Source organism: Zalophus californianus, chromosome 17 (assembly GCF_009762305.2).
Source record: "Zalophus californianus isolate mZalCal1 chromosome 17, mZalCal1.pri.v2, whole genome shotgun sequence".
In the NCBI taxonomy this organism is placed as follows: Eukaryota; Metazoa; Chordata; class Mammalia; order Carnivora; family Otariidae; genus Zalophus; species Zalophus californianus.
Genome location: NC_045611.1, coordinates 42,952,899 through 43,024,987, shown reverse-complemented (window position 1 = coordinate 43,024,987; position 72,089 = coordinate 42,952,899). Strand labels below are relative to the sequence as shown.

The window sequence follows — 72,089 nt, the reverse complement described above, 5'->3', positions numbered from 1 at the left end:
GCCACCCAGGTGCCCCCAAAATGCGTTTTAGTACACCTAACCCACCCCACATCATAGCTTAGCCTGGACTACCTTAAACGTGCTCAGTACACTTACATTAGCATAAGCTGGGCAAAATCATCAAAGACTATTTCATAATAAAGTGTTGAATATCTCATGCATTTATTGAATATTGTACTGAAAGTAAAAAACAGAATGGTTGTAAGTGTACTGGTTGTTTACCCCGCGCGACTGCATGGCTGACTGGGAGCTGTGACTCGCTGCTGCTGCTCAGCATCAGGAGAGAGCATCATACTGCAATATCACTAGCCCAGGAAAAGACCCAAACTCAAAATTCAAAGGCCACCTTCTACTGAATGCATACTGCTTTCACTCCATTATAAAGTGGAAGAATCCAAAGTTGAACCACTGTAAGCTGGGGGCCATCTGTACTCCCCTTCTCTCCTATTCCTCTTGGACACTTGGATGATGCCAGGGCAAACTTAAAGCAACATACTGACAACAGAATGCACCTGGGTCCCTGAATAAATAGGTGGTACAGAGTACCCCTGCTGACCCACATTAACCATGTCATAAATGAGAAAAAAACTCTTATTAATTTGTTAACTGACCTAGAATTTGGAGTTTATCTTTTACAGCAAGATAGCATTAACTTAGCCTAACTTGTATCAAAGGAATAGCAGGATCATGCAACTTCCTCAGTCAGGAGGCTAGTGAGTGGCCAAGCATTTAGAGGCTGTCTCTTACTCAGTATACCACCTCCCAACCCTAATAAAGACAAAGAGTGTGATGGGGTGGAAACACAGGGCCAACAAAGCTGGAGTACTACCTGACCAACCAAGACTCCAGGAAGGCCACAAAAGAAGCTGCCCATGGAATTTCAGACACTGTGATCCCCTGGTAGTCTGTGAGTTCCCAGGAAACCCACTGCCAGGACACGCACCTGCCAGACTCTCAGCCACCTACCTGTATAGGTGCTTCTGGAGAGGCCTCTCCTCACTGTCCACAGTTCCTGCCCATCCTCCGCTAGGTAGGTCAGCTCTGGTTTGGGAACAGGATGCCCTGTGCATGGAGAAGGAAATGGGACATGGGTATATAGGTAAGGACAAAAGGAAAAGTCTCAAGTATACAGGAGTATACACCTTTCACATGCCACCATGAAACTCCAGAAAGGAAATGACTCCTTCTAGAAGGTGTTCCCTAATGAAGCCAGTAGGATTCCACCCCCCCATGGATAAGAACTTCCTGGAGATGTCTGGTTCTGAACACAAAACAAGTTAAACCAAATCTCTGGGCATAAGGACAGAACACAGGGAGTCTGTAAAGCTCCCCAGGTGATTCTGGTGCCCAAGGATGGCTCAAAAAACACTGGACTGAATCAACTGTTGAATGGCATCTACTGATAGTCCAGTTGTCTGAAGTTGGCCATGACCTAAAACCGCTACCCATTCTGAAGAAAAAGCCTTTAATCCAAGTTGGAAAGACAGAGCTGAAGGTGGGGACCTGCTGCCCTACTTGCTGCTGTAGCATCCCATGGCTACTTTGAGGATACTGGCCTGATGGCCTGGACCAAGGAGAGAAAGTGAACAGACATGCCTGGGTTGACACCTACCAGGCCAGGAGCCAGCATCACCTCAGGGCTTCTCGTCAGACGAAGTCATTACATTTTTTCAGGGGTGAAATCAGTATGAGGAGGTTTTCTGGTACATGCGCTCAAACGTATTTTGCCAAACGTGAAGGCTTAAAGACAGGACTCTGGAGAGAATCCAGTGACTAAGGCACTACGACCCAGAGAAACTCCTAGAAAATCCTGTACTGCAGGCCAGAATGCATCCAGTTGTCCTGCAGCAAACGTTCACGGGATGTTTGCTAGATGCCTGGAACTGAGCCCCATGATGGGGCAGTGTCAAAGTTAAATCACACCTTCCTTCATCTCTGTCATGGAACTGAGCTCCCCGTCCCCACAGGGACTTGCTCCTGTTGGTCCCTCCACCTGGAATACTATTCCCCACGCATCTCCTTTCAACAATTAATCACAATGGTCACGAGCTAACACCATTTACTGCATTGAAGACTGACCTCCCGGGAGAGACAATGTGGACACAAGGCTGGGAGAGCCCTGTCCATGGTGACCATTTGGACATCTGGGAAAAGGGAGACTCAGGCCTCCATTCAGTTCATATTCAGACCATTTCTGGGTAAATTGGCCATTTAAAGTTTCGGTGGGAGAATATTTGGGGACTTACTGATCTAGTACATATAGTAAGTACATGCGTTACACTTGCTATGTTCCCAGTTCTATTCTAAGCACTTCCCCGCTATTAGGTCACTTGGGCTAAGTGAAAGGTTACCATAAAAATACAATAAAATAAAAATAACTGTATTAAGTCCCAGGAAGCTCACGCTGCGTCCTCAAGGCTATGTGTCCTACAGCTCTTCTTTCTGAAGGGGAAATTAGCTGAGAGACACAGGAGAGCTAAAGATGCAGCACCAAGCCCAGACTCTTCCAACAACAATCAGAAGGCAGGAAAGAGGAAGGAAAAAGGAAGAGCTTTCTTAGCTCCCCATCGACGCCATTGATGATGTGTCTGTGCACCCTCTAAAATGACCTCCCTTAGCAGCAGAGAAGCAAGGCACAGGCCTTAGGAAATAAGGGAAAACTGCAGACACCAGGAGCCAAAGAAGTCATTTAGCCGAGATCGTGCTGCTTAGAAAAATACCAGTAGCAGTGATGTCAAATACTTTCCTGTCTGTCTGATTCACCCACTTCTTGGAGAACTCACAGGTCCTGCTTACTGGGGCTATGAGGACATTTGATCCAACCAAACTGAACCAATCACCTTATCTATTACGGAGATCTGGAATAAGGACTTCAGACTGAGGACAGCTTTTGCTGAACACTTGGGTAAGAATGTTGACAATTATGTTTCTTATACAGCAATCCCTACTGCACACATAGGGACGCCAATAAGAGGTTAGAACAGAATATGCTGAGGTTGTGGAGAGACAGGAAGGTGGGTCCCAGAGGCCTTCTCAATCAGCCATGCTTAGAGAGAAAAGATGGAATGAAAAGCCTGTGGGTACCACTCTGGAGAGCACTGGATCCTTACCCAGTGAGACCAGGAGCCCACAAGTCTCCAGCATCACCTCCCGGTATAAGGTCCTCTGGGCCAGGTCCAGATGTCTCCATTCCTCCCCAGTGAAGGTCACGGCCACGTCTTTGAATGTTTATCAATGCCTGGAATATCAAACAGAAGTGATGGGTGGCTGCGTATCTATTACATGAGATGAGAGCCTATTGCTTGGTCACCAGCAGAAGTCCAGAAAGACCTGAACCCCTGAGAACCTAGCTCTGTGCTGGGCTCAGGAGGAAGGGCAGATGGTACCTCTGACAGAGTAAAAGAATATGGGAAAGAAAAGCCTCCTGTGTAGGAAGCCATTGGAGAAAAACACAAAACAATGATAATCTCATGTAGGCAGTGAGGAGCAGATATTAAGCCCATGAGGTAAGTGCCATCACCTCCATTTCACAAGCAGCAAACAGAGGCTCAAAGCCAAGTGGAACAGAGTTGTATGTCTAATGAGAAGGGGCAAGATTTGAAGCCAGGTCCCTCAGGTCCAGCCATGGTCAGGGGTTTAGATTTAATCTAAGTATGACATAGTTCCAGAGGGAAAAATCTTTCATTCATCAATCCCTTATTGGGCACTGTGCAGGCCCAGCACTGTTCTAGGCTTGGAGACAGAGCAGAGAACAGGAGCTCACACTCCGGAGCTGGGGAAAGGTCTGGACAAGAAATTAAAGAAATGAGCAAGATCAAGTCATATGGCCCTAAGGGCTCCGAAAACAACAAAAGAGAAATGAACTGATTGCAACATTAGGGGACTTTAGCTGGGGGCAACCAGGGAAGGCCTCTCTCAGGGGGCACTGGAATGGGGCTGGCATGAAGTTAGGGAGCAGGCCACGTGAGGAAAGATTAATAACTAACGTTAAGTCCCGAAGGTGGTCAGAGCTAGGATGAGAGTAAACAGGGTGACATGCTAGAGAGTAACTTAAGGCCAGTTGTGTGTTTACAACCCAGGAGACACAGCATTCCTGTACACCATCATTAATGAATATTGTAATGGGGTCACTCTTCAAGCACAGGTCTCCCCCACTATCTGAACCACAAGTGTTCCTATGAAAACTTTCTAAGCCAAAATGCGGTAAAATGAAAAGTATCCCCCAACTTCCTGAAAGTTCCCCTTACTGCCAACTTTTGCTTTTAGGAAAAACTTACATAAGCACCTGTTTTCACCAACCGAAAGAAATCCCAAAAGGATTTTGTTTTATACCTTACTAATGGTAGTCTCTCCTAAAAGCCAGTGGCAAAATCCAAACCTTTGGAAAGTGGGAGAACCTGAATAAGAAAATGTGTTAAAGAGGAAAATGGGATTCACTGTTGCAAGTTGCAAACCAACTTCCCTTGTAATACACACATGGCATCTGCAAAGTTCAATGCAGTGACTGTCTTGTCTTCCCCACCTGTCCAGGGGGCCTTCTACACCTAGCAGAGAAGCAGCAATTCACAAAACGCAGCTCCCATCCCTCTCCCAGCTTCCAGCTGGGGTAGAGGCCTAAGGCAGGGAGGCCCGAAGGCCAGACTCTCCCTGGTGTGAGCCTAAGAGCAGAGCAGGACCAGGTTAGTCCCTCTCAGAATCACATCCAGACTGATGCTCTCTGGGTCGTGCTGAGCAATGAAGGACACGTCACACGCATACCCTCTCTGGTTCCCTCAACTGAGAGAGAATAATACACACGGTATTCCAATTTTAGACCCGAGGGCATGGAGACCAAGGGCAGTGAAAAGGCAAGCTGAGGTCAGGGGCAGAAATGGGGGCCTCCCCTTCTAACCCCTGGCCCGGATTCAGAACCTGAGTTAGAAGTGATTAGATCTACCCCCCCCCCGCCCCCCCGCCGCATTCCTCCAGGAACTCCAGATCCAAGAGCATTAAGAAGGATGGCGAAGAGTCCCAGGATCTGTATCACTGCGGGCGGAACCGTGAGGACCGCGGACCCCAGCGCGCGCGAGCCTGCGCGACCCTCCACTCACCAGCGCCGGCGCCGCCATGAGGCCCACGGGCCGAGCGAGACCGCGAGAAGCGGTGACTAAAGCCCGTCTAGCGAGCTCAGCCGACCCCTCACCCCAGACCAGGGCCGGGGTGACCAGGGACCTCGGTCTCCGCTGTGTAAACGCGCAACAAGGTCCAGGGGGCCCCGTGCGGGTGCCTCGGGAACGAAGGGCTAGTGCCGCGGCGCCGGAGAGGCTAGGGGGACAACCCCGTTACAGGTGGTTTCGGGCTCATGCAAAACCGTGGAGGTAGGTCCTATCCTCCTCACCGTCCTTTGCTCAGTCTGGGACACCCTTCTGGGAAGCGGCCTCCTCCCCGCTCCAACCAGAAGCGCCGCTCAACACAGACAAGCTACAACCAAGTGACGTCCTAAGCGGAGACAGAAGTCCCGCCCACGGTGCGGCAGAAACGCCCCTCTCCGCTCTCTGTCATTGGCTGGGCGTCCGCCTTCGCCATCAGGGACACTGCCTTCTGGGTAATGTAGTTTCTGACTGTATCTAGGCTGCGCGAGTTCTGTTCTCTGAGAAACCTGGTGTTAAAGTTCCAAAGACAGGGGTGTGGCTTTTAAGAGGTTGAAGGAGAAGCACACAGATTTCAGTGGCCCTTCAGGCAAGATCTCACCTCAAATAGGTGACGCCTACCGCGACCTTCCTCCCTGTGTACCGCAGCGGGATCACTTCTTTCTGAGCCAGTATTTACAACGAAATATGAAGATAATTCTTGAATGTAGTGATTTTTAAAGTTCCTCTAATCGGCAGTTTCCAACCTGCAGACCACCACAGCATTCCCTTGGGAATTTGTTACAAATACAGGCCCCACTTCACTCCTCCTGAATCAGGAACTCTGGGCTAGGGCACCACATCTATGCTTTAAGAAGCCCTCCAGAGGAATTTAATGCTCCAAACAGCTGAGAACCAGCCTCTTTAAATTCCAGTGAATAGATGAGCTAAAACTACCTCTTTTGTGGGAGATAACTAAAAAGCGCTCAGTAGCAGATCTGGCACATAATAGTAAGTACATAAGAGCTAATGCTGTCATTATTATTTTATATTAGTATCATTGGCAATGTCATCACAAGGATCTGGCATACACTCTGGTGAGACAGGAAGTCTGATACTTCCTGGCAGAGCATTGGCGACATTTGTCAAAATATATAATACCTTGACTCAACAAGGAGCCTCCTGAAGGGTATTTTAAAATGTTTACATAACAGTACACTTGAATCAGGCAGAAGCATTATTCAAGACTGCTTTTGACTTCCTTTATGACAGGGACGCTTCTATGATAAGCACTGAAACTAAAGCGAGTGGGAAGAAGGACTGGTGCGGTATAGAAACGTTTTTAGAGAAATGAAAAGGCAAAAAAGTCAGACAAAAAATTATGATGTATTTCCACAAAGTTACATCAAGTGAGCCTGCCTCTCCGGCCTGCCCTTCCACCTCTTCAACCTCTGCCGACCCTGGGCCAGCGAGACCTTCCCCCCATTCCCCTCCTCTCGTCATCCCGCTCAATATGAAGACCATGAGGATGAAGACCTTTACGATGATCCAATTCCATTTAGTGAATAGTACATAATCATCATGTTTTATAGTTAATAAACATCTGTTGTGTATGTATGTGAAAATCTAGTAACTGCATTGTGAGAACCATATGAAACCTTTTCATGTCATCATCTAAGTACTTCTTGTGTAAAACTCTAGGATCACCTGAGAATTTATTAAAAATGCAAGTTCTCTGGCCCACCTGATGAGGGAACACAGAAGGCAAGCTGAAGACAAAACACAAGCCAACACCCTGCAGAAGCCTCCCTCATCAGTTTGACCAGATTGTCTGGGTTTAGCACTGAAAGTCCCATGTGCTGGAAACACCCCTCCCGGGACAAAAGTCCCAGTGTTCAGTGATAGGTATAGAAGTTTGCAGCAAACCCATACATGAGCCAAAAACATATGGGCTGAAAGCAAAACTGTTTTTAATGCCAGGAGGCCGGGTATGGCATAGATTATTGGCTGTAGCTGGCCCAGTTCACACCTGAGTGATTTTATGATGAGGCATCATGTATAAATGACACCTCACTTAACCTGAGACCACCTAATGTATATAGTGAATCAGTGAAGCCACAGAAAGTGAAGCAGTTTCCTTATCCACACTGATCCCACCCCATATCATTCTTCTGTCTCAGTTCTTTCCTCTTCTTGCATGTGTCCCTGTATTTGTTTCCTATCACTGCTCTAAAAAAAATATCACTACAATTCATTGGTTGAAGACCACACACACACGATTTATCATCTTGAAGTCTCTGCGCCCTTGAACTTCAGGTCTCTGCTGGGTGTTCTGAATAAAACACCCAGGGCTCTGCTGGGTGTTCTGAATAAAAATCCGCAGGGACAAACTCAAGGTACTGGCCAGGGCTACAGTATTCATCTGGACCCTGAGCCCTCTTCCACAATCACTTTGTTTTTGTTTTCATTTTCAGAATTCATTTCCTGCTCACAGTTTCCATGTGTCCTCCTTGACCTTTAAGCCCGCAACAGTGGGTTGAGTGCTTCTCTCTAGCTTTGAATCTCTCTTCCTTTTTACCAACCAGCCAAAGAAACTAATCTGCATTTAAGGGCTCCTGAGATTAGACTAGATCCAGCCAGATAACCCAGGATCATCTCATTTGTAGATCAACTGATTAGTAACTTTGCTTACATACACAAAGTCTCACCTGCCACATATTCAGCATATTCATGGGAGTCACACCCAGGGGCAAAACGTAATGGGTTCCAAATTTCAGTCTACCATGTTCCCTTTTACCTCTAAATTCATTTATATCTAAATATCTATGTCTATGTGTAGGTTCTGGAGCAGATTTATATTTTCTTAATAGTAAGCCTGGAATTCTTTTGTATGTGAATTTAATAGTTTATCCACACAACGCAGCTAATGAGTATCCTCGTGTCGCTCTTACAGGCTCTAGATGTTACAAAGCACAGCTGGACTCAAATTATGGTTTGTCTCAGTTCCACACAATGTCCTTAGTCATAATAGTTTGCTTCTGAATAACTGTGATTTCCCCTGATTTTTGAAACCAAATGAATCATTTTGGGGAAGTTTTCATTTTACTTCCTTGTCTGGATTTTTTGCTCTACTTCACCTGATAGTCACCTGGAGGCTCACATGCTGGGTCTGTGAGGAATGAATACTGACTTGGTTTACATCTCACTCCTGTCCCTGACAACAGAGATCTCATTTGGAAGAGACCCGGGATTTAAGCCCAATATCCAGCCTTAATGTTTTAAGTGTTACGTTTACATAATTCTTATTATTTCTTGTTTCTCATGCCATAAATCAGGTATTTTCTTAGCTGCGTTAAAATTCACACATTTGTGAATGAAAAAGCAGGGTTCCATGTGGTGGTCGCACTTGTGTAAGAACACACTTCTCTTTGAGATTTGTCCCAGTTTTTCTCTTAGAGAAACTCTCAGGATGTGCATTTGTTTGCTAGGGTTGCCGTAACAAAGTACCACAGTTTGGGTGGCTCAACCAACAGAAATGTATTTTTTTGCAGCGCTGGAGGCTAGAAGTCCAAGATGAAGGTGTTGGCGGCTTTGGTTTCTTTTGAGGTCTCTCTCCCTGGCTTGCAGATAGGCTGTGCTGTCACTGTGTCCTCACATGGTTTTCCCTCAGTCTGTGTTGTCTGTGTCTGACTCTCCTCTTCTTATAAGGACAGCAGTCATATTGGATTGGGGTCCACCCATGTGACCTCATTTTACCTTAATTATCTTGGAAAAATCCTATCTCCAAATACAGCCACATTCGGAGCTAATAGGGGCTAGGGCTTCAGCAGATTTTGGGGAAACGCAATTCAGCCCATAACACTGTGAAATACGGCATATGTATAAGAAATGTGAAACTATGTAGATTTTAAGGAATCTTTTTAACGTTGATACCTATGTAACTACCGCTAAAGGCAATACAAAGAATAGCAGCAGTGCCCATAGTCCGGAGGACTCCATCCCAGTCACAATGTGCTCCTCCTCCAAAACCAAGAGGAATTCTAAAACCTGATTTTGGAAGTCAGTATTACCTGACTTGTTGGATAGTTTTTCCTATTGTGTCTGAAGCCCGAAAATAGACTTTGGTTGTGGCTGTTACTGAATTTTATACGAATGGAATCCTAAATTAGGGGCTCTGTTTGGTTTTGTCACTGTCTTCAAAATAAACCTAAGATTCACCCATGTCATCCTGTGTCTCTGCATATTATCCGTTTTCATTGCTGCTGAGCTAACAATTGATCTATCCATTCTGCTGCTGATGCACCTTTGTATTGTTTTCAGCTACCGGTAACAGAATCATGCTGCTGTGAGTTTTGTCCATGTATTCTGATACACATAAAATTGATTTTTTTATAGCAGTAGTTTACACACTTAAAAAAACATTCATTGGGAAGACATAAATATGTTTATGTACTTAACTGCCGAACTCTGAAATACGCAAGGCAAAAAGTGACCAAACTAAAGGATAACATACAAATTACAATGATAACTGGGGATGTTAACCCTTCTTTCTTACTAATTGTTAGAACAAGTAAACAAAAAGCAAATCAGAGTGCAAAAGATTTATCTTGACTTAATGGTATTTGTAAAACACTATATCCAACATTAGCTGAACACACTATTTCTTTTTTTTTAAAGGACATGGATGAAACATTTGTTCCGTCTTGCTTGAATGAACTGCATTTCAGTATAAGAGGCTGATGTCAGACAGTTCTATTTTTAATTTAAATTCAATTTAATTAACATACTGTACTATTAGCTTCAGGGGTAGAATTTAGTGATTCTTCAGTTGCATATAACACCCACTGCTCATTACTTCAGGTGGCCTCCTTAATGCCCAACAGCCAGTTACCCCATCCCCCCAGCCACCTCCCTACCAGCAACCCTATTTGTTTTTTATAGTTGAGTCTCTTATTGTTTTGCCTTCCTCTCTGTTTGTTTTTGTTTTTGTTTTTTTAAGATTTTATTTATTTTTTGACAGAGAGAGAGAGAGAGAGACAGTGAGAAAAGGAACACAAGCAGGGGGAGTGGCAGAGAGAGAAGCAGGCTTCCCGCTGAGCAAGGAGCCCGATGCGGGGCTCGATCCCGGACCCTGGGATCATGACCCGAGCCAAAGGCAGACATCCAATGACTGAGCCACCCAGGCGCCCTCCCTCTCTGTTTTTATCTTATTTTATTTTCCTTCCCTTCCCCTATGTTTTGTTTCTTAAATTCCACATAGCGGTGAAATCATATGGTATTTATCTTTCCCTGACTGACTTATTTTGCTTAGCATAATACTCACTAGTTCCATCCAAATCGTTGCAAATGGCAGATCTCAACCTTCTTGATGGCTGAGTAATATTCCATTGTAATGTGTGTGTCTTTGTGTATATATGTGTATATATACCACCTCTTCTTTATCCGTTCATCTGTGATGGACATTTGGGCTCTTATCATAGTTTGGCTACTGTGGACATGGCTGCTATAAACATTGGGATGCATGTGTCCCTTCACATCACTATGTTTATATCCTTTGGATAAATACCCAGTAGTGCAATTGCTGGGTCGAACATACTTCTTTTTCAAGTGAACCGAATGTTCATGAGTTAGATATATGCTGGGTCAAACGATGTCTCGACAAATTTCCAAATTTGACCATATAAACAGCGGAATTAGAGCAGAAAGCAATAGCTAAGAGATCTAAAATATCTGCAAATATATACAAATAAAGGAAAACATACTTTCATGGAACCAATGTGTCAATGAAGAAACAACAAAAACTTAGAAATAATTTGAACTGAATAATAACTGAAACAGAGCAAATCAAAATTTACAAAATATGGTGAAACTAGTGCATAAAGGAATGTTGCATCTTCAAGTGTTTATATTTAAAAAATCGGAAAGATCTAAAAACAGTGACTTAACTTTCCATCCTAAAAACAGAGAAATGAAAGCAAGTTCAATCCAAAATAGAAATAGATAACAAATATAGGAATGGACATAGAAAATATACAGCACAGTAAATTAACAAAGCTAAAGTGGGATTTGTAGAAGACTAATACAATTGATAAATGTCTACTAAGATTAATCATGAAATGAAAAGTGAAATTTCCAACTATCAAGATCAGGGGAAAAGGGTATTGCTACAGATTGGAAGACATTCAAAGGATAAGGTGATTATAAACACCTTTGGAGCAAGAAAATTGCAGGTTCAAAGAGTTCTCCTGGTGAATTTCATCATATATAGAAGCTACTTTACCAGTGTTGTACAAACTCTCAGAAAATAGAGGAGGCAGAGTCTCTGAATCCATTCTATCAGGTGAACACTACCTTCATACCAAAATATAAAAGTAAGTATAGAGATTAATGTACTCATAAACACAGATATGACAATCTTTAACATATTAGGAAATCCATCCTAACCAAATTTAAAAATGTACTCTAGAATGACCAAGCGGAAACTGCAGCAGGTACCCAAGGTTGGTTTCATACAATCAATCAATGCCATTTACCATCTTAAGAGACTAAAGGAGAAAAGCCACCTGCATATCTCAAAGCTGTGGGGGAAGTAATTGATGAAGTTTAACATAGCTTTCAAAAAGATCTCTCGGTAAAGTAGGATTGGAGGGAATTTCCTCTTTCCTGAGGCAAAGCAGGGTTAAGTGACCACAAGTGATTCTGCCTTAGGACAGAAGACTTTGAAAGCAGAGCGGATTCTGCACCCACTTGCAGTGCCTCTCGTGGCCTCGATCTGGGAGAAGAGCTCTCACCCGCAGCTGTATGGTTTGCCACAAGATACAACACATGCCTCATGGGCTCGTGCTGACAATTAGTGACCTGTGTCCTACCCCTTCTGAGGAGACTGGAGCCCAGTGCGGCCTGTGGGGGCCTTAGGAGTGCCACCAATTCAGACCCGGTAGGCAGCGTGGGATCCTTACAGGGGTGCCATGGTGCTGCGTATCCGGACTAGAAAAATGGCCATCTGTGATCCCTGCATGATGAGGGGGCACCACAGTCAGATGGTGAGTGCATGAGCTCTGGAATCAGACAGACCAGCTTCAAACCCTGGCTTCACCACCATGTGGGGCCCTCCGGAAGATGCTGAGGGTTCATGCTATTTGTAATCTGCGCAACGGTAAGAAGAGGTGAACAGCACCTGCCTGCCTGGAAGGGATGTGATGGGCACAGCACCTGGCAGGCTAGGCCACTCCATCGGCCCCCACCCCAGAAAACTCGGCAGCCCAGCCGCTGATGCTTGGGACTCACACTTTTCCAGGGCTGCGACAAGGCTGGCCTGGTCTTGCTCCAGGACTAGGACAGACCACAGACAGCTCCCTTGTAAGCGGGTTTTCCGGAAACCCAACCTACCAATATGGAGGAAAGGGAGGATGTGAGGGTAAACAGGTGTTGTCGTGGTGGTTCCCTCGGTAATTCACACCCTGCGTCGCCGGGCCACTCCATGCCCCCCTTGGCACCTGCCAGCTGAAGCCATCCCCAGACTCTGGGTGCACCAGTACCTGCCGGAAACAGAGCCCACCCGCATCCTCTCCGTCAGGGTCTCTCTTACACCGACCTACAGTGAGCCAGGCCCCAGTCCATCAAGACTTAGGTTGCTCCAGGGCTTGGCTCTGAACAGGCTCTGCTTCCTCTGTCCCGGGAGAAATGGCTACATTGCCTCAGCTACAGCCCTGGGCCAGGTGCCGAGGAGGCTGCAGACCCCAAGCCCCGGGGGTCCCACTTCTGCGGGCAGCCAGCATCAGCAGTCCTGAGCAGTGCCCACGTAGTGCGGGGGTACTGCTGGTCCCCAACACCTGCAACCAGGTGCGGAAATCCCAAAGGGACTGGAGAAGGGCCGCTGGCCCCACCCTTTGCCCTCTGGCGCCCTTGCTTCCACCCTTTACTGGCCAGGACATTTCTGTCACACATCCAGTGATGAGTCCCCAGCATCAGGCTGAATGCATGGTTTGCCTTGGGACAGTAGGTAGCTAGGAGGCACCTTCAACTTATGTACTACGTGCCCAGGATCAGACAGTGAACACACAGCTCTACATGGGCGATTTGGAGCAACCTTCTCCCCTTTCCTGACCCAGCTCCTGTTCCCCAAGCAGCTGTCACCCACCCGTTCACCGGCCCCGTGTCCCTCCTTCACTTCCACCAGTACCTCGGTTCTCACTGGCCAGCCCATCACTGCCTCCCCGTCCCTTCGCCCGGGGCAGTCAGCACATCCGTAGAGGTGACCTCCCAGTGCATTCTGGAATTGGGTGTAACCCACACGGGCTCCGCTCCTCATTCCCAGGCTTTCACCTTCCGGTATCCCTAAGGATCCACTGTGCGTTACCTCCTCATTCACCAGTGATGAGGGAACAGAAGGCAAGCTGAGGACAAAGCAGAAACTGGCACCCTACACCCACCCCCTTTGGGATATATGTGACATTCCTCAGGCACCGCTGGCCGCCCCAAACGAAAAACAAATGGTTGACTCATAGAGATCACAGTCCTGCAGGACAGGAGTCTCCCTCAGTTTACAAATGTCCTAATGATTTACAAGGAAGAAGCTTTCTTGCCAATAGCCTAACTTCCAAGAGACCCACAACTCAGTTTCCTGAAGCCCTAACATCACCCTCCCCTCCATAAACCTAAGGGAGGCTGAGGCAGAAGGAAACGTAAATAAAATTGGATCTCTTCTGAACCTGAAGCGCATTGACAAGAACGTGTGATAGGAGGAATGTAACGTTCCTCCCGGAAACTCCCAACTGTCTTCATGTTGGCGTCTCATTAGAGGGAAAAACAACCTTGGTTTGACCATAACCAGGCCTCCAGTATTTTGAGAGACTGTAGCATATGACAGTCCTTCTGGACACCCCCTTTGTCCTCACCTCCCCAAGTCCTGAGTATATAACCAGCCACTCCTCAAGACCACAGGGCAGCAGCTCCTTCTGCCCACGGGTCCTGTCCCCATGCTTTAATAAACCACCATCCGGCACCAAAGACGCCTTAAGAATTCCTTCTTGGTCGTCGGCTCCGGACTCCACCCCACTGAGCCTCATCTACATTCCAAAACTGCATCACCAGGACCGCCCGGTGTGGAACAGCTCCGGTCTCTACCAGTCCACCTCCTGTATAATCAGGAGCCCTACCCCGACTCGGAACCTTTGCTTGAGCCCGGGAGCCACGCTTCAGTCCCATGTGGAGTGGAGTCCCCGATGGGCAGGAGCAGAGCCACTCTCCCCAGTGCCCCTGTCTTCCTAGCCAATCCATCCCTGGTTTTGCAGTTACCTGCTTTCCAGCCGCCAGGACGTCAGCCAACTGGGCATCCAAGCCTGCCTTTGACTCTGATGAAATTGACCTGGCTCCCAGGCCCCCCTCCCAGGCTCCTCCTGACAGCCCCCCGCACCCAACGGCTTTGCTAGCTCTCACCCTGTGGGAGATCTGGCAGTCTCAGGACCAGCTCCAGTCTTAACCTCTGCGGAAGCCCAGGCACCCAGTGGGAGCACGAGTCGGTCAGCTTCTGCATACGTGACACTCCCGCGTTCCACCTTTGGCATCTCGGTCAGCCAGCCATCATCTCCACGGAACGGGAGCCCTCACCAGGAGGATTCCCAGCACTATGCGCAGCTCCCCTTTTGCTAACACGACTCCAGACCCATTTCCTTTCAAGGCATCTGCAGCTCCTTTGGGTCATGACCGTTCCGGCATCAGCATGTCCGCCCCAGGCCCCAGCTCCATGTCTGAAGCACTCAGCTTTAGCACAGGGCCGCGGGGGACATCCAGTACCTCGGCTCATGTTGGGGGAGGCTGAGACCTGAACTCCAGAGTCCTGCCAGCCGTAGCACCTCTGATACAATTGGAGACAACGAGCCTGCCCTGGGAGACACGTTCCTTCTTGCCCATAGTCAGACCGCCCGGAATCCCCAGGCCGAGCACACTTGTCCCTGTCGGCAGAGAAACCGTCGTTGACAACAGATGCTCCAGGAGACACTTCTGTTCCTCCTTGTGTTCACATCACCTGGAAACCATCCGGCCAAAGCACCACAGCTGCAGTAAGAGAGGCAACACCACACGTATGCTTGGAGGTCCGTCTGTTCCCAGCTGCAGTCCGAGCACTCGGGGTCCACCGGTCCAGGGCCCAGTGAGCGTTCCAGTGAGAGGGGCCAGGACGAGAACTGTGGTGGAGAAATCAGTGTTCTCTTCCGCGTCTGGTCAGCGCCCTCGGGGCCCGTCTGGCCAGAGCCAAGCTCTTCCTATTGGAGAAGGCTGCACCACTGAGAAGAAACACAGGCCTGAAGATGCTGCTCTTCGTGCCTTCGGTCAGATGCCTCAGGGCCACCGGGCCAGGGCACCTCTGTTGCTGTCACAGGGGCTGGCGCCACAGTGTGGCTGGAGAAACGACTGTCCGCGAACACAGTCAGGGCACCTGGGGTCCACGAGTGCAGGGCACAGGGAGTGCCGTGGGAGGCGACGGCACACTCGCTGTGCTGGGGCACACTTGTAGTTCCACCATCATTCAGAGCAGCTGGGGATGCTCGTGGCCAGAGCACGTGAGTGGCAGTCAGATGGGACAACGTCACTTTTAGGAAGACACTTGGGGCCTGGCCCTCAGTCGGTCCACTGGGGCCTTCCCGGCCAGGACGCCCCCTTTGACTTTGTAGGAGCCGACACCACTGAGAAAATACCTGTGCTTCCCGCACTTTTTCACCCCCTCTGACCAGATCACAGGTGCCTCTTCAGCGAGCCCAGCGAGGAGCAGCCTTGCCTTGGGGGCAGCCTTGTCACCTGTCCAGGGATTCCCTGTGGCCACGAGGGTGGGGGCACCCACCCATTGGTTGTCTTCTCCTGCAGGACTAGGATCTCAGCAACTAGGAAGCAAAAGCCTCCTCTACACATGACGGCCACCACTGTCCCTCACTCACGGGTGTGCTTTGCTGGGGAGGGGCAGTCTCAGGCGCGTCTAGTTCTGTCCATCAAACTTCACCTGTTGTTTGTTTCCCTAGAGCACGCCGGAGGCCCAACAGCTCAGGGCGTTTGTGTATGTATCCAGATCGTGGGTTCCGATGAGGCTGGTCAGGGGTCAACACACTGGCTCGGAAGGGTCCACTGTGGAGAGAAGGGAGAGGTCTGTAAGTATCAACCGGGCAACACTCTGCTTTCCACTGTCGGCCTACAAGACTCAAGCTCTAGGCCCGTTTTCCTCTAGTCTTAAACTGGCAGGACGCCCACGGCTTACCAACAGCGCCCCTTCCCTCTTGCCCATTGGCTTCAGCGGGTCCTTCTCTTTCTTTCCCAGATAGAATATACATATACGTACGTTGTTCTTGTCAGTTGGGCCTCTGCTGATGTGTTTTGCTTCTTCCACTCAATGCGGGAGGTAGAACTGACCTGTGTAAGTGGCAGTGTGTTGAGCCAAACTTAACTGTGCAAAGCTTCTGTGGCCAGGGGATAGGAGGTGGAGGCAGGGCCACTGGGGCAGCAGGAGCAGACTTCTGAAGTCTGTGCTGTGTCAGGGACAGCAGCCCGGGAGGAAGCGAGGTGCAGACGGGGGACACAGGCCGTGACTCTCCCTTGCCTCTTCCTTCTGGGCTTCTCCCCAACCGCCTGGCCTCCACGGAGGCCACATCAGCCTTGCTGCGTAAGCAACCACACTGTACAACTGTAGTCTATGGAAAGTATTTCGATGTCCCCGTTTAATTCAGACTAGACCGATAATCCACACACATTCACACTTCACCCAGTGAGGACTGGCTTGGGGGGAAAAAGGAAGAAAAACTCATGTCTGTTTTCTAATTTTTGAAAAATTGAAGTCAAGGGTCACTATATAGGTATTGTTCTCATGCTGCTTTAAAGAATCTGAATGATTTTCTTTTCTGGTCAACAACTGGGTAGGTTCTATTTGGAAAAACAAGTCTTCCCCTTGTCTAACCCACTGAAATACCCAATTGCAAGAATGACAATGTCACTCAAGCTTGGCTGGCCTTAGAGGCATGCTGTCTCCACGAGACTTTGTTGCTGAAAACAGAATCTTTTCTAGCACATGTTACAGCCCATAAAGACAGGGCTGTAAGCAAAAAGGCAGGCATTTCCCTCAGCTTCTTACCTGTTATTGTCTGAAACATTTACTTGGTGGTGACCGTACACTAGACACAATGGCAGACCCTAGCGATGCCGAGTTTAGAGGCATCTCTTGCTGCCCAGGGATTTACAATATGGCGAGAATCCGACGAATAAGCCAAATGTTACACAGGACGGGGTAGTAGTGGGGATTTCGAAGCAGGTAAGAAGGACATAAAACTAAGTCTGGGAGGGATGGAACCTTAATTACTCGTCAAGAAGAAGAGCGAAGTGGCCAGGTAGAGATGGACTATTTTCAGGTCAGGGAAATACCACATGAAGAGTCAGGGAAGGAAGAGCACTCATGACCCAGTGCGCACCAGGCAGAACCTTCTCTCTGACCACAGTAGAATTAAAGTGGAACCAATAATGAGTAGAGCATCCTCAAATATCCAGATATTTAGGGTTTTTTTTAAGATTTTATTTATTTATTTATTTATTTGAGAGAGAGAATGAGAGAGAGAGAGAGAGAGAGAGCATGAGAGGGGGGAGGGTCAGAGGGAGAAGCAGACTCCCCGCTGAGCGGGGAGCCCGATGCGGGACTCGATCCCGGGACTCCAGGATCATGACCTGAGCCGAAGCAGTCGCTTAACCAACTGAGCCACCCAGGCGCCCCTCACATATCCAGATATAAAGCGAAACATACTCTTTCAGAACCAATGGATCAAAGAAGAAATAAGAACAAAAATGGGAAAGTAGTTTAAACCAAATAATAATTAAAACACGGCAAGGAAAAATTTGCGAGATACAGCTAAAGCAGGGTGCTTCCAGGAAACTTTGTAGTTTTAAGTGTTTATACGGAAAAATAAGAAACAATTAAAAACAATGGTTCAAGTTTGCATCCAAAGAAAATAGCAATTGGTTTAAATAAGATCCAAAATAAGAAACTGAAATTACACAGCACTGAAAACTAAGCTGAGCGAGAAATTTTTAAAAGATGCGTAAAATTCATAAACCCCTACTGAGACTGGATGAGAAATAAAAAGAAAATTCAAACGACCAATATTATGAATGTAAAAGGGGGTATGATTGCCCATCTGAAAGACAGGAAAATGGTAACAAGGACCACAAGCCCCTTTCAAGTTTCAATTTCCACCTCCAGATGTTTTGTTGTTTCCCCTGATGAACTCTATAATACCTATCCTGACATTCTTTTACCAGTGTTACACAAATTCTTTTACAAAATAGACAAGGAGGCAAGTTTTGCTAACTCACTCTAGGTAGCCAGCATTAGTTACCCTCATCCCAAAAGTCACAGGGGGAAAAAAAAAGCACAGGTGAATATCTCTCATAGCCCTAGAAATCTTTTTTTTTTTTAAGGCATCTCTTTAAAAACCTTTTTGTTTATTTATTTGACAGAGAGAGACACAGTGAGAGAGGGAACACAAGCAGGCGGAGTGGGAGAGGGAGAAGCAGGCTTCCCGCGGAGCAGGGAGCCCGATGCGGGACTCGATCCCAGGACCCTGGGATCATGACCTGAGCCGAAAGCAGGTGCTTAATGACTGAGCAACCCAGGCGCCCCACAGCCCTAGAAATCTTTAATTTCATTCTAGGAAGTCAAATCCTACCAAATATAAAACGATGATCTAGTGTGATTAAGTGGGGTCTTTTTTCCAAGAATGTAATGTTGTTTTGAGTGATTGATTAATAATGCATTAATGTATAATCACCACATTAAGAGACTAAAGGAGAAAAGTCATAGGATCCTCTCAATGGTTGTGGGAAAAGTAATTGAGAAAATTCATCCCCTTTCAAAGGAAAACGCTCAGCACGGTAGGAATGGGAGAGTTTCACTTAGGTGATAAAGCCCATCTACAAAAAAACTCCAATTAACAGCACACTGAATGCTTTTACCCTATCATCAGGAGCTAGGAAAGGCTGCCCTTTGTCTCCACTTGTCTCCACTCGATATTTTCCTGGATCTTGTAGCTAATGTCAAAGGTAAAGAGAACTGACAAAAGCCATACAGGTTTAAAAAGAAGGAAGAGTGCCTTTCTGCATGGAAACACGACTGTGCTTGTAGAAAATCCAATGGAATCTACAAAGAAACTAGAAGGAGGAAGAAATGAGTTGAGCAAGTTTCCCGTGTAAAGGTCAATATACAAAAGGCAACGGCTTTGTCTGTGTGCTACCAAATACCAACACGTGTATCATGCATACGTCCGATATAGGTACATATACAAGGCTTTTAAGCCAGGCTAGATCCTGCACCCACCTGGTGTGTGTCTCCCGTCCTTGGACCTGGGAGATCATTCACAGACTGCGGTGTAGTCAGCTGCAAGTCTTCCTTAGACAAGAAATGCCTGATGGTGCTATGCCGACCATTGTTACTCTCTGCAAAGGGAAAAGAATGAGAAATACAAGGCATGCAGATGAAAAGGGAAGTAACTTAGCTTTATTCATAGACTCACGATTCAGAGAAAACATTATTGTGTATGTAGAAAATCTTAAGGAACCTACACAGAAACTTCCAGAAGGGAGGTGATAGAATGTTGTATCTGTGTGCTCATAGCATGTTCTGTAAACTACCAATGTACTATTGAAAAATAAACTTCACAAACCCCATACAGTCCTTATGAATAAATTAGCAAAAGCTGTGGAAGACCTATAGCCACAAAACTATAATAAGGGTGGTTGTGAACTTTCTCTTCAAAGTCCAGAAAATAGATATTATAGGTTTTGTGGATCATAGATCTCAGTCACGTATTTCTGTGTGTGTGTGAGTGTGTTTGTGTGAGAGTGTGTGTGTGTGCACGGGCATGCGTGCATGTGTACGTTACAAGTATTTTCAGTTGTTAGCATGTTTCTTAGCTCTCTGGTCTTACAAAAACAGGCTATGGGTTGAATCTGACCCAGAGGCCTCGGTGTTGGCTGCTAGTACAGAATATCGCTGACAGAAAATTCCAAAGGCCTAAATATATGGAGATATATACCATGTTTGTGGCCCGGAAAAGTTAATATTGGTAAATTGTCCATTTTGACTAGGACTCCGAAACCTGACCTATGGAGTTATCCCAAGCAATGTTGGGGCCCTTGGGGCGTAAGGGTTTTCCGTGCAGGGAATCCTGTGCCCACCTGATGGGCGTCCCCTAGGCCCGCACTGGAGAAGACAGATCCCAGACAGCTGTGTGGTTCGCTGCACAATGCAACTGCAAGAGAAATCTGCCATGGAGATGTAGTGACAACTGGTGGTCCCTGCCTCCATCTCTGAGAGACTGAGGCCCAGTGTGGTCAAGGCCCACTTAGAAGTTGAACCGAATTAGCCCTCCTAGAGGTCAGTGCATGTGCTCATCACAGGTGTGCCCCCAGCTAAGTACCTTAAGGACTGTTAAAAAAAAAAAAAGGACCGGGTGATGTGCACATGAGGAGGAGTCACCAGGGTCTGATGGTTCAAGGCTGGATGTGTAGAATCAGACAGCTTGGGTCAAGCCCTGGCAGGGCCACTACCACCTGTGTGGGCTGAGGAAGATTCTAGGCCTTCCATATGGTTTTGCCAAACTTGTAAAGCTAAGAGAAGAGGCTCTGCCTGCCAGGAAAGGGTGACGCAGGGGGCAGCATCCGAGCAGGTCAGAGCCCCGGGGGGCTGCCTCAGAAACCAGCCCAGCGGGCTCAGGCCTTCCCAGGGCCTCCAGAATGTGCGGCGGCCCCAGAGAAGATCCCAGAGGTCGGGTCCTGAGCTCCCCGTGGGCGGCGGCAGGGGGCTGGCATAACTGCTGTCCTCCGCGGCGGTTGGAAGGACGCGGCTGGCGACTCTCGCGCCCGCCGCTGCTGTGTCCCGTGTCCCTCGCCCCCCGGGGCACTGGCCCTGCTGCCGCCTCCCTGGAGCCCTGGGTCCCTCAGTTCCCGGGGCCGACGCCCCGGCTTCCCCCGCATCCGGCCGTACCTGGCCTTGCCGCCGAGCCCGCTCCCCGCTCCCCACTCCGAGGGTCGGGGCCCCGGTACTCGGGGGCGACGCGCGCTGCCCTCGGGCACCGGAGACAGAGAGCGCGGAGGTTCCAGGGCTCCGAGGCCGCGGCGGCCGCCCGGACCCAGACGCCCAGGAGGCCGGTCCCGGTTCCGCGGAGGTCAACCCCGCCGTCCTGGACGGTCCCCACGGAGCGCGGGCGACACCCGGTGCCACCGGCTGCAGCCCCGTGCGCGCAGCCCGAGGCGATCGAGTCCCGCAGACCCGGACCGTTGCCCTCGCCCTTTGCCCTCACTGCCTTTCTCTCCAGCCTTCCGCCCTCTGCGCGCCCGTTCTCTGTCCCCGCCCGTGGCCCTCCTGAGCGGTGGGGCAGGGCGCAGGGCTCGGGTGCTAGGACACCTCGCTGACTTTTCTATGGAGTCCAGGGATTCTCCTGCACACAGAGGGCTCTTCCCGGAAGCTTCTGCCGCCAGCTTCAACCGCCCGCTGGTGTCCCCCAGGGTCCCCCATGGGGCCTGGGTCACCCCTGTCCTGCCCCTCACTTTGGATGCTTGCAGGCTTCTGGGTCTGCACCCCTCGCTCCTCTGTCACCTCTGTGACCTGTCAGCTGGAATCTGAGCTCACAGTCCCGGTGGTCCTCTGTGCAGGGGGGACTCCCAGAAGAAGGTGCTGTTTGGTGGCCCCTCCAATATGTTCTACTAAAGCCAGAGCCAGAGACAGGCCGCCTGTGGCTACTGACATTCATTTAACCTCCTGGGCTGCTGATGGCTGGGGTGACATATATGTTGTTTAATCTTCAAACAACCTATGCACCTGAGACAACCACCTCAGAAAGACAAAACAGCTGGTCCATGTCCATACAGCCGTCTGTGATGGGCCCCCGACTTATCCTGGTTCTGTCCGGCTTCAGTGCCTCAGTGACCACACACATCATGACCCCTCACCACCCAACAGCTCCCGCCCGGTCACCTGCCACAGTCACCTCACAGCGCAGGGACCCCTCGCACTCAGAGCTGAGTCACGGCTGTCCGACCAGAACCAATCTAAGACTGACGCAGGTGCAGTCAGGTGTCTGGATTCTAGCGTTAGGTACGGAAACGAAGGAAGACCTGTCAGAAGCAAGGACACTGAGGCAAAGATTCATCACCACAAAGGGTTTAGGTTCAAAAGGATTCCCCACCCCCCCGCCCCCATACAGCTTCAACATGCTCACTGCTGGGAAGATGCTTTCCCAGCTGGTGGTGCTGGTGTCCCAGGAGACAGAACCCTGAGGAAGCCTGAGGTGCCTCCTGGCTAGGTCCTGGGCCCACAGCAGGGCTTCCCAATCTTCTCACAGGAGCCACCACAGCCCCTCGGCTGACACCCCCCCCCCACTCGCCTGTTCCCGAGAGGTAAGATACCTTGGGCACAACACAGCAATAGCCAATGGACACAGAACATCAGACCCGCTTTCTTCAAAACTTAAAACACAGAGAAGGCACATCATTCCAAGTAGAGTCCACATTTTAAACAACAGAGGGGTTTCAAGGGGAGATGGCCACACTTTACAAAAACCACCAGAGAAACATCATGTTTAAAACCCAACACGAGAAAGGAGATGTGACAGAGGCAGCAGCTGTGTTCCTTTGCAGCTCTTTCGAGGGGTCAGAGGTGGGTGTGAGGCCTCTGGCGGGAGAGAGGGCTGAAAGGTCTGAGAGCCAGCTCTGGGACACCCCTCAACCCTGAAGAGGAAGGGGGCAGGAAGGCCTGAGGGCAGGATCTGTTCTGCTGCCACAGGGGCTGAGAGGCTCCCCTAGCCCCACAAGGACACTGTAATTTTGCATCCGGGAGAAAATACTTCCCCAAATTGTTCTTATGGAAAATTGGTTACTCGGCAATGACCCAGAAAAACATACAACTTAGAATTGAAGCCTAAAAGCTAGAATGGGCCCCTTTTAAAATTGGGAAAATTGACCAACCATAGAAGAGAAATAAAGATGTCTACTGGGTGACTTCCCTTTGTATTTTGCACATGAGAGGAGAAAAAAGCAGGGCAAGGAAATGCAGGATATGAGGCTCTTGCTGAAAGGCTGTGAAGTCACTTCTAAGTCAAAGAGACAGGTTTTCATGACAATTACCATCCAGAAATACATATGTTTTCAGATAATAGGGAACTGGCAGGCCCATCTAAATTACTAAATTGCTAAACTGAGTGGGGACCAAGGCCGGCAGCGAGGGGGTGGGGGCAGCGAGGGGGTAGGGGCAGCGAGGGGGTGGGGGCAGCGAGGGGGGGGGAAGCACAGGGGAGACCTGCTTTGCTCCAGAGAACAGATGGCAATACTCTGGGATGAAGAAGCCAAAGGCCAGGAAATAGGGGTGACTTCATGTTCTCCTCCACCTTGGGGTGGTTTCATGTTCTCCTCCTGCCTGCACCCTAAAGGGGTTCTTCAACTTTACAGGTTGTTTTCAGTTTCCGAAATGAAGAGATAATTAGGCTTTAAAACTGAAGCCTTTTGCCTACTGGTTGGAAGAAATATTTGCAAGTCATATATTTGAAAAGGGTTAATATCCAAAATGTATAGAGAACTCATACAACTCAACAGCAAACCAATAATCTGAATAAAAAATAGAGGATCTACACAGACATTTTTCCCAAGAAGACATACGGATGATCAACAGATGCATAAAAAGATCCTCAGCATCACTCATCATCAGGGAGATGCAAATCAAAACCACAATGAGCTATCATCTCACATGTGTCAGAAGAGCTGTTATCAAAAGGACAAGAAATAATAAATGTTGGCAAATATGTGGAGAAGGGGCGTCTGGGTGGCTCAGTCATTGGGCGTCTGCCTTTGGCTCAGGTCGTGACCCCGGGGTCCTGGGATCGAGCCCCACATCGGGCTCCCCGCTCAGCAGGAGGCCTGCTTCTCCCCCTGCCACTCTCCCTGCTCGTGTTCCCTCTCTCGCTGTGTCTCTGTCAAATAAAATCTTAAAAAAAAAAAAATATGTGGAGAAAAGCGGACCCTTGGGCCATTGTTGGTGGGCATTTCAATTGGTGCAGCCAGTAAGAAAAACTGTATGGAGGTTCTTCAAAAAATTGAAAACAGAACTGTCATGTGATCTGGCAATTCCACTGCTGGGTATTTACTGAAGAAAATGGAAATACTAACTCTAAAAGATATCTGCACCCCTGTGTTCACTGCAGCATCATTTACAACAGCCAAGATTTGGAAACAACCTACATGTCCATTCATAGATGAATGGATAAAGAAGATATGGTAGGTAGGTAGGTGTGTGTGTGTGTGTGTGTGTGTGTGTGTGTGTGTGTAACATAGATACACACACATATACACACACACACACAATGGAATATACTCAGCCATCAAAAAGAATGAAATCTTGCCATTTGCAACAGCATGGATGGACCTTGAGGGCACCATGCTAAGTTAAATAAGTCAGACAGAAAAATAAATACTGTACTGTATCACTTACATATGGAATCTAAAAAACCAACCAAACAACAACAAACCTAGCTCATAGAGATGGAGAACACATTGGTGATTGCCACAGGGGAAACTGGAGGGTGTGCAAAAGGGCTTCAGGAGGTCAAAAAGCACAAAGTTCCGGTTATAAATTAGTCATGGGGGTACAATGTACAGCATGATGGCTATAGTTAACATTGTATGTATATTTGAAAATTGCTAAGAGAGTAGATCTTAAAAGTCCTCACCACAAGAAAAACATGAAAAACAAATTGTAACTATGTATGGTAAGGGATGTTGACTACACTTATTGTGGGGATCTGTCTGAAGGCCTCCTTCCTTGTTCTGGAAAGGATCTCATCTGTGATCCTTTGTCAGGACAGGCTGGGAGACCACCCCCTCCCCAACCTGAAAGGGTGGTAGGAGCACACAGTGAGAAGTGGACCTTGGTTTCCTTCAGTTAGCAATATTCATTTAAGATTTCTTCCATGTGTTTACTAAAACCTACTAAGGTTGGTAGCTTATTTCACCACTGAATAATATTCCATACTATAGATCTACCGGTTTGTTTTTCCACTCCTCTATTGAAGAGCATCTTTGTTGCTTCCAGGTTTTGGCAATTACAAATAAAGCCACCCAGGAGCCCCTATAAAATGTTTTATGTAGGCCTAATGGTAATCAAACAAAAACTACCAAAAACCTATAGCAGATGCACAAAAGATAAAGAAAAAGAATCAAAGCATATCACTACAGACCGTCACCAAATCACAAAGGCAAACAGCAAAAGAGGAAGAAAGGAAGAAGGGAACTATAAAACAGACATAAAACAATGAATATGATGGCAATAGTAAGTCTTAACTTATCAATAACTATTTTAAAAAGACTAAATTACCCAACCAAAACACACAGAGTGGCTGAAAGGAAAAAAACAAAAACAAAAAACAAGCCCCAACTACATGCTGTCTTAAGAGACTTATTTCAGCTTTTAGGATAAAGATAGCCTGAAAGTGAAAGGAAAAAAAAAATCTCTACAAATGAACACCAAAAGAGATCAGGGGTACTTACATCTATATCAGACAAAACAGAATGTAGGTCAAAAAATATCACAATATACAAAGGTCATTTATAATGATAAAGGTATCCATTCAAGAGGACATAACAACATAAATATGTATGTTCCAAACATCAGAACAGCTAAATATATTAAGCAATATTAATAGATCTGAAGGCAGAAATAGACTGTGATGCAATAATAGTAGGGGACTTCAACTCTCCACTTTCAACAACATCCAGACAGCAAATCAGTAAGGAAATATTAAACTTGAGCTACACTTTAAATCAAATGGATCTAACAGACATATACAGAACATTCCATCCAATGGCAAAAGAATACATATTCTTCTCAAGCACATATGGAATACTCTCCAGGATAGATCACATGTTAGGCCACAAAACAAGTCTTAAATTTAAGAAGACTGAATCTTCTTCTTTTTCTGAAGAAAAACTGGAAAATTAAATAACACATTCCTGAGCAAACAAAGAGTCAAAGAAGAAGACAAAAGGGAAATAAAAAATATACTAAGACCAACAAAGATGGAAACACAATATATTAAAACTTACGGGTTTCAGCAAAAGTGATTCTAAGAGGGAAGTTTAAAGAGATAAAGACCTACATTAAGAGAAAAAAGGGGCACCTGGGTGGCTCAGTCAGTTAAGCGTCTGCCTTCAGCTCAGGTCATGATCCCAGGATCCTGGGATTGAGCCCCACGTCAGGCTCTCTGCTCAGTGGGGAGTCTGCTTCTCCCTCTCCCTCTGCCTGCCACTCCCCTGGCTTATTCTCTCTCTCTGTCAAATAAATTTTAAAAATCTTGAAAAAAAAAGAAAAGAAAAATCTCAAGCAAACAACCTGAGTTTATTATTACTTTTTAAAGATTTTATTTATTTATTTGAGAGGTCAAGAGAGAGCATGAGTTGGCGGGAAGGGCAGAGGGAGAGGGAGAAGCAGACTCTCCATTGGGCAGGGAGCCCGACGACGCAGGGCTCAATCCCAGGACCCTGGGATCATAACCCAAGCCAAAGGCAGACACTTAACTGATTGAGGCATCCAGGCACCCCAAACAAGCTAACTTTAAAAAGAAGAAAAACTGGCCCGGGAGCGGCCAGGAGCTGCTTTCCTCCGCCCGCCAAGATGGCGCTCGACCCCGCAGGGCAGCATCTCAGACATGTCGAAAAGGATGTTTTGATTCCTAAAATAATGAGAGAAAAAGCCCGAGAGAGATGTTCTGAACAAGTTCAAGGTGAGACTGAAAGAAGAACAACATGGACTATGAAGTGGACCTTGAAAGGTGGCTAATGATTTGGTTATAATGATCCAGCCTTTTATGAAGAATGCAAAATGGAATACCTGAAGGAAAGGGAAGAATTCAGAAAAACTGGAATTCCTGCCAAGAAAAGGCTACAGAAACTTCCCACAAGCATGTAGGCAAATACTCAGATACTTAGCCCTGATACTCATGGAAAACATTATCACCTAAAATAATGGACTCAAGGAAGTGTTTGCTTTATCCCAAATTACGGAAATAATAAAGATTTCCTTTTAAATTTCAAAAAAAAAAAAAAAGAAGAACAAACTAAGCCCAAAGTTAGCAGAAGGAAGGAAATAACAAAGATGAGAGCAGAAATAAATAAAATAGAAAATTAAAAAAACAATAAAAAAGATAAAAACAACTAAGAGTTGGCTTTCCGAAAATATAAACAAAACTGATATTCCTTTAGCTACACTTAAGAATAAAAGGGGGAAGATTCAAATAAACAACAACAGAAATGAACAAGGAAACATTACAACTGATACCACAGAAATACAAAGGATCAAAAGAAAATGCTATGAACAATTTTAAGATAATGAAACCGTGTGCCATAGGGTTAATGAGGTTGAAACCAGCAGAATATTTAAAGCTTATTTTTCAGAGAACTGTTTCTCCCCAATCAGCTATTGTGTCTTTTAAGACCCCACTAACACATCCACTAGCTGTCTCTGCAGAAACTTGGACTCAAGGTCAACTGATATGGTTCCAGCCTAGAAACAAGCAAGGCTTTGCATTCCTTCCTGGAGATAACAAGCCCAAGACCCCATTTAGTTTTGGTTGTTTTTCTTTTAAGATTTTATTTATTTATTTGACAGAGACACAGTGAGAGAGGGAACACAGCCGGGAGAGTAGGAGAGGGAGAAGCAGGCTTCCCGCCGAGCAGGGAGCACGATGTGGGGCTCAATCCCAGGACCCTGGGATCAGGACCTGAGCCGAAGGCAGACGTTTAACGACTGAGCTACCCAGGTGCCCCTCCATCTAGTTTTTATCTGCTCTTGGAGCATGCCCATAGCCCTTTCTCCCTGTCCTAAGACAATGTCCTGACATCAGGAGCTGAATTTTGCCTTGTCCTGATATTAAGTCACCACACCGAAATGAATGTGGGTTGTATGTTACAAATATGTTTGCTCCATGCACATACTCAGTCTTTCCTCATGAATAGTCATAATTTCCCCTGCCCTCTTCATCAATATGTATGTAATCTCCACCCCTATGATTATAAAAAATTTGTTCTCTCCCCTTTCGGGTGGTAGATTGGAGGCCTGCCCTCCCATCTCCTCTCATCTGGCTGCCTCTCAAACCCTTCCCTTGAGGCATACCTGATGTCTCAGTGATTGGCTTTGCTGCACATCAGGCAGAGGTGCTCAGGATTGGTTACAATAAAAAACTGGACAACCTAGAAGAAATAAATAAATTCCTAGAAACATAAAACTGAAAAGATTGATGGGGCGCCTGGGTAGCTCAGTCGTTAAGCGTCTGCCTTTGGCTCAGGTCATGATCCCAGGGTCCTGGGATCGAGCCCCGCATCGGGCTCCCTGCTCAGCGGGAAGCCTGCTTCTCCCTCTCCCACTCCCTCTGCTTGTGTTCCTTCTCTCACTGTGTCTCTCTCTGTCAAATAAATAAATAAAATCTTAAAAAAAAAAAACCCTGAAAAGATTGAATCATGAAGAAATGGAAAATCTGACTAGATCTATATTCAGTAAAGACACTGAAATAGTAATAAAAATTCTTCGAACAAATAAAACCCATGAACAGATGGTTTCACTGGTGAATTTTACCAGACATTAAAAAAACTAACACCAATCCTTATCAAACTGTTCCAAAAACGGAAGAGGAAAGAATAATTCCAACTTATTTCACAAGGTCAGTGATACTATGACACCAAAGCCAGACAAGTATACTACAATAAAAGAAAATTACAGGTCAATATCCTGATGAACATAGATGCAAAAATCTTCAAAAGAATACTAGCAACCTGAATCCAATAGCACATTGAAAGAATCCCATACAATGATCAAGTGGGATTTATGCCAAGGACTACAAGGATGATTTAACATGAAAGCCAAGAAATGTGATACACCATATTAACAGGATGGACAAAAATAATATAATCATCTCAATAAATGAAGGGAAAATATTAAACAAAATTCAACACCCTTCATGACAAAAACTTTTAACAAATTAGGTATAAAAGGAATGTAATTCAACATAATAAAAGTCCATATATGACTGGCCCACAGCTAACATACTCAATGGCAAAAATCCAAAAGCCTTTTCTTCTAAGATCAGGAACAGAAGGGTGCCCACTCTCACTACTCCTCCTAAAATAGTACTAAAAGTCCTAATCAGAGCAGGCAGGCAAGAACAAAATATAAAAGGTACCTAAATTGGAAAGGATTAAGTAAAATTGTCTCTCTTTACAGATAGATTTTCTTACATATAGAGAACTCAAATACACTATTAAAAAACTGTTAGAACTAATAAATGGATTTAGTAAATTTGTAGCATACACAATCAACAAAGAAAATTCAGTTGTGTGTCTATACACTAACAACGAACTACCTGAAAGAGAAATGCAGTAAGCATCCCATTTACCATTTACCACAGTATTAAAAATAATAAAATGATTAGGAATAAATTTAATCAAGGAGGTCAAAGACCTGTACACTGAAAACTATAAGGCACTGATGAAAGAAATTAAACTCAAATAAATGTAATAATATCCTATGTTCATGGAATGGAAGAATTCATACTTTCAAAATGCCCATTTCACCCAAAGTGATCTGCACATTCCATGCAATCCCTTTAAAAGTTCCAACAGCATTTTTCACAAATATTTTTTTAAATCCTAAAATTCATATGGAACCACAAAAGACCCTGAATAGCCACAGCAATCTTGAGAAAGAACAAAGCAAAAGGCATCACACTTACCGATTTCAAACTATATTACAAATTCATAGTAATCCAAACATATGGTACTGGCATAAAAACAGACACATGGACCAATGGAACAGAACAGAGAGCCCAGAAATGAACCCACACAGGTATTGTCAACTAATCTTTCATAATGGCACCAGGAATACACAATGGGGAAAAGATTTTTTTTCCATAAGTGGTGCTAAAAATTTGGATATCCACATGCAAAAGAATTAAAATGGATCCCTACCTTGCACTATACACAAAAATTAACTTGAAATGCATCAAAGACCTAAATGGAAGACTTGAAATGATAAACTCCTAGAAGAAAATATAGGTAGTAAGCTCCCTGATACTAGCCTTGGTAATGATTTTTTATTTCTTATTTATTTATTTATTAAAGATTTATTTATTTATTTGACGACCCAGTAATGATTTTTTAGATAGGACAACTAAAGCGCTAGAACACAGGCAAAAATAAACAAGTGGGACTGCTTCAAATCGAAAAGATTCTGCATAGCAAATGAAACAACCAACAAAATGAAGAGGCAACCTACAGAATGGGAGAAAACATTTGCAAACCATACAGCTAATAAGGAGTTAATATCTAAAATATTTAAAACTCATACAACCAAATAACAACAACAAAGAAACACCCAATACAATTTAAAAATGGGCAAAGGACCTGAATAGATATTTTTCCAAAGAAGACAGGCAAATGGCCAATGGGTACATGCAAAGATGCTCAACGTCACTCATCATCAGGGAAACGCAAATCAAAACCACAACGAGATATCACCTCACACCTGTCAGGATGACTATTACCGAAGAGATAAGAGATAACAAGCGTTGGGGAGGATGTGGAGAGAAGGGAGCCTTTGTGCACCTTCGGTAGTTATTTAAAGTGGTGGAGCCACTATGGAAATCAGTATGGAGGGGGCCCTGGGTGGCTTAGTCCTTAAGCGTCTGCCTTCAGCTCAGGTCATGATCCCAGGGTCCTGGGATCGAGCCCCGCATCGGGCTCCCTGCTCGGCGGGGAGCCTGCTTCTCCCTCTCCCACTCCCCATGCTTGGGTTCCCTCTCTCGCTGTCTCTCTCTCTCTGTCAAATAAATAAATTTACAAAAGAAAGAAAGAAAGAAAGAAAGAAAGAAAAGAAAAGAAAAGAAAGAAAGAAAGAAAGAAAGAAAGAGAAGAAAGAAAGAAAGAAAGAAAGAAAGAAAGAAAGAAAGAAAGAAAGAAAAGGAAGGAAGGAAGGAAGGAAGGAAGGAAGGAAGGAAGGAAGGAAGGAAGGAAGGAAGGAAGGAAGGAAGAAGAAGAAAGAAAGAAAGAAAGAAAGAAAGAAAGAAAGAAAGAAAGAAAGAAAGAAAGAAAGAAAGAGAAAGAAAAAAAAAGAAAGAAGGAAAACAGTATGGAGATCCCTCAGAAAATTATAAAGAAAGCTACCATATGACCCAGCAATACCACTTCTGGGTATTTACCCAAAGAAAATAATACAATCTCCAAGAGGGCACGAGAGTTGTCTCCCATATGCCACCAGCGTGCAGTTTTTGCCTGGAGGGTATTTCCTGGTGCCCAGTCAGGAGTAAAATGTCTTTCACAACTGGGCACAACTCCGGGCGGGGTGGGCCTTCTGTTTAGTGGATCTACCTTGCAAGCCTTGACCTTAAAAAAAAATCCCTAAATTTTCCTCCTTGAAAAAGTCCCCTCCCGCATCCTCCATTTGAAACCAGTGCTGTGAAAGCAGAGAAATGCTGGTGAAGTACATGCAGACTTCAGTGGGAGAGGGCAGCCCCGTCACTAAGGTTTGTCTTACAAACCCAAGAATGAGCACACAGGTCGGGCAACAAGGGGCTGAAGTTAGAGTGAGGAGGGTCTGTGGTGCAGTACTGAGCCTGCAAGCCCATACAATGAAGAACATTCCATGGGGAGCTCTACCATGGGCAAGGACACAGTGATGGGGATGCAGCACAAGGAGGGAGAGGCTGGGTCTCCAACTCACTTCTCCACAAATGGCTTTCAGCAGGGGTTTGTCTGCTGGTGGCACGTGAGCGATGAGAAGGACTTTCAGACCCTGGGGAAACTGACTGCAACCGAGGAGCTGGTATTCATGAAGCACTCAGGGTATGTGCACATCTCACAACCCGTTTTGTGCAGCTCAGTGTTGGACAGCACTTCAGAGCGAGCAGTGGAGAGGAACAGGGGAGACCTGGAGACCAGATATGGGTGACCAGAGTCAGAGGAGGAATGATAACAGGGCAAAATGTCAAGAATGGGACTAAAGGACAGAAATGAGTTATGACTAGTCCTTGGTATGAATACAATGATGGGCACTGGAGAGGTTCCTGGTATGATCTGAATTTGGCCCTGACACTGAGCCATCTCCTACTTCCCACTTAGCAGGGTCAACGCCCCCCCCCCCCCCACCCAGGGCTCTCTTGCTGTGGCTGGAGTCACAGCTGAGCTGTCAGGCACCCATGTCTCTCCCCACAGCTCCAGCTGGACAACTATGCATATCTGGGAAGATGCAAGTCCTAAAGGGAAGACGAGTGGACAGCCCTGATGCAGAGTAACCCGCCCCATGACAGACCACAGGAAAGAAAACTAGTATTACCAAAGAACCTTGGAGGAGTGTCTTACAGGAATAGCCCAGTGGTCCCCACGAGAAGTGACTATGTTGGTGTGTGCAATTCCTGGCTGCAATTTCACGAGGAAATGCCCACTAGAGAGAAGTGGCTAGAATCTGGGGCAGAGTTGCAATGAATCTGGACAGTCACTCTGCCAGGGTGAGGCCGAGTCTGGTGGGACCAACTGGTTTCACTGAAAGACTTCCTACCCCCCATAGCCTTCCCTACACATCTTCAGGTATGCTGAAGGGCTTGGGGAGAGGAAGGGGAAGTGTACTCTGCCCAGCCTGGCACCCACAGCACCTACATAGAAAAATTTAGGGGAGCAATGTCCACAGTCCGGCTGTGAGAAGGAAAGAGCAGCTCCTGGAGAAAGGAGGAAGGAGAGAGCCCAGTCAAAGATGCTGGGGTGAGCCTGAGAGACCTACCCAGTGAGGCCACAAGTGCAAAGTTCTCTAGCATCACATCCTGGCACAGGAGTCTCTGAGTCCCATCAAGGAACTTCCACTCTTCCTGAGACAAGTCCATAGCCACATGCTCAAAGGTCACAGCAGCCTACCATCATGGAGACTATGTCCCTGAGCCGCCTCTCACTGGGACCCTCAGTCTACCCCCCAAACATCCACTCCCTGCCCCCCACCCCAGCTCCTAAACTGACAGGATATGCAAGGCCCAGATGCCACTGATTCTAGCTCTCTCCTCTTTCCTACTGATCACTCTGTCACCCCGTATCATGCCCACGCAGGCACGAAGGCAGATAAATAAATGCCATTTAAGCACTGGGTGTGACATGAGAGGCCCCACCTCCTCTCTTGCTAGCAAGTTCCCCAGGGGTTCCCAGAGCATGCCTCCCAGACACAACCAAACATGGGCTCAGCTTTCCCCCTTAAGCTGCTATGAGCAAGGCCCTGGGACCCTCAGGTCTCCCTCCCTCCACTGAGCTCATCACTCCATGGACCACACTGCCCTCCCATCTCCAACCCCCACCGTCATGGCCACCTCCTCCATCCCAGCCCACATCCACAGTATGTTCCTAGCCACCCCACATGCCACCCTGCCCTTGGCACCCAGAGTGTTTGGCAAATAGGATCAGGATCCATCCTGCCCTGGACCTCGGGTGGCCCACACTGGCAGAGGAAGCCCCTAGTCCTGCTTTGAAGGCCTCTTCACCACGTCCTTTCCTGCTTCAGCCTCGGCCCCGTGGAAGCACATGCAAGGGGTCAAACACCTTAAGCCTCTTCAGCTGTGTGCTGTACACATTGCCCCTCACCAGTCTCAGCCTTCCTCTCTCCAGCCAAGCCTCACCCAACACTCCACCCCACTGTCCCCTGGCCTTCAGTGACTCTCCTGTTTGCTCCTGGGTTGATCTACCAGCCTGTGTAAAACCCTCCAGGCCCCTCAAGGTCACCAAAGTAGGCTGGCCAGCCCTTAGAGGGCTGAGTAAGCACTGGCCTTGGTCTCCCTGTCATCTCATTCCCATCACTGTTGTGCTTCCACATCCATCTCAGGTCCATTCCCCTGTGGAAGCCTCGGCCCTCTACAAGCCCCACCTCTCTCCCACGGCCACCAGTCACCCTCATCTATCCTTGTGATCTGTCCTTGTGATGCTCACCAACCCCATTCAGGTGCCCAAGACACCTTTGCCACCATGACCTGAAGATGTCCCCTCATAAATGTGATTCACAGTTCAAACCTTGTTCCCACACAGGCCATCACCTTGTGGTGTCTTGAGCCTGAGCCCTACACTCAAATGCAGATTTGTGTGCATCTTCTTGCCCATCAGTGCCTCCACTTTGAAGTCCTGGAACTCCTCATACTCAACATGTTCAAACCGAACTCCTGATACTCCCTCTGAAAAGTACGCCTACAAATGACTACATCCTACATTTCAGTTGATGGCATCTCTTGCCTTCCAGCTGCAAAAGCCAAACCCTTGGAGTTATCCCTGTCTCCTCTCTCTTTCATCCTCTGTAACAGAAAGCAGTCAGATCTACTGTACAAACAAATCCAGAAGCCCTAAGTTTTTCCCACCTCTACAACCAACAACCTGATCCAGACACTACCAATACTCACCTGAACTATTCAGTACCCGCCTCCCTCACCCCTACTCTCTGTTCTCCAGTCTGAAGCCAGAGGAAGTCTGTTAAGTCCTGATTCAGATCACCTCCCTCCTCTACTCTGAATTTCCAACATTCCAAAATTCCTCAGAATACAGGCACAGTTCCTTAGTCTGCCGTTCTAGGCTGATTCCTACATTTCTTTACCAGATATAATGGGATATGTGCAGTTCCCTGAATCCTGCCAACTCTGTTTCACCTACAAGTATCGGCAAATGCTCATCTCTGCGTCTATAACCCTTCCTAAATAGCATTCTACTGGTTGTCAGAAATGGAAACCCCTGGTGTGGGTTCAGGACCCTGAGTCTCAAGGAATCCAGGGGCCCTAGTCCCAATAGCCATGGGGGCAACAGGTGCAGCATTCTGGGACACCGCAATCCCAGAGACTGTATGGGTGAAAATGGGTTGGGTGAGGGCCTGAGATACCCTCCACTCACCTGTGCATGGTCCACAAACATTCCTTCAGCCATGGGTCCCTGTGAGAATAAGACTGTGAGTGACAGCTATCCATGGCAGGGTCTCAAGGGTTCATCCAAACATTTATCACTGACCCAAATGTCTAATTTATGAGCCTGTCTTTAGTTTGACCTCATTAGCTGTGTGAGTTTGGACAATTCAATCTCTCTGTGCTTCAGTGTCTTCTTCTGAAAAATGGGGATAGTAAGGGGACCAAACTCATAGTGCTGGAGTTGGGATCAAACACATTAGTACATATTAAGTGCTGAGTGTATGCTATCCATAGAATTAGGGCTTTTGTCAGTGTTCTCAATGCAAATTAAGTGACAGACTTTGAAATTTTGAACGTGTTTCAGCTACCTTTATGCATTTAAGAAAATATGATATTTAAGACTTGATTTTAGTATATTAGTATACTGCTTAGTTACATATTAAGGGGTAAACCAAGTATTAAGTGCTTTCATAAGTTTACCTTGTTAAATCCATACATTTAAAATCTTAATTAGGGGCACCTGGGTGGTTCAGTTGGTTAAGCGACTGCCTTCGGCTCGGGTCATGATCCTGGGGTCCTGGGATCGAGCCCCATGTTGGGCTCCACCTGCTCAGCAGGGAGCCTGCTTCTCTCTCTCCCTCTGCCTGACACTTCCCCTGCTGGTGCTTTCTGTCAAATAAATAAATGAATGAAATCTTTAAAAAAATTTTTTTTAAATAAAAAAAATACAATCTTAATTCACTGGGGTGCCTGGGTGGCTGAGTCAGTTAAGCATCTGCCTTCAGCTCGGGTCATGATCCCAGGGTCCTGGGATGGAGCCCTGCATCGGGCTCCCTGCTCAGTGGGGAGTCTTCTTCTCCTTCTCCCTCTGCCTGCCTCTCCCCCTGCTTGTGCTCACTCTCTAATAAATAAAATCTTTTTTTAAAAAACTTTAATTGGCTACCTACAGGAACACAATCAGAGGAATAGTGATTGCTTAATTTTAAAAAATAAATGGTGTTCCTTAAGTTAAAAATAGGGGGTATGGGAGCTAGGCCTGGGCAGGTGGATGGACGCTAGTCCTCTATCCTTAAAATAGTCCTCTTTCCTTAAAGTCTACCTTGTATTCTATCATTTCTACCCCCTGACCAAGCCAGCCTTAACATTTCCTCAGCCTAAGTAAACTTTATTCAGGTTTCTTCCTGACTATAGGCCCCTAACCTCCCTTTTCTTAAGAGCATTTAACTTCAATAGATACCAATTAGAAAACACATATGTCTTAATCACAGAGAAAAAGATTTGCAAAAAGGGTTACTCCTGAGTAACTCCATGTGCTCCACAGATTCCACTGATCAACCTCCCCATCTGGTTGGTGTCCTCCAGTACTTTTTCAGTGGCTCACTCTGGCACTTAAAAACACTCCTGTCTTTTGTTTCAAGGGAGTTGAGTTCACTCCCTCTCCTATTGCAATAGCCTTGAATGGTCGTCTTTGCTCCTTTTAACTTTGTCCAGCGGCCATTTTACTCTGACAGTCCTCTGGCTACTGCTTTGGTCTAGCCTCATGGTAGGGCTCCAGACTCTCTTGCAGGAGCTTTCTCCAGCTTTTCCCACTTCGACTCTCCTCATCCCTCTGCCAGGTCCGTTCTACACTGAGCAGCCTTTGGGAACCTTTTAAAATCCTACCTCAGATCAAGTCTCTCAGTTCACAACGCTCCATGGCTACCATCACCCTCGGAACGAAGGCCTAACTGCTCAGGCTGCCACACCACTCCCAATCTGTTTTCCTGTATATAAGAGACAGGCCCCAGGTTTCCCGAGCACTCCACTCATCTCACTTCCAAACCTCTGCATATGATAGTTCCTCTGCCTGTAATACTGTTCCACGCCTCATCACACCGATGGTCAAAAATGGGCACCCCCGCCAAGAAGGCGCCAAGGTTCTAAACAAAGGGCCAGACTGAAGTGAACCGTGCTGGCACTCCTCATTCGGATCTTTAGGATTCAGAGGTAGGAGTTCCCACGGGTGTCGGTGCGGAGGATGCAGCACCAACTTGCGCGGGGTCCATCAGGGCAAACACAACCATCAAGGCTCGTTGGTGAGGCAAAGCGGGGAGTTGCCAGGAAACAGGCCAGAGCGCTGCGGGCTCAGCCAGACGCACGGGGTCACCCCAAGCGGCACTCTCACCAAGTCTCAGAACCGCCTCTGTCAGCGGGGACACATCTACTTCTGCGTCTCCCGTTCACTTTATCTTGGGTTCCACCAACTACTTAAGAATTACATCAGGTGGCCAGGCTCAAGAACGACAAAACTGACCGCCTCCAGAAGAAGCCGGAAGTCCTGCCTAGGCACTTCCGCCTGCTCGGAAAGGCGTCTCTCCATGGCCGGGCCTTCATTGGCGCAGCGCTGCAGAAGCGCGGCGCAGGGGCACATGGGTAATGTAGTTCCCATAGGTCACGGGCCTTGGTCAGTAGCTCCACTGCGGGCCACTGGGCAAGGGCAAAGAAGGTCTACATGCTGAGAAACGGTGCCCCCAAGCTCTTAGAACTGAAAGGAATCTCATTCCTCGTAAAGAGACGCCCTGATTTTTCCACGAAGTGTAGTATACAACTGATCACAAATGTTTAGAGAGCTTATTTCAGATGTCCTCCAAAGCTGCAAAACATGGGGATGTCAGTCTGATAGAAAGTGTGCTCCCTATTAGCTGGGACCTAATAGATGTTATCTTGATTCTTCCCAAATATATGTAGACTGAAGCTTTAGAGTTCAGTTTGTGAGACTCAGTTTATTTGTTCAAGGATGAGAGAGAAAAACACTCCAGACAAGACCATCAGGGGGAATCTGGGGGAGGGAGTTAGGTAGATGCTCTGCTGCGCCACTGGTTCAAACAGAACACCTCCCAGTCTGGGTTTCCAATCCAGGAGCAACACTGTTTTATCCTGATTTATTTCTGAATTTATTTCTTAATTCATATGCTTACATATGTTAAAACAGAACAAAGCAAAAACAAAAACAAAAAACAGAGCCAGACAGTAAATGGGTAAAAGCAGAATTTCTTCAGGAACTATTGCAATAGGGATACTAGACTTCAGTCTCAATTGAACTGGGCTCAATTCTGAATACAAGTCAAGGTGAGGATTTATAGCTGCCATATAATGATTTATAAGAAATATATATTTGAATGATGTCCCCCATCGGGTCTGTGTCACCCTTGTCCTGCCCCTCACTTTAGGTGCTTGCAGGCCCTGGATCATTTGAATGATCAAATATATATTTCTTAGTTATACTTTTTATCCACAGTTCCCGAAACTCTTCAGAGCCATACAGGTAAAAAGGGTGTCTTATTAATGAAGGTGACTTTTGGACCCCATCCAAGGGCAGGGCTAGTCCACGGGAGAAACAACCGTGTGATCAGGGAATTGGAACATTCACCCGATCCCACTCCACCCTCTGGGGAGGAGAGAGCCACTGGAGGTTCATCATTCATTGGTTTAGTCAATAATGACTGTGCAAGGAAGCATCCATGAAAACCCAAAAGGACTGGGTTTGGAGAGCTTCTGGGTTGGTGAACATTTGGAAATTTGGGGAAAGTGACAGCATTTCTGGCTCTGGCTTTATTAGGACTATTTGAAGTGCCAGCAAACACATCACCTGCTGCGAGTCCGCCTGCAAGGGGAGGAGGGACTCCAAGAGGACCACCAGGACTGTGGGCTCAGATTCCAGCTCTGCGAGGCAACAGAGGAAAGAGGGGTGCAATGCCAGATGCCTGCAAGCATCCAAAGTGAGGGGCAGGACAGGGGTGACCCAGGCCCCATGGGGGACCCTGAGGGACGCCGGCGGGCGGGTGAAGCTGGTGGCGGAAGCTTCCGGGAAGAGCCCTCTGTGTGCAGGAGAATCCCTGGACTCCATAGAAAAGTCAGCGAGGTGTCCTAGCACCCGAGCCCTGCGCCCTGCCCCACCGCTCAGGAGGGCCACGGGCGGGGACAGAGAACGGGCGCGCAGAGGGCGGAAGGCTGGAGAGAAAGGCAGTGAGGGCAAAGGGCGAGGGCAACGGTCCGGGTCCGCGGGACTCGGTCGCCTCGGGCTGCGCGCACGGGGCTGCAGCCGGTGGCACCGGGTGTCGCCCGCGCTCCGTGGGGACCGTCCAGGACGGCGGGGTTGACCTCCGCGGAACCGGGACCGGCCTCCTGGGCGTCTGGGTCCGGGCGGCCGCCGCGGCCTCGGAGCCCTGGAACCTCCGCGCTCTCTGTCTCTGGTGCCCGAGGGCAGCGCGCGTCGCCCCCGAGTACCGGGGCCCCGACCCTCGGAGTGGGGAGCGGGGAGCGGGCTCGGCGGCAGGGCCAGGTACGGCCGGATGCGGGGGAAGCGGGGACGCCGGCCCCGGGAACTGAGGGACCCAGGGCTCCAGGGAGGCGGCAGCAGGGCCAGTGCCCCGGGGGGCGAGGGACACGGGACACAGCAGCGGCGGGCGCGAGAGTCGCCAGCCGCGTCCTTCCAACCGCCGCGGAGGACAGCGGTTATGCCAGCCCCCCGCCGCCGCCCGCGGGGAGCTCAGGACCCGACCTCTGGGATCTTCTCTGGGGCCGCCGCACATTCTGGAGGCCCTGGGAAGGCCTGAGCCCGCTGGGCTGGTTTCTGAGGCAGCCCCCCGGGACTCTGACCTGCTCGGATGCTGCCCCCCGCATCACCCTTTCCTGGCAGGCAGAGCCTCTTCTCTTAGCTTTACAAGTTTGGCAAAACCATATGGAAGGCCTAGAATCTTCCTCAGCCCACACAGGTGGTAGTGGCCCTGCCAGGGCTTGACCCAAGCTGTCTGATTCTACACATCCAGCCTTGAACCATCAGACCCTGGTGACTCCTCCTCATGTGCACATCACCCGGTCCTTTTTTTTTTTTTAACAGTCCTTAAGGTACTTAGCTGGGGGCACACCTGTGATGAGCACATGCACTGACCTCTAGGAGGGCTAATTCGGTTCAACTTCTAAGTGGGCCTTGACCACACTGGGCCTCAGTCTCTCAGAGATGGAGGCAGGGACCACCAGTTGTCACTACATCTCCATGGCAGATTTCTCTTGCAGTTGCATTGTGCAGCGAACCACACAGCTGTCTGGGATCTGTCTTCTCCAGTGCGGGCCTAGGGGACGCCCATCAGGTGGGCACAGGATTCCCTGCACGGAAAACCCTTACGCCCCAAGGGCCCCAACATTGCTTGGGATAACTCCATAGGTCAGGTTTCGGAGTCCTAGTCAAAATGGACAATTTACCAATATTAACTTTTCCGGGCCACAAACATGGTATATATCTCCATATATTTAGGCCTTTGGAATTTTCTGTCAGCGATATTCTGTACTAGCAGCCAACACCGAGGCCTCTGGGTCAGATTCAACCCATAGCCTGTTTTTGTAAGACCAGAGAGCTAAGAAACATGCTAACAACTGAAAATACTTGTAACGTACACATGCACGCATGCCCGTGCACACACACACACTCTCACACAAACACACTCACACACACACAGAAATACGTGACTGAGATCTATGATCCACAAAACCTATAATATCTATTTTCTGGACTTTGAAGAGAAAGTTCACAACCACCCTTATTATAGTTTTGTGGCTATAGGTCTTCCACAGCTTTTGCTAATTTATTCATAAGGACTGTATGGGGTTTGTGAAGTTTATTTTTCAATAGTACATTGGTAGTTTACAGAACATGCTATGAGCACACAGATACAACATTCTATCACCTCCCTTCTGGAAGTTTCTGTGTAGGTTCCTTAAGATTTTCTACATACACAATAATGTTTTCTCTGAATCGTGAGTCTATGAATAAAGCTAAGTTACTTCCCTTTTCATCTGCATGCCTTGTATTTCTCATTCTTTTCCCTTTGCAGAGAGTAACAATGGTCGGCATAGCACCATCAGGCATTTCTTGTCTAAGGAAGACTTGCAGCTGACTACACCGCAGTCTGTGAATGATCTCCCAGGTCCAAGGACGGGAGACACACACCAGGTGGGTGCAGGATCTAGCCTGGCTTAAAAGCCTTGTATATGTACCTATATCGGACGTATGCATGATACACGTGTTAGTATTTGGTAGCACACAGACAAAGCCGTTGCCTTTTGTATATTGACCTTTACACGGGAAACTTGCTCAACTCATTTCTTCCTCCTTCTAGTTTCTTTGTAGATTCCATTGGATTTTCTACAAGCACAGTCATGTTTCCATGCAGAAAGGCACTCTTCCTTCTTTTTAAACCTGTATGGCTTTTGTCAGTTCTCTTTACCTTTGACATTAGCTACAAGATCCAGGAAAATATCGAGTGGAGACAAGTGGAGACAAAGGGCAGCCTTTCCTAGCTTCTGATGATAGGGTAAAAGCATTCAGTGTGCTGTTAATTGGAGTTTTTTTGTAGATGGGCTTTATCACCTAAGTGAAACTCTCCCATTCCTACCGTGCTGAGCGTTTTCCTTTGAAAGGGGAGTGAATTTTCTCAATTACTTTTCCCACAACCATTGAGAGGATCCTATGACTTTTCTCCTTTAGTCCCTTAATGTGGTGATTATACATTAATGCATTATTAATCAATCACTCAAAACATTACATTCTTGGAAAAAAGACCCCACTTAATCACACTAGATCATCGTTTTATATTTGGTAGGATTTGACTTCCTAGAATGAAATTAAAGATTTCTAGGGCTGTGGGGCGCCTGGGTTGCTCAGTCATTAAGCACCTGCTTTCGGCTCAGGTCATGATCCCAGGGTCCTGGGATCGAGTCCCGCATCGGGCTCCCTGCTCCGCGGGAAGCCTGCTTCTCCCTCTCCCACTCCGCCTGCTTGTGTTCCCTCTCTCACTGTGTCTCTCTCTGTCAAATAAATAAACAAAAAGGTTTTTTAAAGAGATGCCTTAAAAAAAAAAAAAAGGTTTCTAGGGCTATGAGAGATATTCACCTGTGCTTTTTTTTTTCCCCCTGTGACTTTTGGGATGAGGGTAACTAATGCTGGCTACCTAGAGTGAGTTAGCAAAACTTGCCTCCTTGTCTATTTTGTAAAAGAATTTGTGTAACACTGGTAAAAGAATGTCAGGATAGGTATTATAGAGTTCATCAGGGGAAACAACAAAACATCTGGAGGTGGAAATTGAAACTTGAAAGGGGCTTGTGTCCTTGTTACCATTTTCCTGTCTTTCAGGTGGGCAGTCATACCCCCTTTTACATTCATAATATTGGTCGTTTGAATTTTCTTTTTATTTCTCATCCAGTCTCAGTAGGGGTTTATGAATTTTACGCATCTTTTAAAAATTTCTCGCTCAGCTTAGTTTTCAGTGCTGTGTAATTTCAGTTTCTTATTTTGGATCTTATTTAAACTAATTGCTATTTTCTTTGGATGCAAACTTGAACCATTGTTTTTAATTGTTTCTTATTTTTTCCGTATAAACACTTAAAACTACAAAGTTTCCTGGAAGCACCCTGCTTTAGCTGTATCTCGCAAATTTTTCCTTGCCGTGTTTTAATTATTATTTGGTTTAAACTACTTTCCCATTTTTGTTCTTATTTCTTCTTTGATCCATTGGTTCTGAAAGAGTATGTTTTGCTTTATATCTGGATATGTGAGGGGCGCCTGGGTGGCTCAGTTGGTTAAGCGACTGCTTCGGCTCAGGTCATGATCCTGGAGTCCCCGGATCGAGTCCCGCATCGGGCTCCCCGCTGAGCGGGGAGTCTGCTTCTCCCTCTGACCCTCCCCCCTCTCATGCTCTCTCTCTCTCTCTCTCTCTCTCTCATTCTCTCTCTCAAATAAATAAATAAATAAATAAAATCTTAAAAAAACCCCTAAATATCTGGATATTTGAGGATGCTCTACTCATTATTGGTTCCACTTTAATTCTGTGGTCAGAGAGAAGGTTCTGCCTGGTGCGCACTGGGTCATGAGTGCTCTTCCTTCCCTGACTCTTCATGTGGTATTTCCCTGACCTGAAAATAGTCCATCTCTACCTGGCCACTTCGTTCTTCTTCTTGACGAGTAATTAAGGTTCCATCCCTCCCAGACTTAGTTTTATGTCCTTCTTACCTGCTTCGAAATCCCCACTACTACCCCGTCCTGTGTAACATTTGGCTTATTCGTCAGACTCTCGCCATATTGTAAATCCCTGGGCAGCAAGAGATGCCTCTAAACTCGCCATCGCTAGGGTCTGCCATAGTGTCTAGTGTAGGGTCACCACCAAGTAAATGTTTCAGACAATAACAGGTAAGAAGCTGAGGGAAATGCCTGCCTTTTTGCTTACAGCCCTGTCTTTATGGGCTGTAACATGTGCTAGAAAAGATTCTGTTTTCAGCAACAAAGTCTCGTGGAGACAGCATGCCTCTAAGGCCAGCCAAGCTTGAGTGACATTGTCATTCTTGCAATTGGGTATTTCAGTGGGTTAGACAAGGGAAGACTTGTTTTTTCAAATAGAACCTACCCAGTTGTTGACCAGAAAAGAAAATCATTCAGATTCTTTAAAGCAGCATGAGAACAATACCTATATAGTGACCCTTGACTTCAATTTTTCAAAAATTAGAAAACAGACATGAGTTTTTCTTCCTTTTTCCCCCCAAGCCAGTCCTCACTGGGTGAAGTGTGAATGTGTGTGGATTATCGGTCTAGTCTGAATTAAACGGGGACATCGAAATACTTTCCATAGACTACAGTTGTACAGTGTGGTTGCTTACGCAGCAAGGCTGATGTGGCCTCCGTGGAGGCCAGGCGGTTGGGGAGAAGCCCAGAAGGAAGAGGCAAGGGAGAGTCACGGCCTGTGTCCCCCGTCTGCACCTCGCTTCCTCCCGGGCTGCTGTCCCTGACACAGCACAGACTTCAGAAGTCTGCTCCTGCTGCCCCAGTGGCCCTGCCTCCACCTCCTATCCCCTGGGCCACAGAAGCTTTGCACAGTTAAGTTTGGCTCAACACACTGCCACTTACACAGGTCAGTTCTACCTCCCGCATTGAGTGGAAGAAGCAAAACACATCAGCAGAGGCCCAACTGACAAGAACAACGTACGTATATGTATATTCTATCTGGGAAAGAAAGAGAAGGACCCGCTGAAGCCAATGGGCAAGAGGGAAGGGGCGCTGTTGGTAAGCCGTGGGCGTCCTGCCAGTTTAAGACTAGAGGAAAACGGGCCTAGAGCTTGAGTCTTGTAGGCCGACAGTGGAAAGCAGAGTGTTGCCCGGTTGATACTTACAGACCTCTCCCTTCTCTCCACAGTGGACCCTTCCGAGCCAGTGTGTTGACCCCTGACCAGCCTCATCGGAACCCACGATCTGGATACATACACAAACGCCCTGAGCTGTTGGGCCTCCGGCGTGCTCTAGGGAAACAAACAACAGGTGAAGTTTGATGGACAGAACTAGACGCGCCTGAGACTGCCCCTCCCCAGCAAAGCACACCCGTGAGTGAGGGACAGTGGTGGCCGTCATGTGTAGAGGAGGCTTTTGCTTCCTAGTTGCTGAGATCCGAGTCCTGCAGGAGAAGACAACCAATGGGTGGGTGCCCCCACCCTCGTGGCCACAGGGAATCCCTGGACAGGTGACAAGGCTGCCCCCAAGGCAAGGCTGCTCCTCGCTGGGCTCGCTGAAGAGGCACCTGTGATCTGGTCAGAGGGGGTGAAAAAGTGCGGGAAGCACAGGTATTTTCTCAGTGGTGTCGGCTCCTACAAAGTCAAAGGGGGCGTCCTGGCCGGGAAGGCCCCAGTGGACCGACTGAGGGCCAGGCCCCAAGTGTCTTCCTAAAAGTGACGTTGTCCCATCTGACTGCCACTCACGTGCTCTGGCCACGAGCATCCCCAGCTGCTCTGAATGATGGTGGAACTACAAGTGTGCCCCAGCACAGCGAGTGTGCCATCGCCTCCCACGGCACTCCCTGTGCCCTGCACTCGTGGACCCCAGGTGCCCTGACTGTGTTCGCGGACAGTCGTTTCTCCAGCCACACTGTGGCGCCAGCCCCTGTGACAGCAACAGAGGTGCCCTGGCCCGGTGGCCCTGAGGCATCTGACCGAAGGCACGAAGAGCAGCATCTTCAGGCCTGTGTTTCTTCTCAGTGGTGCAGGCTTCTCCAATAGGAAGAGCTTGGCTCTGGCCAGACGGGCCCCGAGGGCGCTGACCAGACGCGGGAAGAGAACACTGATTCTCCACCACAGTTCTCGTCCTGGCCCCTCTCACTGGAACGCTCACTGGGCCCTGGACCGGTGGACCCCGAGTGCTCGGACTGCAGCTGGGAACAGACGGACCTCCAAGCATACGTGTGGTGTTGCCTCTCTTACTGCAGCTGTGGTGCTTTGGCCGGATGGTTTCCAGGTGATGTGAACACAAGGAGGAACAGAAGTGTCTCCTGGAGCATCTGTTGTCAACGACGGTTTCTCTGCCGACAGGGACAAGTGTGCTCGGCCTGGGGATTCCGGGCGGTCTGACTATGGGCAAGAAGGAACGTGTCTCCCAGGGCAGGCTCGTTGTCTCCAATTGTATCAGAGGGTGCTACGGCTGGCAGGACTCTGGAGTTCAGGTCTCAGCCTCCCCCAACATGAGCCGAGGTACTGGATGTCCCCCGCGGCCCTGTGCTAAAGCTGAGTGCTTCAGACATGGAGCTGGGGCCTGGGGCGGACATGCTGATGCCGGAACGGTCATGACCCAAAGGAGCTGCAGATGCCTTGAAAGGAAATGGGTCTGGAGTCGTGTTAGCAAAAGGGGAGCTGCGCATAGTGCTGGGAATCCTCCTGGTGAGGGCTCCCGTTCCGTGGAGATGATGGCTGGCTGACCGAGATGCCAAAGGTGGAACGCGGGAGTGTCACGTATGCAGAAGCTGACCGACTCGTGCTCCCACTGGGTGCCTGGGCTTCCGCAGAGGTTAAGACTGGAGCTGGTCCTGAGACTGCCAGATCTCCCACAGGGTGAGAGCTAGCAAAGCCGTTGGGTGCGGGGGGCTGTCAGGAGGAGCCTGGGAGGGGGGCCTGGGAGCCAGGTCAATTTCATCAGAGTCAAAGGCAGGCTTGGATGCCCAGTTGGCTGACGTCCTGGCGGCTGGAAAGCAGGTAACTGCAAAACCAGGGATGGATTGGCTAGGAAGACAGGGGCACTGGGGAGAGTGGCTCTGCTCCTGCCCATCGGGGACTCCACTCCACATGGGACTGAAGCGTGGCTCCCGGGCTCAAGCAAAGGTTCCGAGTCGGGGTAGGGCTCCTGATTATACAGGAGGTGGACTGGTAGAGACCGGAGCTGTTCCACACCGGGCGGTCCTGGTGATGCAGTTTTGGAATGTAGGTGAGGCTCAGTGGGGTGGAGTCCGGAGCCGACGACCAAGAAGGAATTCTTAAGGCGTCTTTGGTGCCGGATGGTGGTTTATTAAAGCATGGGGACAGGACCCGTGGGCAGAAGGAGCTGCTGCCCTGTGGTCTTGAGGAGTGGCTGGTTATATACTCAGGACTTGGGGAGGTGAGGACAAAGGGGGTGTCCAGAAGGACTGTCATATGCTACAGTCTCTCAAAATACTGGACGCCTGGTTATGGTCAAACCAAGGTTGTTTTTCCCTCTAATGAGACGCCAACATGAAGACAGTTGGGAGTTTCCGGGAGGAACGTTACATTCCTCCTATCACACGTTCTTGTCAATGCGCTTCAGGTTCAGAAGAGATCCAATTTTATTTACGTTTCCTTCTGCCTCAGCCTCCCTTAGGTTTATGGAGGGGAGGGTGATGTTAGGGCTTCAGGAAACTGAGTTGTGGGTCTCTTGGAAGTTAGGCTATTGGCAAGAAAGCTTCTTCCTTGTAAATCATTAGGACATTTGTAAACTGAGGGAGACTCCTGTCCTGCAGGACTGTGATCTCTATGAGTCAACCATTTGTTTTTCGTTTGGGGCAGCCAGCGGTGCCTGAGGAATGTCATATATATCCCAAAGGGGGTGGGTGTAGGGTGCCAGTTTCTGCTTTGTCCTCAGCTTGCCTTCTGTTCCCTCATCACTGGTGAATGAGGAGGTAACGCACAGTGGATCCTTAGGAATACCGGAAGGTGAAAGCCTGGGAATGAGGAGCGGAGCCCGTGTGGGTTACACCCAATTCCAGAATGCACTGGGAGGTCACCTCTACGGATGTGCTGACTGCCCCGGGCGAAGGGACGGGGAGGCAGTGATGGGCTGGCCAGTGAGAACCGAGGTACTGGTGGAAGTGAAGGAGGGACACGGGGCCGGTGAACGGGTGGGTGACAGCTGCTTGGGGAACAGGAGCTGGGTCAGGAAAGGGGAGAAGGTTGCTCCAAATCGCCCATGTAGAGCTGTGTGTTCACTGTCTGATCCTGGGCACGTAGTACATAAGTTGAAGGTGCCTCCTAGCTACCTACTGTCCCAAGGCAAACCATGCACCGTTCAGCCTGATGCTGGGGACTCATCACTGGATGTGTGACAGAAAAGTCCTGGCCAGTAAAGGGTGGAAGCAAGGGCGCCAGAGGGCAAAGGGTGGGGCCAGCGGCCCTTCTCCAGTCCCTTTGGGATTTCCGCACCTGGTTGCAGGTGTTGGGGACCAGCAGTACCCCCGCACTACGTGGGCACTGCTCAGGACTGCTGATGCTGGCTGCCCGCAGAAGTGGGACCCCCGGGGCTTGGGGTCTGCAGCCTCCTCGGCACCTGACCCAGGGCTGTAGCTGAGGCAATGTAGCCATTTCTCCCGGGGGACAGAGGAAGTAGAGCCTGCTCAGAGCCGAGCCCTGGAGCAACCTAAGTCTTGATGGACTGGAGGCCTGGCTCACTGTAGGTCGGTGTAAGAGAGACCCTGATGGAGAGGATGCGGGTGGGCTCTGTTTCCGGCAGGTACTGGTGCACCCAGAGTCTGGGGATGGCTTCAGCTGGCAGGTGCCAAGGGGGGCATGGAGTGGCCCGGCGACGCAGGGTGTGAATTACCCAGGCAACCACCACGGACAACACCTGTTTACCCTCACATCCTCCCTTTCCTCCATATTGGTAGGTTGGGTTTCCGGAAAACCCGCTTACAAGGGAGCTGTCTGTGGTCTGTCCTAGTCCTGGAGCAAGACCAGGCCAGCCTTGTCGCAGCCCTGGAAAAGTGTGAGTCCCAAGCATCAGCGGCTGGGCTGCCGAGTTTTCGGGGGTGGGGGCCGATGGAGTGGCCTAGCCTGCCAGGTGCTGTGCCCATCACATCCCTTCCAGGCAGGCAGGTGCTGTTCACCTCTTCTTACCGTTGTGCAGATTACAAATAGCATGAACCCTCAGCATCTTCCGGAGGGCCCCACATGGTGGTGAAGCCAGGGTTTGAAGCTGGTCTGTCTGATTCCAGAGCTCATGCACTCACCATCTGACTGTGGTGCCCCCTCATCATGCAGGGATCACAGATGGCCATTTTTCTAGTCCGGATGCACAGCACCATGGCACCCCTGTAAGGATCCCACGCTGCCTACCGGGTCTGAATTGGTGGCACTCCTAAGGCCCCCACAGGCCGCACTGGGCTCCAGTCTCCTCAGAAGGGGTAGGACACAGGTCACTAGTTGTCAGCACGAGCCCATGAGGCATGTGTTGTAGCTTGTGGCAAACCATACAGCTGCGGGTGAGAGCTCTTCTCCCAGATCGAGGCCACGAGAGGCACTGCAAGTGGGTGCAGAATCCGCTCTGCTTTCAAAGTCTTCTGTCCTAAGGCAGAATCACTTGTGGTCACTTAACCCTGCTTTGCCTCAGGAAAGAGGAAATTCCCTCCAATCCTACTTTACCGAGAGATCTTTTTGAAAGCTATGTTAAACTTCATCAATTACTTCCCCCACAGCTTTGAGATATGCAGGTGGCTTTTCTCCTTTAGTCTCTTAAGATGGTAAATGGCATTGATTGATTGTCCGTATGAAACCAACCTTGGGTACCTGCTGCAGTTTCCGCTTGGTCATTCTAGAGTACATTTTTAAATTTGGTTAGGATGGATTTCCTAATATGTTAAAGATTGTCATATCTGTGTTTATGAGTACATTAATCTGTACACTTACTTTTATATTTTGGTATGAAGGTCGTGTTCACCTGATAGAATGGATTCAGAGAATCTGCCTCCTCTATTTTCTGAGAGTTTGTACAACACTGGTAAAGTAGCTTCTATATATGATGAAATTCACCAGGAGGACTCTTTGAACCTGCAATTTTCTTGCTCCAAAGGTGTTTATAATCACCTTATCCTTTGAATGTCTTCCAATCTGTAGCAATACCCGTTTTCCCCTGATCTTGATAGCTGGAAATTTCACTTTTCATTTCATGATTAATCTTAGTAGACATTTATCAATTGTATTAGTCTTCTACAAATCCCACTTTAGCTTTGTTAATATACTGTGCTGTATATTTTCTATGTCCATTCCTATATTTGTTATCTATTTCTATTTTGGATTGAACTTGCTTTCATTTCTCTGTTTTTAGGATGGAAAGTTAAGTCACTGTTTTTAGATCTTTCCGATTTTTTAAATATAAACACTTGAAGATGCAACATTCCTTTATGCACTAGTTTCACCATATTTTGTAAATTTTGATTTGCTCTGTTTCAGTTATTATTCAGTTCAAATTATTTCTAATTTTTTGTTGTTCCTTCATTGACACATTGGTTCCATGAAAGTATGTTTTCCTTTATTTGTATATATTTGCAGATATTTTAGATCTCTTAGCTATTGCTTTCTGCTCTAATTCCGCTGTATATATGGTCAAATTTCGAAATTTGTCGAGACATCGTTTGACCCAGTATACATCTAACTCATGAACATTCGCAGTTCACTTGAAAAAGAAGTATGTTCGACCCAGCAATTGCACTACTGGGTATTTATCCAAACGATATAAACATAGTGGTGTGAAGGGACACATGCATCCCAATGTTTATAGCAGCCATGTCCACAGTAGCCAAACTATGATCAGAGCCCAAATGTCCATCACAGATGAACGGATAAAGAAGAGGTGGTATATATACACATATATACACAAAGACACACACATTACAATGGAATATTACTCAGCCATCAAGAAGATTGAGATCTGCCATTTGCAACGATTTGGATGGAACTAGTGAGTATTATGCTAAGCAAAATAAGTCAGTCAGAGAAAGATAAATACCATATGATTCCACTGCTATGTGGAATTTAAGAAACAAAACATAGGGGAAGGGAAGGAAAATAAAATAAGATAAAAACAGAGAGGGAGGGCGCCTGGGTGGCTCAGTCGTTGGATGTCTGCCTTTGGCTCGGGTCATGATCCCAGGGTCCTGGGATCGAGCCCCACATCGGGCTTCTTGCTCAGCGGGAAGCCTGCTTCTCCCTCTCCCATTCCCCCTGCTTGTGTTCCTTCTCTCAGTGTCTCTCTCTCTCTCTCTCTCTGTCAAAAAATAAATAAAATCTTAAAAAAACAAAAACAAAAACAAACAGAGAGGAAGGCAAAACAATAAGAGACTCAACTATAAAAAACAAATAGGGTTGCTGGTAGGGAGGTGGCTGGGGGGATGGGGTAACTGGCTGTTGGGCATTAAGGAGGCCACCTGAAGTAATGAGCAGTGGGTGTTATATGCAACTGAAGAATCACTAAATTCTACCCCTGAAGCTAATAGTACGGTATGTTAATTAAATTGAATTTAAATTAAAAATAGAACTGTCTGACATCAGCCTCTTATACTGAAATGCAGTTCATTCAAGCAAGACGGAACAAATGTTTCATCCATGTCCTTTAAAAAAAAAGAAATAGTGTGTTCAGCTAATGTTGGATATAGTGTTTTACAAACACCATTAAGTCAAGATAAATCTTTTGCACTCTGATTTGCTTTTTGTTTACTTGTTCTAACAATTAGTAAGAAAGAAGGGTTAACATCCCCAGTTATCATTGTAATTTGTATGTTATCCTTTAGTTTGGTCACTTTTTGCCTTGCGTATTTCAGAGTTCGGCAGTTAAGTATATAAACATATTTATGTCTTCCCAATGAATGTTTTTTTAAGTGTGTAAACTACTGCTATAAAAAAATCAATTTTATGTGTATCAGAATACATGGACAAAACTCACAGCAGCATGATTCTGTTACCGGTAGCTGAAAACAATACAAAGGTGCATCAGCAGCAGAATGGATAGATCAATTGTTAGCTCAGCAGCAATGAAAACGGATAATATGCAGAGACACAGGATGACATGGGTGAATCTTAGGTTTATTTTGAAGACAGTGACAAAACCAAACAGAGCCCCTAATTTAGGATTCCATTCGTATAAAATTCAGTAACAGCCACAACCAAAGTCTATTTTCGGGCTTCAGACACAATAGGAAAAACTATCCAACAAGTCAGGTAATACTGACTTCCAAAATCAGGTTTTAGAATTCCTCTTGGTTTTGGAGGAGGAGCACATTGTGACTGGGATGGAGTCCTCCGGACTATGGGCACTGCTATTATTCTTTGTATTGCCTTTAGCGGTAGTTACATAGGTATCAACGTTAAAAAGATTCCTTAAAATCTACATAGTTTCACATTTCTTATACATATGCCGTATTTCACAGTGTTATGGGCTGAATTGCGTTTCCCCAAAATCTGCTGAAGCCCTAGCCCCTATTAGCTCCGAATGTGGCTGTATTTGGAGATAGGATTTTTCCAAGATAATTAAGGTAAAATGAGGTCACATGGGTGGACCCCAAACCAATATGACTGCTGTCCTTATAAGAAGAGGAGAGTCAGACACAGACAACACAGACTGAGGGAAAACCATGTGAGGACACAGTGACAGCACAGCCTATCTGCAAGCCAGGGAGAGAGACCTCAAAAGAAACCAAAGCCGCCAACACCTTCATCTTGGACTTCTAGCCTCCAGCGCTGCAAAAAAATACATTTCTGTTGGTTGAGCCACCCAAACTGTGGTACTTTGTTACGGCAACCCTAGCAAACAAATGCACATCCTGAGAGTTTCTCTAAGAGAAAAACTGGGACAAATCTCAAAGAGAAGTGTGTTCTTACACAAGTGCGACCACCACATGGAACCCTGCTTTTTCATTCACAAATGTGTGAATTTTAACGCAGCTAAGAAAATACCTGATTTATGGCATGAGAAACAAGAAATAATAAGAATTATGTAAACGTAACACTTAAAACATTAAGGCTGGATATTGGGCTTAAATCCCGGGTCTCTTCCAAATGAGATCTCTGTTGTCAGGGACAGGAGTGAGATGTAAACCAAGTCAGTATTCATTCCTCACAGACCCAGCATGTGAGCCTCCAGGTGACTATCAGGTGAAGTAGAGCAAAAAATCCAGACAAGGAAGTAAAATGAAAACTTCCCCAAAATGATTCATTTGGTTTCAAAAATCAGGGGAAATCACAGTTATTCAGAAGCAAACTATTATGACTAAGGACATTGTGTGGAACTGAGACAAACCATAATTTGAGTCCAGCTGTGCTTTGTAACATCTAGAGCCTGTAAGAGCGACACGAGGATACTCATTAGCTGCGTTGTGTGGATAAACTATTAAATTCACATACAAAAGAATTCCAGGCTTACTATTAAGAAAATATAAATCTGCTCCAGAACCTACACATAGACATAGATATTTAGATATAAATGAATTTAGAGGTAAAAGGGAACATGGTAGACTGAAATTTGGAACCCATTACGTTTTGCCCCTGGGTGTGACTCCCATGAATATGCTGAATATGTGGCAGGTGAGACTTTGTGTATGTAAGCAAAGTTACTAATCAGTTGATCTACAAATGAGATGATCCTGGGTTATCTGGCTGGATCTAGTCTAATCTCAGGAGCCCTTAAATGCAGATTAGTTTCTTTGGCTGGTTGGTAAAAAGGAAGAGAGATTCAAAGCTAGAGAGAAGCACTCAACCCACTGTTGCGGGCTTAAAGGTCAAGGAGGACACATGGAAACTGTGAGCAGGAAATGAATTCTGAAAATGAAAACAAAAACAAAGTGATTGTGGAAGAGGGCTCAGGGTCCCAGATGAATACTGTAGCCCTGGCCAGTACCTTGAGTTTGTCCCTGAGGATTTTTATTCAGAACACCCAGCAGAGCCCTGGGTGTTTTATTCAGAACACCCAGCAGAGACCTGAAGTTCAAGGGCGCAGAGACTTCAAGATGATAAATCGTGTGTGTGTGGTCTTCAACCAATGAATTTGTAGTGTTTTTTTTTTAGAGCAGTGATAGGAAACAAATACAGGGACAGACATGCAAGAAGAGGAAAGAACTGAGAGAGAAGAATGTCTGATATGGGGTGGGATCAGTGTGGATAAGGAAACTGCTTCACTTTCTGTGGCTTCACTGATTCACTATATACATTAGGTGGTCTCAGGTTAAGTGAGGTGTCATTTATACATGATGCCTCATCATAAAATCACTCAGGTGTGAACTGGGCCAGCTACAGCCAATAATCTATGCCATACCCGGCCTCCTGGCATTAAAAACAGTTTTGCTTTCAGCCCATATGTTTTTGGCTCATGTATGGGTTTGCTGCAAACTTCTATACCTATCACTGAACACTGGGACTTTTGTCCCGGGAGGGGTGTTTCCAGCACATGGGACTTTCAGTGCTAAAACCAAGACAGTCCGGTCAAACCAGGTTGGTTACCCTAGATACCTTCCTGCATCTACACAAGGGGAGCATGTGTCCAAATCTCTCTTAAGTCTCTTTCTCTCTTTAAATTTTGGGCCAGTTATTTGCTCTGCACTCATAGCTCTCTGATGGGTTGGGAAAAAAAGAGTCATTGATCTGATGCTAACCAAGCTGTTTTTGTTGTTCTAAGTATAGAAGAAATGTTCCTTGTAGCTTTTACATCCTGGAGTGGAAGTCACAATCTACAGTTTTTTGTTGTCTGACAGCTATATTCTCCTACAGATATGTGATCACGTTTCTCTTTTATACAATAAAAGCACAAAATTTTTTTGCGTGTATAGGAAAAATACTTATTGCAATGTGTTGTCATTTTAAAATTATGCTTCAGGGGCGCCTGGGTGGCTCAGTCATTTAAGCGTCTCCCTTCAGCTCAGGTCACGATCCCAGAGCCCTGGGATGGAGCCCTGCTTGGCCCCTGGCTCAGAAGGGAGCCTGCTTGTCCCTTTCCTTGTGCCTGCTGTTCCCCCTGCTCCTTCTCTCTCTCTTTCGAATAAATAAATAAAATCTTAAAGAAATAATAAAATTCTGTTTCATATTCCTATGACCCATTCTTACTTTTATTGTAGGTTAATTGTTTTAATTGTAGGTGAATTTTGTTTTGCTACACTATCCCAAGGCAAAAATTGTAAAACCATGCTGATTACAAAAGGTTTATCTTCCAAATGTGTCCCTTCTTCATGTTCAGTATGTCCTTACTCTTCCCCAATATATAAGCTTTATTTTTGTTCGCTTTTGAAATGTTTTCTTTTTGACACCCAAAGCACATTGTTTTCTGCTTCCTTAGAACAGAAGTTGCCAAATGCAGAGACTGTACTGGGGCATATTAACAACTCCTACTCCAGCCTCCTTGTTCTTCATCTTTGTTGTCTTCTCCCCTCCCGCCCACCCTTTTCCTCCTTTCACAACGGCTTGAAGCCATTGTACTGAGCAGTATACTGTGTGAATGATGCTTTGTTTATTCAGCAAATATCCCATCATTGAACATTTCAGTGGGTTTCAGTTTATTTTACTTTAGAAATATTACTTCAAGAATAAGCGTTTGCATCGTTAAGGACATATTTCAATGTTAATTTTAAATGGGAAATGTGAGTATTAAGGGATAAAGCAGATGTTAGTATGTATGGTTTGATTTTCCTCTAGATTTTAATGAGTACAGTTAAAATCTACGTTCCCTAGTTATTAATGTGATGGATTTGACCAATTTAGAAATGTGGATTATATATCACTTAGATGAAAGTTGGAATCCTGAAGACCTCCACTCTCCTTTTTTTTTTTCCCTATATAACATGAATTTGCTCATTAGAGACAACCTCAGACCCACAGACCATATTCTTAACCAACTGGTCTTTGCTTTTCTTCATAGGGATCTTTCAGACAATGGAAACTTCAGGAATGAAACATTTTCTCGTTGATGTCAATTTGTCTTCTATTGACAGAGATGGATGGGAGTATCTCCTAAGAAGGAGGCAATATGGACCCATTCTCAAAGAATTGTCGTTGTGTGTTTTGGCCACTCTGCAGCTCTCTGAGGGATTGACACAGGGGTTTATTTGCCTTTCTTTTGGCAGCCTTGGAATTTTCTCAGGGCTGAGGCAGCCTCCCAAGCAATACTTGCCAAAAATAATTAAAAGCATATACTAGCCACAGCTGCCAGGGGATAGGGATAACAGATATTGCATGCAGTAGATAGAGCAAAATGTCTAGGAAGAAGCAAGTTGGAAAAGGGGGTATGGGAAGGAGTAAGGGCTTTGCAAAACTCCCACATATACCAGGAAATCTAGAAGACCTTGTACATTCCCAGGGAAAGTGCATGCTTAGAAAAGACCTGAAAATCCCCCAAGCTTTCACCAATGGTTGATCTTTAGGCTTCACACAAAGGAAATGAAGACTAAGGCAGAAATGTAAAAGGCCTGGCTAATCAGTGAAGGAGTGGCCCAACTCAGAGCAAATTTGTAAAGGATAGAAGAATATCTTTTTGTCTTTGTCTCCAGGCATTTAAAGAAGTCCCTATCAAATAGTTATCTTACCATTAAGTTAATGAAACAGAGACTTCAGTGACCACCCACAATAACATCTATAAAAAATAATTTAGGAGGCGCCTGGGTGGCTCAGTCATTAAGCGGCTGCCTTCGGCTCAGGTCATGGTCCCAGGGTCCTGCAATCGAGCCCCACATCAGGCTCCCTGCTCCGTGGGGAGCCTGCTTCTCCCTCTCCCACTCCCCCTGCTTGTGTTCCCTCTCTCACTGTCTCTCTCTCTCTGTCAAATAAATAAATAAAATCTTAAAAAATAATTTAGAAAAGTCACTAAACATACAACTAGAACCCACAACAAAACCAACAATAAACCATAGGGTAGGGACCGAGAATCTGATTTCCAGAGTTACTACATTTGAAAGGTCCCATTATCAATGGAAAAAATACAAGGAATGCAAAAATCAAACAAGTATGGCTCATTCACAGGAATAAAGAAATAAACAGAAAGTGTCCTTGAGGAAGACCAAGGACTGAATTTGTTAAACAAAGGTTTTTAAATCAATACCCTGAAATACACTCAAAGTACTAAGGGCAACCATGGACTAAGCATATAAGGATACTAGAGGAATAATGTCGCCCAAAACATAAAATATCAATAAAGAGATAAAAATCATAAAGAGGAACCAAACAAATTCCAGAGTAAAAATGTACAATAACAGAAATGAGAACTTCACCAGAGGGCTTCAACAGCAGATTTGAGAAGACAGAAGAAATGATTGGTGACCTTAAAGATAAGTCAATTGAAATTAAACAGTCTAGGGAGAAGAAAGGTAAAGGAATGAAGAAAAATGAACAGAACCTAGTGGATTTGTGGGGCAACCTGAAGAATACTAATAGACACATAATGGGAATCCTAGAAGGAGAGAAGACAAGTGAGAAGGGTGCAGAAAGAATGTCTGAAGAAAAATGGCTGAAAATTCCCCCGACTTGATAAGAGATGGGAATCTATACACCAAGAAGGTCAGCAAAACTCCAAGTGGGATAAACTCCAAGAGATCCACACCAAGTAACAACATAATGAGATTGCCATAAACCCAAGAAAGAGAATCTTGCAGGCCAAGAGATGAGTGATTCATCATGTTGAAGGGATTCTTAATAAGACCAACAGTCAATTCTCTTCAGAAATCATGGGTGCCATATGCAGTAGGATAACATCTTAACACTGCCAAAAGAAGAGAAATCAACCCATCATCAACCAACTTATTTTGACACTAGCAACGATCAACCCATAATGGAAATGACGAAAACAATTCCATTTATAAAACCACCAGAAAGGATAAAACACTTAGAATTAAATTTAGCCAAGAATATACAATGTTTACGTACTAAAAGCTACAAAATATTGCTGAAAGAAACTAAAGAAGACCCAAATAAATGTAAAGATATCCATACTCATGTGACAATATTGTTAAGATGCCAATACTCCTTAAACTGATCTACAGATTCAACTATCAAAATCCCAGCTGGCTTCTTTATAGAAGTCAACAAGCTGGGGATGCCTGGGGTGGCTCAGTTGCTTAAGCATCCGACTCTTGGTTTCTGCTCAGGTTATGATCTCAAGCCCTGCATTGGGCTCTGTGCTCAGTGGGGAGTCTGCTTGAGATTCTTTCCCTCTCCCTTTGCCCCTCCCCCCTTTTGCACACACTCTCTAAAATAAATAAATAAATCTTTAAAAAAATATTCTCTCCCTCTCCCTCTGCTCCTCCCACTCGCAAGGAAAAAAGAAGTCAATAAGCTCATTTTCAAATTCATATGGAAATTCAAGGAATCAAGAATGGCCAAAACAATCTTAGAAAAGAAAGAACAAAGTTGGCAGTGTCATACTTCTGATTTCAAAACTTACTACAAATCTAGAGTAATTAAAATACTGTGGTACTGGCATTAACATAGGAGAGCCCAGGGATGAACCCATATATCCATGATCAATTGATTTTTGACAAAAGTGCTAAAACCATTCCATGGGGAAACAATAGTCTCTTCAACAAATGGTGATGGGACAAGTGGATATCTACATGAAAAATATAAAGTTGGAACCTTATCTTAGTCCATATAAAATTTTCAACTCTAAATGGAGCAAAGACTTAACATATGAGGTAAAACTACAAAACTCTTAGAAGGAAACATACAGGTAAATCTTCAACCTTGAACCTGGTATATTAGTCATGGTTTTGATTTGCATTTCCCTGATGCATTTTGCAAGCATTTTTAATATGTTCCAGGTACTGGGCTATTATCAGATATATAATTATAGATATTTCTTCCACTCCTTTGGTTGTCCTTTCCTCTTTTGAAAGTGCCCTTTGATGCACAAAAGTTTTTAATTTTGATAAAACCAAATTTGTCTATTATTTTTTTGTTGTTGCTTGTGTTTTGGGGTCATATCTAATATAGAAATTTGGCTTGTAAACTATATATCTAATAAGAGTTCAGTATCAAAAAGGCTTACAACTCAACAACAAAAATACACATAACCCAATTTAAAGAATAAGCAAAGGACTAGAATAAGGACTTCTCCAACGAAGATACACAAGTGGCCAACAAGCAAAAAATATGCTTAACTTCATGAGCCATTAGGAAAGTACAAATCAAACCATAAGGTACCCACTAGGGTGGGTATAATTCCGAAACTGAATATAACAATGTTGGCAAGGATGAGAAATTGGAACCCTTGCACACCACTGATGAGAATGTAAACTTTTAATGATGTAGCCATTGTGGGAAATAGTTTGCAAGTGGGACTATAACACTGCACAGCCACTGTATAAAACAGTTTGATGGTTTTCTGGTACCTCAATGAGTTAAAAATAGAATTCCCATATGATTCCATAATTCCACTCTTAGGTATATATCCCAAACAATTGAAAGTAGACATTCAAACAAAAATTTATATATGAATGTTCATAGAAACACTATTCTAAAACACCCCCACATATCTATCAACAGCTGATAACAAAAGGTGGTATGTTCATACAGTGGAAAAAGGAATAAAGCAATGATACATGCTATCACATGGATCAACACTGAAACATTATGCTAAATGAAAGAAGCCAACCCTGAAAGGCCACATACTGTGATTCCATTTGTATGAAATATCTTATAGGAAAATCCAGAGAGACAGACAATGGATTGTTTGTTGACAAGGGCCGAGGAGGAGGTAGGGCTGGTGGTGGAGGGAGTGGTAAGAAGTAATAGGGAAGGACTGATTAATGGGTACCAGGTTTCACTTTAGGATGATGAAAATAATCTGGAACTACATGGCTGCACACACTGAGTGTATTAAACGTCACTGAATTGTATACTTTAAATATACTTAAGGGGCACCTGGGTGGCTCAGTCCATGAAGTGTCTGCCTTCACCTCAGGTCATGACCCCGGAGTCCTGGGATCAAGCCCCATGTCAGGCTCCCTGCTCATCAGGGAGTCTGCTTCTCCCTCTCCCTCTGCCCCTACCCCCCCACCTTGTGCTCTCTCTCAAATAAATAAACAAAATCTTTAAAAAAATACATATATACTTAAAGTGATTAATTTTATGTTATGTGTATTTTACCACAAAAAGTATATTCTATTTAATATATAAATACTGAAGATGAGGCTGGCCATCTGAAAATCAGCAGGCATAGGGGCACCTGGGTGGCTCACATGTTAAGCATCTGCCTTGGGCTCGGGTCATGGTCCCAGGGTCCTGGGATTGAGCCCCACATTGGGCTCCCTGCTTGGCGGGAAGCCTGCTTCTCCCTCTCCCACTCCCCCTGCTTGTGTTCCTTCTCTCATTGTCTCTCGCTCTGTCAATTACAGAGCATTACAAAATTACAGGTCAGAGCCTGTAATTTACCTCCTGCTTAGAGGTAAATTGAGTAAACCAGAGGCTTGTTAATTTCACAACTTCTACACGTTAAATCCGCAGACATTCAAAAGATCCAAAGTAGAAAAATGATATGTGTACTCAGATGAATTTTCATATTAGCATTGCTTGAGCATAAAATAATTGAAAGCTTTTAAAATATCTGACTTACCTTTGGAAAAGATGATTCTATTAACAAAATAGAATAATTCAGTGGTATAAAATCATAACTAAAGTAATAATCAAATTGGGAAGTGCTTAGTTTATTAGGTTGGGCAAAGTGAAACTGCAGATATTTGACTGTTTTGACCTAAATGAATGGCAATTTCATATGATTCAACCTAAAATAAAGTGTGAAAAAAGTGGTATGCTATCTTATTATTTCAGCAGAAAAGTGTGACATGTTTTTACATGAGTTTTTGAAGAACTGCAGGATGACAATTAGCAAAATGTCTAATATTTGGTTTGGTTTCAGGTGGAATTTTTTCTTACAAAAACTGTTTCTTTTGTATGTATTTTTCCATTTAAAAAGATATGTTTATTACCTAACTGCTATTTGGCAATATTAACATTCCAATGTAACATAAGGTCAGAGAGCAAAGTCCACAGCTGAGACTGTTCAATGCATAGGAGGAATAATGAAATGATTCTCTGAGGACTACACTAATGGGTTGTCCTATAAACTGGCAAGATGCCCCCCAGTCCCATTCTCTCTTTCAGGATGCTCAGGAGGACAGCACATCCCAGCTTCTCTTACACTTAGTTTGCAACCATGTGAAGGAGTTATGGCCAATGGAATATGGGCAGATGGGATTGTGCAGTTTTATCTTCACTCTGTTTTCTCTTTTGTGCTCCTGCATGAGTTTGCCTCCTTAACCCTAGTGGTTTTGGTTATCACACTTGGGCATGATTTAGTGCTCCCTTGGGGCGCAGATTTTCAGGTCATGCTGATGGGGTCTTGATGAGGATGGGACCTACTGCCCCTGAGGTGCTGGACATCTAGGCTGTGTCACAATCGCAATTTTGTACCTGTGCCTGACTGCCCTGAAGCCAGCAGGAAGACAGGAACAGGAGTGAGGTCCTGGTTCCTGAGAATTAGAGGTAAATAATTACCTGTCAGCTTATCTCACCAAGTTGAAACCATGTCAAGTCCCCCGTCTACTTAGGCCTCTGGGCACTTAGTCCTGATCTTCCCAAGTGTTGAATCATGTGGTCTGGTATGAATGCATCTTTTGGGTAATAAGGATACCTGCGGTTTATGAAACATTCCTACAAGAGCTGCTTAAGATAAATAAGTGAACAAGTAAGCAGGTAAATGAGGCAAGTGGCATGAAAGTGCCATTTTATGCAAAAATGTTTATCATTATCTATGAGGTTCCTAGTTGATTCAGTGAGCCATTGTATTTTGTTTGATCCAAGATAGCCAATGACTCTGCAAAAAGGCATATCTGACTTACCCCCCCAACACATCAGTATATGTGGAAGCCTCGTGATCATGTTGCCAATAATAACGGCTCTACGTATTGAACACTATATGCTAGGTCCTGTATTAATCCCTTTTTATGTCATTTCCCATGAGGTAGGCAGTGCTGTTGACCCTTGAAGAGCAAGGAAGTTAAGGGCACCCATGCCAACCCTCATGCAGTTGAAAATTCACATATAACTTTTGACTTGCCCAACACTTGTCTACTAATAGCCTACTGTTGACCAGAAGCCTTACCAATAACATAAACCGTCAATTAAGGTATATTTTGTATGTTATATGTATTATGTACAATATTCTTACCAAAAAAAGTAAGCTAGAGAAAAGAAAATGTCATTAAGAAAATCATAAGGAAAATATATTTATAGTCCTATACTATAAAATTCTATATAGAGAGCCACGCTGCTAGTAAGGAGAACGGGAGCCTCCAAGCCACTTTGGCAGATGCAGCCACAAGAGACAGGGGTGTCCAGGATCCCCAGGTCACCAACTCAGCCCTGACCCAGCAGGAGTGAGGCAGCCATCTGCAAAGGGGCAGCCAAGGCAGTGGTGCCTGGCCCCAGGCAGCTGCTTTTAGAGCTGGCATTGCTCCCGCCACTCCTGACTGTGACCCCCACATTCTCAGTGGCCACACTGGACCTGGGTGGTCAGGGAGAGAGCTGGGAAAGATTCCAGAAGCAGCAGAGGCTCACCTTGGAGGGTGCGGCCAAGCTGCTGTGGGGCACCTTTGAATACTAGGGCCTGGTGAAACACACAGGAGGCTGCCACTGCGGAGCATTTAGCTTTGAGGTTTGGGCCTCAGTGGACTTGTACATCTTTGACTGCAACTGCAGTAAGTGAAAGAAGCAGCAGAATAGACACTTTCTTGTTCTGGCCTCTCGCTTCAAGGTCCTGAAGGGAGCCCAGAACATAACCACACACATGTTCGACACTCACAAAGCACAGCACACCTTCTGTCAAGAGATGTGACATTCAGAGCTTATACATGGTCTGCTCACACTCCCGAGGCTTCAGAATTGTTGACACTGCCTGGATGAGGGCACTGTGTGTCCTGTGGTCGTTGAAGGATTCAATGGCAGCGATTGGGAGAATGAAGGAGCATAATACCATCAGGAACATGTCACTCTTTAGGGACATGCTTCTCCCCTCTGAAAAGGAGGAACGATTGGGGCCAGTAGCTTTGCTGTCCTCACTGCACCTGGGTGGTGCACAGGAATAGGGTTGACCCAGGCTGCTGGTTACCTTGACCAGAAGCCATCTTGATCTCTGCAGTTCACCCCAGCCACCAGGTTCTTTAGGCAGCTCTTTGGTCCTTCATGGATAACTTCTGACTTCCCCAAAGCCAGGGTTAGATATAGGCTAGTTGACATTCTTCTTTCTCTTCCCAACTTTTGTGTGATATTTTAGAAACATATTTTTAACGTTAAAGCAAAAAAAACAAAACAACAACAACAACAAAAAACTGCATGTAAGTGGACCCATGTAGTTCAAACCCATGTCGTTCAAGGGTCAACTATGCTATTTTCCCATTTTAGTCACTGCATTTTAATTACAACCAGTTGAATACCTTGAGGTAGCACAGAGTGCTGGGCCTTACCCACTGTGTTTTCAAGTCACTAAATCTGGATGGAGCATGAAATTTGCATTCCCAAGTTTCCAAGTGATCCTGATGCTGCTGGTTCTGAGATCACAAATTGGGAGCCACTGAATTAGAGGACAATTTAGTGGTATTGATACAGGCAGGCCGGGTCCAACGATCAGATGGGGTCCTACAGGACCAGCTAGGAGGGTCCTTGGCTTCATGCAGAATAGAAATCAATTCCATTCTTGTTTCACCACCACTTGTCTTTCTGCCTTTAGATTTCATGAGCAGCAAGTGGCCAAACTGGGTCTGTTTGGGACCCTAGCACCAGGTGTTCTTGTACCCCTGTGCCCCATCTACTGGGGAGCATTTTAAATTACCATGTTCCAGAATTACCTTCATCTTTCATTGTAAATACTGGCTCAGAGAGGTGAAGTGAGACCACAGGGGTACACAGGGAGGAAGGTCAACGTATGGATCACATGTTAGAGACTTTGAGGCAGGACATTGCCTAAACGGCATGGAAATCTGTGTGCTCTGCCTTCAACTTCTTACAAGCCACACCCTGCCTTTCGAACTTTAAGAGGACATTGCTCAGAGAACAGGAAGTGTGCTCCCTATCACCAAGATTCAGTCAGAAACTACATTACCCAGAAGGCAGTGCCTCTGACATTGGAGGCAGGCACTCAGCCAATGACAGAGAGTGGAGAGGGGCATTTCCTGCTGCACCTTGGGCAGTGCTTCTGGCTTCTTCTGTCTTAGGACTTCGTTTGGTTGTGGTAGGTCTGTAATTAGCTGTGCTTCTGGTTGGAGCTCTGGGCAGAGGCTGCTTCCCAGAAGTGTCTTCCAGACTAGCCAAAGGAAAATGAGAAGAATAAGACCCACTTCCAGGTTTCTGTATGAGCCTTGACCTCCCACCCCCCACCCCTGTAATGGGGTTTGCCCCCTAGCCTCTCCAGAGCCTCGGCACCAGCCCCTCATCCCTGCAGCCCCCATAGGCGGCCCCCTGGACCTTGTGAATGTTCACACAGTGAAGATCAAGGTCCCTGGTTACACTTGCAGATTGAAAGTGAGGGGATGAAGACACATTTATCATGCAAATGGACATCAAAGGAAAGCCAGAGTAATAATACTTATATAAGATAAACTAGATCTTAAACTAAAGACTGTAATGAAATGAAGAAGGACACTGAAACATAATAAAGGGGACTATTCAACAAGAAAATCTAACAATTGTAAATAATTATGCCCCCAACTTGGGAGCACCCAAATATAAAAAACAATTAATAACAAACATAAAGAAACTCATATTATCAATGAGAAACTCCATTATCAATGGAGACAGCAATGGACAGATCATCTAAGCAGAAAATCAACAAGGAAACAATGGCTTTGAATGACACACTGGACCAGATGGACCTCATAGATATATTCAGAGCATTTCGGCCTAAAGCAGCAGAATATACATTGTTTTCCAGTGCACATGGAACATTCTCCAAAATAGATCATATACTGGGTCACAAATCAGGCCTCCACAAGTACAAAAAGACTGAGATCATACCATCCATATTTTCTAACCACAATGCTATGAAACTTGAAGTCAACCACAAGAAAAAATTTGGAAAGACCACAAATACATGGAAGTTAAAGAACATCCTACTAAAGAATGAATGGGCTAACCAGGAAATTAAAGAAGAAATTAAAACAACAACAACAACAACATGGAAACAAGTGAAAGTGAAAACACGCCAGTCCAAAACCTTTGGGATGCAGCAAAAGTGGTCCTAAGAGGGAAGTATATAGCAATACAGGCCTACCTCAAGAAGCAAGAAAAATCTCAAACAATCCAAACTTACACCTGAAGGAGCTAGAAAAAGAACAATAAATGAAGCTTCAATCCAGCAGAAGAAGGGACATAGTAAAGATTAGAGCAGAAAGAAGTGATATAGAAACAAAAAACAGTAGAACAGATCAACAAAACTAAGAGCTGATTTTTTGAAAAATTACTAAAATTGGGCACCTGGGTGGCTCAGTTGGTTGAGCAACTGCCTTCGGCTCAGGTCATGATCCTGGAGTCCCGGGATCGAGTCCCACATCGGGCTCCCTGCTCCATGGGAGCCTGCTTCTCCCTCTGACCCTCTTCCCTCTCGTGCTCTCTGTCTCTCATTCTCTCTCTCTCAAATAAATAAATAAAATCTTAAAAAAAAAAAAACAGTCTGCCTCAAAACCAGATAGAAAACTTCTAAAAAAAAAAAAAAATTACTAAAATTGATAAACTCCTAGCCAGACTTATCAAAAAGAAAAGAGAAAGGACCCAAATGAATAAAATCACAAATGAAGGAGGAGAAATGACAACCAACACCACAGAAATACAAACAATTACAAGAGAATATTATGAAAAATTATATGCCACCATATCAGACAATCTGGAAGAAATGGATAAATTCTTAGAAACATATAAACTACCAAAACTGAAACAGGAAGAAATAGAAACCTTGAACAGACCAATAACTAGTAAAGAATTGAATCAGTAGGGGTGCCTGGGTGGCTCAGTCGTGAAGCATCTGCCTTCGGCTCAGGTCATGATCCCAGGGTCCTGGGATCGAGCCCGACATCAGGCTCCCTGCTCCGCGGGAAGTCTGCTTCTCCCACTCCCACTCCCCCTGCTTGTGCTCCCTCTCGCGCGATATCTCTCTCTCTCAAATAAATAAATAAAAAATTTTTTTAAAAAGGTATATAAACCCCTAACTTAAAAAAAAAAAAAGAATTGAATCAGCAATCAAAAATCTCCCAACAAACAAAAGTCAAGGGCCAGATGGCGTCACAGCAGAATTTTATCAAAGATTTAAAGAAGAGTTAGTACCTATTCTTCTCAAACTATTCCAAAGAATAGAAATGGAAGGAAAACTTCCAAATTCATTCTATGAGGCCAGCATTACACGGATCCCAAAACCAGACAAAGACCCCACTAAAAAGGAGAATTACAGGCCAATATCCCTGATGAACATGGATGGAAAACTTCTCAACAAAATACTAGCAAATCAAATCCAACAGTACATTAAAAGAATCACTCACCACAATCAAGTGGGATTTATTCCAGAGTTGCAAGAGTGGTTCGATATTCACAAATCAATCAATACATACCACATTAATAAAAGAACCATAAGATCCTCTCAATAGATGCAGAAAAAGCATTTGACAAAGTACAACATCCATTCATGGTAAAAACCCTCCTCAACAAAGTAGGGATAGAGGGAACATACCTCAACATAATAAAGACCATATATGAAAAACCCACAGCTAATATCATTCTCAATGAGGGAAAACTGAGAGCTTTTCCCGCATGGTCAGGAACAAAACAGGGATGTCCACTCTCACCACTGTTATTTAACATAGTACTGAAAGTCCTAGTCACAGCAATCAGACAACAAAAAGAAATAAAAGGCATCCAGATTGGCAAGGAAGAAGTCAAACTTCCACTATTTGCAGATAACATGACACTCTATATAGAAAACCCAAAAGACCCCACCAAAAAATTACTAGAACTGACACATGAATTCAGTAAGGTCACAGGATACAAAATCAATGTACAGAAATCTCCTTGTACTGATACCGATAATGAAGTAACAGAAAGAGAAATCAAGGAAGGAATTGATCCATTTACAACTGCAAAAAAAATGGTAAGCTACCTAGGAATAAACCTAACCAAAGAAGTAAAAGATTTGTACTCTGAAAACTACAGGACACTTATGAAAGAAATTGAAGATGACACAAAGAAATGGAAAAATATTCCATGCTCATGGATTGGAAGAACAAATATTGTTAAAATGTCTATACTAACCAAAGCAATCTACCCATTTAATGCAATCCCTATCAAAATACCACCACCATTTTTCAAAGAGTTAGAACAAACAATCCTAAAATTTGTATGGAACCACAAAAGACCCTGAATAGCCAAAGCAATCCTGAAAAGAAAAGCAAAGTTAGAGGCATCACAATTCTGGACTTCAAGCTCTATTACAAAGCTGTAGTGATCAAGACAGTATGGTACTGACACAAAAACAGACACATAGATCGAAGGAACAGAAAAGAAAACCCAGAAATGAATCCACAACTATATAGTCAACAAATCTTCAACAAAGCAGGAAAGAATATCCAATGGAAAAAAGACAGTCTCTTTAACAATGGTGTCGGGAAAACTGGACGGCAACATGCAAAAGAATGAAACTGGACCACTTTCTTACAGCATACACAAAAATAAATTCAAAATGGATGAAAGATAGAAATGTGAAACCTGAAACCCTCAAAATCCTAGAGGAGAGCACAGGCAGTAACTTCTTTGACACGGGCCATAGCAATTTCTTACTAGATATATCTCCTGAGGCAAGGGAAACAAAAGCAAAAATAAACTGTTGGGACTTCATCAAAATAAAAAGCTTCTGTCAGCGAAGGAATCCATCACCAAAACTAAAAGGCAACCTTCAGAATGGGAGAAGTTATCTGCAAGTGACACATCCAATAAAGAGTTAGTATCCAAAATATATAAAGAACTTAAAAAACTCAATGCCCCAAAACAAATAATCCATATAAAAATTGGGAAGGCATGAATAGACATTTTTCCATAGAAGACATACAGATGGCCAACATTCACATGAAAAGATGCTCAACATCACTCATCATCTGGGAAATACAAATCAAAACTACAATGAGATATCACTTCATACCTGTCAGATGGCTAAAATTAACAACACAGGAAACAACAGGTGTTGGCAAAATGTGGAGGAAGGGGAGCCCTCTTTACACTGTTGGAAGGACTGCAAGCTGATGCAGCTACTCTGGAAAACAGTATGGAGGTTCCACAAAAATTTAGAAAGAGAACTACCCTATGATCCAGCAATTTCACTACTAGGTATTTACCCAAAAGATACGGAAATACTAATTTGAAGGGATACATGCACCCTGATATTTATAGCAACATTATCAACAATAGCCAAATTAAGGAAAGATCCCAAATACCCATCTATTAATGAAGAGATAAAGAAGATGTGAGATAGATATTATATATCTATGGATATTATATACCAATGGAATATTACTCAGCCATAAAAAAGAATGAAAACTTGCCATTCGCAACAATGTGAATGAACCTACAGAGTATTATGTAAAATAAGTCAGTTAGAGAAGACAAGTACCATATGATTTCACTCATATGTGGAATTTAAGAAACAAAGAAACAAAGAAAAAAAATTTAAGAAACAAAACAGATTAACATGGGGGGTGGGGTGGAGAGAGGCAAACCAGAACACAGACTCTTCATTTTTCTTCAAAAAACACACTCTTAACTGTAGAGAACAAACTGAGGGTTGCTGGAGGGGAGGGGAGGGGGGAGGGGTTAAATGGATGATGTGTATTAAGGAGAGCACTTGTGGTGGTGAACACTGGGTGTTGTATGTAAGTGATGAATCACTAAATTCTATACCTGAAACTCATATCACACTGTATGTTAACTAAAACATAAATTAAAACTTGAAAAAAAAACACTCCAGATCTATAGACTTTTAGTTGCATTAACACAGCATCTGAAGCCCCAGATGCAGGCACACAGTGCAGATCAGAGAGGCTCTGCTGTTGCTGCTCCCATTATTTGAATTACTTTTCCCCACTCTTCCAATATCCCAGAGTGCTTACTCTCCGCTCGTCACTGCCCACATGAGAGCATCATTGTTTTGTGTCTTTCTCCAATGGCTTCCTACACAGGAGGCTTTTCTCTCATCTTTACTCTGTCAGAGGCACCATCTGCCTCCCTCCTGAGTCCAGCACAGAGCTAGGTTCTCAGGAGATACTCAGGGGTTCAGGTCTTTCTGGACTTCTGCCGGTGACCAACCAATAGGCTCTTATCTCATCTTCCAGGCACTGGTATCATTCAGACGTGGCCATGACCTTCACTGAGAATGGAGACATCTGGACTTGGCCCAGAGAACCTTATATCTGGAGGTGATGCTGGAGACTCTGGGCTCCTGGTCTCACTGGGTAAGGATCCAATGCTCTCCGGAGTGGTACCCACAGGCTTTCATTCCATCCTTTCACTCTAAGCATGGCTGATTGAGAAGGCCTCTGGGACCCGCCTTCCTGTCTCTCCACAACCTCAGCATATTCTGTTCTAACCTCTTATTGGCGTCCCTATGTGTGCAGTAGGGATTGTTGTATAAGAAACATAATTGTCAACATTCTTACCCAAGTGTCCAGCAAAAGCTGTCCTCAGTCTGAAGTCCTTATTCCAGATCTCCGTAATAGATAAGGTGATTGGTTCAGTTTGGTTGGATCAAATGTCCTCATAGCCCAGTAAGCAGGACCTGTGAGTTCTCCAAGAAGTGGGTGAATCAGACAGACAGGAAGGTATTTGACATCACTGCTACTGGTATTTTTCTAAGCAGCACGATCTCGGCTAAATGACTTCTTTGGCTCCTGGTGTCTGCAGTTTTCCCTTATTTCCTAAGGCCTATGCCTTGTTTCTCTGCTGCTAAGGGAGGTCATTTTAGAGGGTGCACAGACACATCATCAATGGCATTGTTGGGGAGCTAAGAAAGCTCTTCCTTTTTCCTTCCTCTTTCCTGCCTTCTGATTGTTGTTGGAAGAGTCTGGGCTTGGTGCTGCATCTTTAGCTCTCCTGTGTCTCTCAGCTAATTTCCCCTTCAGAAAGAAGAGCTGTAGGACACATAGCCTTGAGGACGCAGCGTGAGCTTCCTGGGACTTAATACAGTTATTTTTATTTTATTGTATTTTTATGGTAACCTTTCACTTAGCCCAAGTGACCTAATAGCGGGGAAGTGCTTAGAATAGAACTGGGAACATAGCAAGTGTAACGCATGTACTTACTATATGTACTAGATCAGTAAGTCCCAAATATTCTCCCACCGAAACTTTAAATGGCCAATTTACCCAGAAATTGGTCTGAATATGAACTGAATGGAGGCCTGAGGTCTCCCTTTTCCCAGATGTCCAAATGGTCACCATGACAGGGCTCTCCCAGCCTTGTGTCCACATTGTCTCTCCTGGGAGGTCAGTCATCAATGCAGTAAATGGTGTTAGCTCGTGACCATTGTGATTAGTTGTTGAAAGGAGATGCGTGGGGAATAGTATTCCAGGTGGAGGGACCAACAGGAGCCAAGTCCCTGTGGGGACGGGGAGCTCAGTTCCATGACAGAGATGAAGGAAGGTGTGATTTAACTTTGACACTGCCCCATCATGGGGCTCAGTTCCAGGCATCTAGCAAACATCCGTGAACGTTTGCTGCAGGACAACTGGATACATTCTGACCTGCTGTATAGGATTTTCTAGTTGGCGTTTCTGTGGGTCACGGTGCCCTAGTCACTGGATTCTCTCCAGAGTCCTCCTGTCTTTAAGCCTTCACGTTTGGCAAAACATGCTTGGGGGCATGTACCAGAAAACCTCCTCATACTGATTTCACCCCTGAAAAATGTAATGACTTCACCCGATGAGAAGTCCTGAGGTGATGCTGGCTCCTGGCCTGGTAGGTGCCAACCCAGGCGTGTCTGTTCACTTTCTCTCCTTGGTCCAGGCCATCAGGCCAGTATCCTCAAAGTAGCCATGGGATGCTACAGCAGCAAGTAGGGCAGCAGGTCCCCACCTTCAGCTCTGTCTTTCCAACTTGGATTAAAGGCTTTTTCTTCAGAATGGGTAGTGGTTTTAGGTCATGGCCAACTTCAGACAACTGACTATCAGTAGATGCCATTCAACAGTTGATTCAGTCCAGTGTTTTTTAGCCATCCTTGGGCACCAGAATCACCTGGGGAGCTTTACAGACTCCCTGTGTTCTGTCCTTATGCCCAGAGATTTGCTTTAACTCGTTCTGTGCTCAGAACAGACATCTCCGGGTAGTTCTGATCCACGGGAAGGTAGAATCCTACTGGCTTCATTAGGGAACACCTTCTAGAAGGAGTCATTTCCTTTCTGGAGTTTCATGGTGGCATGTGAAAGGTGTATACTCCTGTATACTTGAGACTTTTCCTTTTGTCCTTACCTATATACCCATGTCCCATTTCCTTCTCCATGCACAGGGCATCCTGTTCCCAAACCAGAGCTGACCTACCTAGTGGAGGATGGGCAGGAACTGTGGACAGTGAGGAGAGGCCTCTCCAAAAGCACCTATACAGGTAGGTGGCTGAGAGTCTGGCAGGTGCGTGTCCTGGCAATAGGTTTCATGGCAACTCACAGACTACCAGGGGATCACAGTGTCTGAAATTCCACGGGCAGCTTCTTTTGTGGCCTTCCTGGAGTCTTGGTTGGTGAGGTAGTACTCCAGCTTTGTTGGCCCTGTGTTTCCACCCCATCACACTCTTTGTCTTTATTAGGGTTGGGAGGTGGTATACTGAGTAAGAGACAGCCTCTAAATGCTTGGCCACTCACTAGCCTCATGACTGAGGAAGTTGCATGATCCTGCTATTCCTTTGATACAAGTTAGGCTAAGTTAATGCTATCTTGCTGTAAAAGATAAACTCCAAATTCTAGGTCAGTTAACAAATTAATAAGAGTTTTTTTCTCATTTATGACATGGTTAATGTGGGTCAGCAGGGGTACTCTGTACCACCTATTTATTCAGGGACCCAGGTGCATTCTGTTGTCAGTATGTTGCTTTAAGTTTGCCCTGGCATCATCCAAGTGTCCAAGAGGAATAGGAGAGAAGGGGAGTACAGATGGCCCCCAGCTTACAGTGGCTCAACTTTGGATTCTTCCACTTTATAATGGAGTGAAAGCAGTATGCATTCAGTAGAAGGTGGTCTTTGAATTTTGAGTTTGGGTCTTTTCCTGGGCTAGTGATATTGCAGTATGATGCTCTCTCCTGATGCTGGGCAGCAGCAGTGAGTCATAGCTCCCAGTCAGCCATGCAGTCACGTGGGTAAACAACCAGTACACTTAAAACCATTCTGTTTTTCACTTTCAGTACAATATTCAATAAATGCATGAGATATTCAACACTTTATTGTGAAAGTCTTTGCATTTGATGATTTTGCCCAACTGTATGCTAATGTAAGTGTACTGAGCATGTTTAAGGTAGTCCAGGCTAAGCTATGATGTGGGGTGGGTTAGGTGTACTAAACACATTTGATGGATATCAGGATGGAACCCCATCATAAACCGAGGAAGATCTGTAGTCATACTCACTTGCACACATACATCACTTCCATTCACATTCCATTGACAATTACTGGGCATTAGGCTACATGTTGCATCAAACTGGGAAATGAATTGGTTCTAGCAATTTTTTAGTGGAGTCTCTCAGGTTTTCTATAGTATCATGTCATCTGCAAACAGTGAAAGTTTTACTTCTTCCTTACCAGTTTGGATTCCTTTGATTTCTTTTTGTTGTCTGATTGCTGTGGCTAGGACTTCCAGTACTATGTTGAATAAAAGTGGTGAAGAGTGGACATCTTTGTCTTTTTCCTGACATTAGGGGA

The 72,089-nt window shown here is 45.7% G+C and overlaps 2 protein-coding genes, 1 long non-coding RNA gene and 2 pseudogenes across 4 annotated transcripts in view; 2 read left to right on the top strand and 3 right to left on the bottom strand.

The window, feature by feature from the left end:
• The window catches only part of ZNF599 (zinc finger protein 599), a 14,415-nt gene extending 9,307 nt beyond the window's left edge, over window positions 1-5,108 (bottom strand). Inside the window, 3 exon segments of the mRNA XM_035724893.1 lie at window positions 967-1,062; window positions 3,111-3,228; window positions 5,091-5,108. Coding sequence (XP_035580786.1) covers window positions 967-1,062; window positions 3,111-3,228; window positions 5,091-5,108 — 232 coding nt within the window.
• Window positions 5,109-15,412: 10,304 nt separating this feature from the next.
• On the bottom strand, window positions 15,413-37,329 carry LOC118356436. 2 transcript variants are annotated; one of them, XR_004819737.1, is made up of 3 exons: window positions 37,239-37,329; window positions 19,450-19,568; window positions 15,413-16,223 (listed from the first exon to the last, which is right to left on the bottom strand). It is a non-coding gene; the product is annotated as an uncharacterized LOC118356436 (long non-coding RNA). The 2 variants fall into 2 exon arrangements; XR_004819738.1 differs by lacking the exon at window positions 37,239-37,329 and adding an exon at window positions 35,064-35,162.
• On the top strand, window positions 26,756-27,168 carry LOC113936562 (annotated as a pseudogene).
• Window positions 37,330-38,967: 1,638 nt separating the features above from the next.
• On the bottom strand, window positions 38,968-39,645 carry LOC113935426 (vegetative cell wall protein gp1-like). The gene has a single exon (XM_027617398.2). The coding sequence runs from the start codon at window positions 39,643-39,645 to the stop codon at window positions 38,968-38,970; it is 678 nt and encodes a 225-aa protein (XP_027473199.2).
• Window positions 39,646-45,842: 6,197 nt separating this feature from the next.
• LOC113935427 lies at window positions 45,843-62,919 on the top strand (annotated as a pseudogene).
• The last annotated feature ends 9,170 nt before the right edge of the window (window positions 62,920-72,089 follow it).

Bases quoted from the DNA above. Each gene is read 5' to 3' on its own strand.
- LOC113935426 (XM_027617398.2), bottom strand. From the start codon at position 39,645: ATGTGCGGCGGCCCCAGAGAAGATCCCAGAGGTCGGGTCCTGAGCTCC.